Source organism: Sus scrofa, unplaced genomic scaffold (assembly GCF_000003025.6).
Source record: "Sus scrofa isolate TJ Tabasco breed Duroc unplaced genomic scaffold, Sscrofa11.1 Contig8, whole genome shotgun sequence".
In the NCBI taxonomy this organism is placed as follows: Eukaryota; Metazoa; Chordata; class Mammalia; order Artiodactyla; family Suidae; genus Sus; species Sus scrofa.
This window is the reverse complement of record NW_018085316.1, coordinates 13975-84669: the sequence shown is the minus strand read 5'-3', so window position 1 is coordinate 84669 and position 70695 is coordinate 13975. Positions and strand designations below refer to the sequence as shown.

General features: G+C 47.6%; 3 protein-coding genes and 1 non-coding gene across 10 annotated transcripts; 1 reads left to right on the top strand and 3 right to left on the bottom strand.

The window, feature by feature from the left end:
* Window positions 1-14416: 14416 nt before the first annotated feature.
* Window positions 14417-35247, bottom strand: LOC102160746 (translation initiation factor IF-2-like). Of its 7 annotated transcripts, XM_021082418.1 has the most exons (6): window positions 35093-35247; window positions 33433-33810; window positions 32801-32958; window positions 31102-31388; window positions 29654-29774; window positions 14417-15109 (listed from the first exon to the last, which is right to left on the bottom strand). In XM_021082418.1, the coding sequence occupies exons 1-4, from the start codon at window positions 35116-35118 to the stop codon at window positions 31213-31215; spliced, it is 738 nt and encodes a 245-aa protein (XP_020938077.1). In that variant the 5' UTR covers window positions 35119-35247; the 3' UTR covers window positions 14417-15109; window positions 29654-29774; window positions 31102-31212. The 7 variants fall into 7 exon arrangements, 2 of the variants coding, with proteins under 2 accessions (XP_020938077.1, XP_020938078.1); XR_002341318.1 differs by lacking the exon at window positions 31102-31388 and adding an exon at window positions 33201-33268 and having other exon boundaries at window positions 32801-33001; window positions 33353-35247; XR_002341319.1 differs by lacking the exon at window positions 31102-31388 and adding an exon at window positions 33201-33268 and having other exon boundaries at window positions 33353-35247.
* An 11-nt stretch (window positions 35248-35258) lies between these two features.
* Window positions 35259-42115, top strand: LOC100514433 (NUT family member 2G). Its single transcript, XM_021082420.1, has 9 exons — window positions 35259-36012; window positions 36332-36645; window positions 37582-37710; window positions 38719-38899; window positions 39085-39091; window positions 39186-39613; window positions 40075-40191; window positions 40577-40923; window positions 40980-42115. Exons 1-9 carry the CDS (start codon window positions 35437-35439, stop codon window positions 41308-41310), a joined length of 2430 nt encoding a protein of 809 aa, XP_020938079.1. The 5' UTR covers window positions 35259-35436; the 3' UTR covers window positions 41311-42115.
* A 1178-nt stretch (window positions 42116-43293) lies between these two features.
* On the bottom strand, window positions 43294-61857 carry LOC110259104 (putative serine protease 47). Its single transcript, XM_021082417.1, has 6 exons — window positions 61684-61857; window positions 57001-57238; window positions 55119-55302; window positions 53658-53935; window positions 51238-51398; window positions 43294-45506 (listed from the first exon to the last, which is right to left on the bottom strand). The coding sequence occupies exons 1-6, from the start codon at window positions 61855-61857 to the stop codon at window positions 45189-45191; spliced, it is 1353 nt and encodes a 450-aa protein (XP_020938076.1). The 3' UTR covers window positions 43294-45188.
* On the bottom strand, window positions 53386-53478 carry MIR9844 (microRNA 9844). Its single transcript, NR_128531.1, is given in 1 exon segment — window positions 53386-53478. It is a non-coding gene; the product is annotated as a microRNA 9844 (primary transcript).
* Window positions 61858-70695: the final 8838 nt, after the last annotated feature.

The following is a 70695-nucleotide window of genomic DNA, read 5'->3' as shown; positions in this document are numbered from 1 at the left end:
ACCTTTTCAAAGAACCAGCTCTTGGTTTTATTAATTTTCTCTATTGTTTTTTGAGTCTCTATTTTATTGATTTCTTCTTTGATCTTTACAATTTCCTTCCTTCTGCTGACTTTAGGACTTTTTTGTTCTTCTTTTTCTAATTCATTTAGGTGGAGGGTTAAGTTGTCAATTTGGGATCTTTCTTCTTTTTTGAGAAAGGCCTGTATTGCTATAAATTTCCCTCTGAGCACTGCTTTCGCAGCATCCCATAGATTTTGAGAGGTTGTGTCTTCATTATCATTTGTTTCAAGATAGTTTTTAATTTCCTTCTTGATTTCCTCATTGACCCATTGGTTTTTAGTAGCATGTTGTTTAGTCTCCATGGAGTAGGTTTTTTCTCTTTCCTTTTCCCATGGTTGATTTCTAATTTCATGGCATTGTGGTCAGAGAAGATACTTGAGATAATTTCTATGCTCCTAAATTTATTGAGATTCGCTTTATGTCCCAATATGTGGTTGATTCTTGAGAATGTTCCATGAGCATTTGAGAAGAATGTGTATTCTGATTTTTTTGGATGTAGTGTCCTGAAGATATCAATTAAGTCTAACTTTTCTATTGTTTCCTTTAGGATCTCTGTTGCTTTATTGGTTTTCTGTCTAGAGGATCTGTCCATTGATGTGAGGGGGGTATTTAGGTCTCCTACTATGATTGTATTCTCATCAATATCTCCCTTTATGTCTGTTAATATTTGTTGTATGTATCTGGGTGCTCCTATGTTTGGGGCATATATGTTGATGATAGTAACATCCTCTCCTTGGATGGATCCCTTAATCATTAAATAGTGTCCTTCTTTGTCTTTCTTTATGTCTTTTGTTTTAAAGTCTATTTTGTCTGATATGAGCGTTGCAACTCCTGCTTTTCTGTCATGTCTATTGGCATGAAATACTTTTCCCCAGCCTTTCACTTTCAATCTATATGTATCTTTTGTCCTAAGGTGAGTTTCTTGTAGGCAGCATATTGAAGGTTTTTGCCTTTTTATCCACTCAGCCATTCTGTGTCTTTTGATTGGGGCATTCAGTCCATTGACATTTAAGGTGATAATTGATAGATGATTATTTATTTCCATTTGATCCTCGTGTTCCAGTTGATTCTATGGTTCTCCATTCTTCCTTTCTTTTTTTTTTTTTTTTTTTTTTTTTTTTGGTTGGATGGTCTCCTGTTATTATCTGCTTGAGTGTATTTTTTTTTTTTCATTTTTTGCAAATGCAATATTTGGTTTTGGCTTGTGGTTGCCCTGTTTTTTAAGTATGCTAACCCCTTCCCATAATTGTGTGTTTTAGCCTGATGGTCCTGTAAGTTCAAACACTTCATTATTATATTAAAATTAAGAAGAGAGACATACATACAAACAAAAGGATTATTTACCTCCTAACATCCCTTGCCCACATTTTATGGTTTTGATGACTCTTTTATTTTTTTCTTTTTAATTTTATTTTGTTTGAAGCATGTTCATGATTAAATCTGTATGCTGGCTTATTTGAGTGACTGCTCTCTGATTGTATCTTCCACAGTCCTAGTTCTTCCTCTTCTTCTTCTTCTTTTTTTTTTCTTTCTTTTTTCTTCCCTTTCCTTCCTTTCTTTTTGGTTTAGAGAAGCCCTTTCAATATTTCCTTTAACCTGGGTTTTGTGTTGCTGTATTCTTTAAGTTTTTGTTTGTTGGGAAAAATTTTTATTTCCCCTTCTATTTTAAATGATATTCTTGCTGGATAAAGTATTCTAGGTTGCATATTTTTTCCTTTGAGCACTTTAAATATCTCTTGCCATTCCCTCCTGGCCTGTAGTGTTTCTGTAGAGAAATCAGCTGATATTCTTATGGGGGTTCCCTTGTAGGTAACATTCTGTTTTTCTCTTGCTGCCTTTAGGATCCTCTCTTTATCACTAACTTTTGCCATTTTTATTATGATGTGTCTTGGTGTGGGTCTGTTTGGGTTCAGTTTGTTTGGGGCCCTCTGTGCTTCTTGTATCTTGAATCCAGTATCCTTTAGATTTGGGAAGTTTCCAGCGATAATTTCTTCAAATATATTTTCCATTCCCTTATCTTTTTCTACTCCTTCTGGAATTCCTATTATGCGTAGATTGGCCCGTTTTATATTATCCCATAGGTCTCTTATATTGCTTTCCAGTTTTTTGATTCGGTTTTCTGTCTGTTGACCAGATTGAGTGATTTCCATTATTCTATCTTCCATATCACTGATTCGTTCTTCTGCATTATTCATTCTGGTTTTTACTGCCCCTAGTTCAGTTTGCATCTCTGCAAATGAATGTTCTAGTTTTTCTTGGCTCCTCCTTATATTTTCTAGCTCCTTTCTGAGGGTATCTGCATTGCTGTTCATATCTTCTCTTAATTCCTTCAGTATTTTCACTATTTCTCTTTTGAACTCCAGGTCTGTCAGACTGCAGAGATCAGTTTCATTGTTGACTGTTTTAGGTGAGTTCTCCTGTTGGTTTGACTGGGGGTGGTTTCTCAGCTTCTTCATCTTGCTTGTTGTCTTCTTTCTCCTGAGGGAGTTGTACTCTCCGTTATCGGGTAGTGTTTGCCTTGTCACTGCCCTGGAATATTTCCTGAGGGCTGTCGTTGTTGGTCAATCTTTTTTGAGGCAGTGTGGCTTTTCTGGAGTGTTGATGGGACTAACAGTGTTTCTTTGAAGCAAAGGAGGACTTCCTGAGGGCAGACAGGACTGGGAGGTCCACCCCACGATGGTAGCAGATTTCACTTGGTTCTCAGCACCCCCTGGGGTCTTGGGCGGGTAGCAGGGCCCTTGGAGACTCAAGAGGTTCCTCCCCAGGGCAGCCCGACTCAGAAAGACCGTCTGAGATCTTTTCCCGATTCCGCCAGGCTTGTTGCAGCTTTTCTGGGCTGCAGGGGGTACTGCCTGGAGCTGGCAGTCCTATGCAGCTGGTCCACTAGGTCTCAGCACCCCTTGGGGTCTTGGGCGGGTAGCAGGGCCTTTGGAGACTCAAGAGGCTCCTCCCCAGAACAGCCCGACTCAGAAAGACCGTCTGAGATCTTTTCCCAAGTCGGCCAGGCTTGTTGCAGCTTTTCTGGGCTGCAGGGGGACCTGCCTGGAGCTGGCAGTCCTATGCAGCTGGTCCACTAGGTCTCAGCACCCCCTGGGGTCTTGGGCTGGTAGCAGGGCCCTTGGAGGCTCAAGAGGCTCCTCCCCAGGACAGCCCGACTCAGAAAGACCGTCTGAGATCTTTTCCCAATTCTGCCAGGCTTGTTGCAGCTTTTCTGGGCTGCAGGGGGTCCTGCCTGGAGCTGGCAGTCCTATGCAGCTGGTCCACTAGGTCTCAGCACCCCCTGGGGTCTTGGGCGTGTAGCAGGGCCCTTGGAGACTCAAGAGGCTCCTCCCCAGGACAGCCTGACTCAGAAAGACCGTCTGAGATCTTTTCCCGATTCGGCCAGGCTTGTTGCAGCTTTTCTGGGCTGCAGGGGGTCCTGCCTGGAGCTGGCAGTCCTATGCAGCTGGTCCACTAGGTCTTAGCACCCCTGGGGTCTTGGGCGGGTAGCAAGGCCCTTGGAGACTCAAGAGGCTCCTCCCCGGGGAGCCCGTCTCAGAAAAACCGTCGGAGAATTAGGTCGATCTATTCACGGCCTGGCTAGGCTTGTTCTAGCTTTTCTGGGCTGCAGGCCTTTTCTAGGGGGCTGGTGGTGTTTGGTGCTGCTCTGTGGAAGTGTAGCCCCTCCAAAGGGCAAGCAGGCCTGTGCAGGGAGAGCCCCTGCGGTGGTAGGCTTCAGGCAATTGTTGAGGCCAGCCCTCCTGGATGGCAGGCAGCCCCAGGTTCGGCGAGAGCGTAGGGGGTGGCGGGGGTGGGGGGAGGGAATGCACTGGGAAGCACAGCTTTCTGCTAGCTAGCGGGCCTGTAAGCTTGCTGTGGCGTGGGGGGTATTCTATGGGGACCCACCCCTTCTTCTCTCCCCTCCCCAGCACGGGCGCAGACCAGGCTCTTCTCCCAGGTTCCCTCTGAGGCGGCTTTCCCCTTCCCCGCCCCTAGAGTATTGCTCCCTTCCTCTGCGACAGCTTTGTATTCTAGTCTCCCAGGCAGTCTCTGCCCCGTCAAATGGTTTAGAGACCTCCCAAGCAGTTTCCGCTCTTCCCCGCCCCCTAGCCCGGGGACTAATCTCTGGAGCCGAGGTCTCGGTGCCCAGCCCCCCCAGGCGGCGCCCCCCGGCCCTTTCTTGGGGACTAACCTTCGGAGGCGAGGTCTCGGTGCCCAGCCCCAACCCAGGCGTCCCCCGGCCCCCTCTCGGGGACCAACCTTCAGAGCTGAGGTCTCGGTGCCCAGCCCCCACCCAGGCGTCCCCGGCCCTTTCCCGGGGACTAACCTCTGGAGCCGAGGATTCGGTGCCCAGCCCCCACCCAGGCGTCTCAATTTTTGGTGACTGTGCCCGTAGTTCAGATGGTCCGTTGGGTTCTTGATCGTTTTTCCGTACTCCGACTTACTGCTACACTCTTCTCTGCATCTGGAGATTCCTCCGGTTCATTTGATCTTTCGCCCGGTAGGAGACTTTCCAGGGTGCGGGATCCCTTTCTCCTCCGCAGTTCCCTTTCGGGAGCGCCCGTCCCGCTCGGATTCACCTTCTCTCACTCTCCTCTTTTCTCCCGTTCTGCCCAATAATGTCACGAACTTCTTGCCGTTATTGGAGTTTAGGTTCCTCTGCCAGCGATTGGTTGTTGTTCTGTGCGAGTCATTTCTTCTGTAGATGTGCTTTTTTTGTTGTGTTTGTGGGAGAGGGCGAGCGTGTCCCCCTACTCCTCCGCCATCTTGTCCTCTGAGCCAGGTTTTCTATTAATTTTCATTTTCCTTTCTTCTAGGTTGTTTCAGTAATTGCTGGTAATAGAACCTCTGTTGTTCTGTCAACTATGGTAAGGGTTGATGGGGGAGCCCTCACTTTGAGGTAGGTATGAGAGTATCTCCTGTGAGGAGTCTGCACAAGACCTTTGAGGACAGCTTTTTTTTCCCAGTGGCTAGCTGATTACAAATGAAACACCAACGCTGGGTCACTGAAATGATCATGGACACCTAGGAGGGGGTCATGGGCAAGGTGCAAGTATTCTTTTGTGTCTCTTCCCTTGGATCTGTTGGAGATATAAAGCTCATAGCTTGGTGGTTTTTGGTTTGTGATCTTGCTGCCAGGTCCTTTACAAAATGCTCAGCTCGCATCAGGAGTTCAGGTAGGCCTATAGCCTCCCATCTTCTTTTCTGTCTTTTCTGTATCAATCTGCTAATCGCAGAAGTTAATCGATTCATGAATGGGGCAGCTGAAGCAGGCTGAGTGGCCTTTTAACTGTATGGAACCCCAAATGCTATAAAATGAGATTCCACAAGGCTCCAAAGGCTGCCACAATTCACCCTTCTTTGTGGCTATGATTGAATAGTTGACCTATTGGTGTGAACTGGGAAGATTTTAGGAATGGCTCATAAAATGTTAGTTTTGGAGTTCCTGTCATGGCTCAGTGGTTAATGAATCCGACTAGGAACCAAATGAGGTTGCAGGTTTGATCCCTGGCCTTGCTCAGTGGGTTAGGGATCCGGCATTGCCATGAGCTGTGGTGTAGGTTCCAGATGTGGGTCGGATCCCTGTGTTGCTGTGGCTGTGGCCAGTGCCTACAGCTCCAATTTGACCCCTAGCCTGGGAGCCTCCATAGGCCATGGGAGCAGCCCCAGAAATGGCAAAAAGCAAAAAAAAGTTATTTGTTATTTTTCAAGCCTGTTCAGGTTGAGGCTCTTGAATATCATCCTAGAGCTCACTAACAGTTCACTGTGTGGAATCCAGGGGCTGAGTCAAAATAGAGGGGTCTATTTTGGGAAGGGAAGCAGGAGGCTGTAGGGTCAGCTGGTGGACACAGTGACCATATGGCTCCCTGTTGGGTTGATGGCTGGATGTGGAATAAAGAAAAATAGGGTCAGGTCATCTGATCTGAGAACCAAGATCTTTGGATGAACTTCCCATAGATAGAAGTACCCTGAACCTTCAGAAAAGAACAGGAACCATGTCTAAAGGTTTGGGAATATCAGAGCCATATCTTCTCAGAGAAGGACTCCCCAGGCTCTCCAGGCCTCATTCCCAAGCCTCCCTTAGAGACAAGGCCTCCCCACCTTTGTCCTCGTCAGCTCACTGACCCTAGAGGTCCTGCCTATCCCTGAGGACTTAGGTTTCCATAGAGATACAGTAGTGGAGAATTGTTCATACAGCTTACCAGCCTGACCTACAATACTTTCCAACACCCTTGGGCAGCTCTAGAGACTTGCACCATCTGGACCCCATGTGCACAGTGTCCTTGCTTACCAGCTGTGCCACAGAAGAGCCAGAAATACCTGTGCTTGCTGAACTGAATCTCACGGGGTTTTCCTGGGAGAGCACTTGCCTACCTTATCTTTTATCCATGAATCCCCACAACTTGCTGACTGCTGCTTCTCATGCCAACCACACTCCTGTGAAGGTTCTGCTGTACAGGGTTACCTGCCATCAGCCTCACCCTTCGAGGGCCCCAGATTCTAGGACCATACAATGCTGAAGGTGTGTCCACCTGCCTAAGGTACAGACACCCCTAAATCCATTTGCATGATTTCCACTGGAATTCACCAGCATTTGGAGGAAGGAATTCATTGACCTGAAAGAATGACTCAACCTGACAGGAGCAATGCAGTGATTCAGAAAGAAGGGCCAATGCACACATCAAAGGGCCCAACACCCTGGATGCCCCACTCACAATTCACATAAAATGTCCTATATGTACATACCAAGTGATGCCTGAATAGTCTGGCTTGACACATACTTCCAACCAAACACACAGATGAGTGGTATGCTGTAAATGCTTATATAAAGCTCTTTAAAAAGTCAGGTAAGACTTCATTTATGATATCTACATGGTATAAGTATTCCAAGCATGAGCATATTCAAACTACCAACTTGATGTAACTGAACACAGAGATGACTATCCCAAGCTATGAACTAGTTCTACAACTACTAACAAATAACCACAGCCCATGTTTCTCATACCTATAAATGCAAGTCTCCAACTCCTCCAAATAAACACAGAAACTCATCTCTCCTTTAGAAACACACATACTCAATTCCCCAAATATTTAATCCTAAAATGTCCCTACTGAAAAATACAAGTGCATAGCCCTAGAAAATATTCCTCCAAATGACCATGCCCCTTGAATACACACTCAAACTCATACACACAACTATTCTGCATGAGCCCCAAATGTACCCACAATTACCCAGGACCCCACAAATATGGCAGTGTATCACCCTATGCCTTTTGTTCCAAATACATATATAATACACTCTCTGCATATACAGAAAATCACACTCCCCCTTCCATCATGCAGAATATAGAAGTACAGAAACACAGCACACCTACCTATATAATATTCACCAGTCCCATAAAATAGTCAGACTTGCCCTGTACACATCAAAATACACATACGCAGCTCCTGAAAAATTACTACACAAAAAAGCAAATAACCACACAACATGCTGCAAATACGCAAATAATCATCCTAACGAGAAGGATAGATTCAGATACTTAAAATAGATGAAAAGTCCCACTGGAGATTAAAGACAAGGTTTAAGTTTAGGAAACTGTTGTAAGCTAATGAGCACTCAAGAAAAGTAACCCAGCTGTGATTACAACGGCCTTCACAGAATTAATTCTAACCACAGACATGACTGGCCCTGCCCCCAGGCAGGCCACCCCTTGGGAAACTGCCCTCTGCCCTCGTGCATGTGCTACTGGCTTCTCAAGCAGACCAGCCTCAACAGACCCTAGGAGCAGTTGGAGGATGGTAGTCACTGCGCCAGACAGCACCGCCACCGGTGGGCATGTGCATGCTTGCTGGCATGGGATGTGTGAATAGCTAGCCCAAGACGTCTGCAAGAGAGGAATATTATGGAGGATTGGCATCCCCTGGGGAGATTTCTTGCAATGTGTTCTCATTGGGATCATTTGTGGCCATCTCTGTTTAAAACTGTCTCTTGAGGATGGGATTAAGATGGCAGAATAGAAGGACTGGAGCTCAACTTCTCTCCTAAAAACAACAAAATCCACAACTAAAGACTGAGCACTCTTCACCAAAATGGATCAGAAACCTTAAAAAAGATACCCTACTCCAAAAGAAAAAGAGAAGGCCACATCAAGAGGTAGGAGGGGCAATTTCACGATATAAACAACCCCATACCTCCTGGGGGGGAACATCCACAGACTGGAAACTAACTGGTTCACAGAGACTCACCTACAGGAGTGAGAGTTCTGAGCCACACATCAAACCCTCACATGTGGGGGATCCAGCACAGGGAGAAAGAGCCCCAGAGCATCTGGCATTGAAGGCCAGTGGGGCTTGTGTGCAAGAGCTCCATGGGACTGGGGGAAACGGAGACCCCATTCTTAAAAGGCACACACAGACTTTCACATGCACTGAGTCCCAGGGCAAAGCAAAGTCTCCAAGGGAATCTGGGTCAAACCTGACTGCAGTTCTTGGAGGACATCCTGGGAAAACAGGGGTGAACGTGGCTTGTTGTGAGGGAAGGACATTGAAAGCAAAGGCTCTTAGGAATATTCAGCAGCAGTGCCTTTCTCTGGAGGTGTCCATTTTGGGAAAATCTGGCCACACCCATCAGCCAGCTGTTGAGAAGCCCCAGGGCGAACAACAACCCAGGTGGGATCACAGCCCCACCCCTCAGTAAACAGGCTACCTAAAGACCCTCAGGCACACAGCTGCCTCTAATCTCATCAGTAAGCTAAGCCACACCCACCAGAGGGAGTAGAATCAGCTCCTCCTACTGGGGGCAGGCATCAGCCCCTCCCATCAGGAAGCCTACAGCAAGCCCCCATGCTGACTTCAGCCACAGGGGGGAAGACATCAGAAGTAAGAGAGGCTACAACTCTATTATCCATAAGAAGGTCACCACACCAAAAACATATAAAAATGAAAAGACAGAGAACTATAACTCGGATGAGGGATTAAGGAAAAACCCCAGAAAATCAGCTAAGTGAGGAGGAGATTCTTAGCCTCCAGGAAAAAGAGTTTAGAATGTTGTTGCTGAAGATAATGCAAGACATTGGGAATAAACTGGAGGCAAAGATGGATAACTTACAGGAAACACTGACCAAAGAGATACAAGATATACAGCTTAATCAAGAAGAGATGCAAAATACAATCACTGAAATAAAAAATTCACTAGAATCAGCTAACAGCAGAATACAGGAGGCAGAAGAAGGAATAAACAAGGTGGAGGACAGATTAGTGGAAATGATGGATGCAGAACAGAAAAGAGAAAAAAGATTGAAAAGAAATGAAGAGAGTCTCAGAGAACTCTGGGACAACGTGAAATGCACCAACATCCGTATTATAGGGGTACCAGAAGGAGAAAGAGAGCAGGGGACAGAAAAAATATTTCGAGAGATAATAGCCGAAAACTTCCCTAACAGGGGGAAGGAATCACTCATTCACATCCAGGAAGCACAACGAGTACTATATAAAATATACCCAAGGAGGAATACACCAAGACACATACTAATCAAACTGACCAAAATTAAAGTCAAACAGAAAATCTTGAAAGCAGCTAGGGAAAAGAAGCAAATAACATACAAGGGAACCCCAATAAGGCTATCATCAGATTTTTCAGCAGAAACTCTTGCAGACCAGAAGGGAGTGGCATGATATACTCAATGTGATGAAAGGAAAAAACCTCTAACCAAGAATACTCTACCCAGCAAGGCTCTCATTCAGATTTGAAGGAGAAATCAAAACCTTCACAGATAAGCAAAAGTTGAGAGAATTCAGCAACACTAAACCAGCCTTACAACAAATACTAAAGGAACTTCTTTAGGCAGAAAAGAACAAGAGAAGAAGGAAAGGAAAAAGAGCAGCAAAAACAAATCCAAAGTAATTAATAAAATGGCAATAAGAACATACATATCAATAATTACCTTAAATGTGAATGGACTAAAAGCCCCAACCAAAAGACATAGACTGGCTGAATAGATACAACAACAAGACCCATATATATGCTGTCCTCAAGAGACCCACTTCACTTCTAGGGACACATACAAATTGAAAGTGAGAGGATGGAAGAAAATATTCCATGCAAACGGGGATCAAAAGAAAGCTGGAGTAGCAATACTCATATCAGACAAAATAGACTTTAAAGTAAAAAATATTTTAAGGGAAAAAGAAGGACATTACTTAATGATCAAAGGATCAATCCAAGAAGATGATATAACAATTTTAAATATCTATGCACCCAACAGTTTCACCACAATATATAAAGCAACCACTAACCACCTTAAAAGGAGAAATCGACAATAACACAATCATAGTGGGGGACTTTAACACCCCACTTACAGCAATGGACAGAAAACCAGACAGAAAATCAATAAGGAAACACAGGCCCTGAATGAAGCATTAAACCAGATGGACTTAATAGATATTTATAGGACATTCCATCCAAAAGCAACAGATACACATTCTTCTCAAGTGCACATGGAACATTCTCTAAGATTGAGCACATCCTGGGCTACAAATCCAACCTCAGTAACTTTAAGAAAATTGAAATCATATCAAGCATCTTTTCCAACCACAATGCTATATGCCTGGAAATCAACAACAAGAAAAAAACTGCAAAAAAACACAAACACGTGGAGACTCAACAACATGCTACTAAACAACCAATGGATTGCTGAAGAAATCAAAGAGGAAATTAAAAATTACCTAGCGAAGATATGACACTCCAAAACCTATGGGATGGAGCAAAAGCCGTTCTAAGAGGAAAGTTTATAGCAATACAAGCCCACCTCAGGAAACAAGAAAAAGCCCAAATAAACAAGCTAACTTTACATCTAAAGCAGCTCGAGAGAGAAGAACAGACAAGACCTAAAGTTAGTAGAAGGAAAGAAATCATAAAGATCAGAGCAGAAATCAATGAAAGAGAAACAAAACCATTGAAAAGATCAATGAAACGGAAAGCTGGTTCTTTGAAAAGGCCAACAAAATTGATAAACCCTTAGCCAGACTTATCAAGGCACAAAGAGAGAGGACTCAAATCAATAAAATTAGAAATGAAAAAGGAGAAGTAACAATGGACATCACAGAAATACAAAGGAGCATAAGAGACTACTATATGCAACTATATGCCAATAAAACGGAAAACCTAGAAGAAATGGACAAATTCTTAGAAAAGTACAATCTTCCAAGACTAAACCAAGATAAATAGAAAAGATGAATGGACGAATCACAAGAACTGAAATTGAAACTGTGATTAATAAACTTCCAACAAACAAAAGTCCAGGACCAGATGGCTTCATAGGCAAATTCTATCAAACATTGAGAAGAGCTAACACCGATCCTTCTGAAACTATTTCAAAAAATTGCAGAAGAAGGGATACTCCCAAACTCATTCTATGAGGCCACCATCACCCTGGTACCAAAACCAGACAAAGACTCCACAAAAAAAGAAAACTATATGCCAATTCCACTGATGAACGTCGATGCAAAAATCCTCAACAAAATCCTAGCAAACCACATCCAACAATACATTAAAAGGATTGTACATCATGATCAAGTGGGATTTATCGCAGGGATGCAAGGGTTCTTCAATATCTGCAAATCCATCCGTGTGATACACCACATGAACAAACTGAAGGATAAAAATCATATGATCCTCTCAATAGACGCAGAAAATGCCTTTGACAAAATCCAACTCCCATTTCTGATAAAATCCCTTCAGAAAGTGGGCATAACGGGAACTACCTCAACATGATAAAGGCCATATACGACAAACCCACAGCGAACATCATTCTCAATGGTGAAAAGCTGAAAGAATTCCCGCTGAGATCAGGAGCAAGACAAGGATGTCCGCTCTCACCACTATCCTTCAACATAGTTCTAGAAATCCTAGCCACAGCAATCAGAGAAGTAAAAGAAATAAAAGGGATACAAATTGGAAAGGAAGAAGTAAAACTATCACTGTTTGCAGATGACATGATACTATACCTAGAGAATCCTGAAGACTCTACCAGAAAACTGTTAGAGCTCATCCATGAATTTGGCAAAGTCGCAGGATACAATATCAATACACAGAAATTGATGGCATTTCTACACACAAACAATGAAAGAGCAGAAAGAAAAACTAGGCAAGCAATCCCGTTTACCATTGAATCCAAAAGAATAAAATACTTAGGAGTAAACCTACCTAAAGAGACAAAAGACCTGTACTCTGAAAATTATAAGACACTGATGAAAGAATTCAAAATGACACAAATAAATGGAAAGATATACCATGCTTGTGGATTGGAAGAGTTAATATTATCCAAATGACTATACTACCCAAGGCAATCTACAGATTCAATGCAATCCCTTTCAAATTACCAAGGACATTCTTCACAGAACTCAAACAAAATATTTTAAAGTTTGTTTGGAAGCACAAAAGACCCAGAATAGCCAACGACATCCTGCAAAAGAAAAATGGAGCTGGAAGAATCAGGCTCCTGGACTTCAGACTATACTACAAGGCAAAAGTCGTCAAAACTGCATGGTACTGGTACAAGGACAGAAATATAGATCAGTGGAACAGGATAGAAAGCCCAGAATTCAACCCAAGCACCTACAGACAACTCATCTATGACAAAGGAGGCAAGAATAGACAAAGGAGAAAGGACAGCTTGTTCAATAAGTGGTGCTGGGAAAACTGGACAGCCACATGGAAAAGAATGAGATTAGAACACTCCCTAACACCATACACAAAAATAAACTCCCAATGGATTCAAGACCTAGATAGAAGACCAGACACTATCAAACTCCTAGAGGAAAACATAGGCCAAACACTCTCTGACATAAACGACAGCAACATCTTCTCAGATCCACCTATCGGAGTATTGACAATAAAAAGAAAAATAAACAAATGGGATCTAATCAAACTGAAAAGTTTCTGCACAGCAAAGGAAACCCTAAACAACACAAAAAGACAACCCACAGAATGGGAGAAAATCTTTGTGAATCAACTGACAAGGGATTAATCTCCAACATTTATAAACAACGTCTGCAGATCCATACCAAAGAAACAAACAAGCTTATCAAAAAATGGGCAGAAGATCTAAACAGACAGTTCTCCAAAGAAGACATACATATGGCCAAGAAACACATGAGAAGATGTTCAATGTCACTCATTATTAGAGCGATGCAAATCAAAACCACTCTGAGGTACCACCTTACACCAGCCAGAATGGCCATCATCCAAAAGTCTACAAACAATAAGTGCTCGAGAGGGTATGGAGAAAAAGGAATACTAGTACACTGTTGGTGGGATTGTCAATTGGTGCAACCACTGTGGAAAGCAGTATGGAGATTCCTCAGAAAATGAAAAATACAACTCCCATTTGATCCAGCAATCCCACTCCAGGGCATCTATCCAGAGAAAACCAGACTCGCAAAGACACATGTACTCCAATGTTCATTGCAGCACTATTTACAATAGCCAAGACATGGAAACAACCTAAATGTCCATCAACAGAGGAGTGGATCAAGAAGAAGTGGTACATATACACAATGGAATATTACTCAGCCATTAAAAGGAATGAAATACCAGCATTTTTAGCAACATGGATGGACCTAGAAACTATCATGCGAAGTGAAGTCAGCCATACAATGAGACACCAACATCCAATGCTTTCACTGACATGTGGAATCTGAAAAAAGGACAGACTGAACTTCTTTGCAGAACAGATGCTGACTCACAGACATTGAAAAACTTACAGTCTCCAGAGGAGACAGTTTGGGGGGTGGGGGGATGTGCCTGGGCTGTGGGATGGAAATCCAGTGAAATCAGAGTGTTATGATCATTATACAACTACAGATGTGATAAATTCATTTGAGTAATAAAAAAATGGAAAAAAAGATTGCAACACAGAAAAAAAAAGAAAACAGATTCTTTTCCATTATAAGATGTTGAGTATATAGCTCCCTGTGCTACACAATAGGTCTTTGTTGTTTACCTATTTTATACGTGTGTGTATATGTTATTCCCAAACTCCAGATTTATCTCTCCCCCACTATCCCCTTTGGTTTCCATAAGTTTGTTTTCTATACCAGTGAGTCTTTATCTGGTTTGTAAATCAATTCATTTGTATCATTAAAACAAAAAACAAAAACAAACAAAAAAATAAAATAAAACTGTCTCTTGAGAGATGAGCCCCCATGTTAAAATTGCAAACATGAAACTCATGCATTTAGATATGATCCCCATGGAAGAGTTTGGAGAGCTCCAGCCTAAGCACGGTATCCTCAAATTGGGCCAAGTACATTCAAGCCCTTTGGGCTGCAGTTCCTTAGGTTTCCTTACTGTGTTGTTGTTGTTGTTGTTGTTTTCCCTAGAAATAGAAGGTTCTTTTCCCTATCAAGCCTGAGGGGTCCATTAAAAAGAATGTCTAGCAATGAATTTTAGACCTGGAAAACACTCTGAACGAAATTTCTCCTGTTTCCATGCCTAGAGTTTTTCCAAATGCATTTGTTCTCCTTGAATGTTTTTTTTTCTCAGGGTAGTTAGTTAATGCCTGGAGGTTTTTTAATAAAGGTGGATTCACAGGTGTTTCTTTTGTAAGGTTTTGGTTATTCTGGCTATGCTGGTGAACTAAACTTGACCCTCTTGGCCAATTACAAAACAGCAGGTACTTTGGGAACAATTTTACTCTCCCTCCCTACTTTTTTGACTACATCACAGAATTTCAGCTGGCAATCAACATACAAATAAGTAGGAGCAGATTCACTGTACTGACCTGACATTGTAATGTGTGCTAAAGAAACCTGAACCCTCAGATCCCTTTTATGGTCAGTTGCAACATCAGAGCATTTCTTACTCCACAGGATACCTCTCAAGACCCTTACATCTAACAACATGAAAAGCCCCCAAGGGCACAGACTTGAAACGTCCACAAGACACAAACCTGGTATTTCTCTGTGTCCTTAATGTCCATGCAGAAGTGGAAGATTCACTGTCTCCTGATGCTAGTGATCCATTTCCAGAGATGTTTCTCCTCAGTTGCCACTGCCTGCCCTGAAGCTCCTGGCAGGAATAATCAGAGATCAGGGTCCAAAGGACATTGAAATACTCACTTCCATGACTGGTTTTCCCTAATTATATGTCAGCTAATTTGATTATCTCTGCCTCTAGGATATAGAATTTTGATGTTTAAAAAATTGATTGTAGAATTGGGGATGTCACTTTTCCACCATGCATTTTATGCTATCATTGTCCCTGGGAAGACTCATCAAATACTATATCAGAGCTATGAGTGAGGATCTTGTAAGTGATTGATTGAATGGCTGAACAAGGGGAGGAAACAACAAGGAGCCTGCCCTTCTTGAGAGCCTGTGTAGAATGCTTGCCTCACCAATCCTCTCATATGAAGGTATTGGTTGAAAAACATCTAAATTTCTCATTATAAAAGCTCAAATACAGAGAAGTAGTTCCAGGTTATTTTTTTAACCCCCCATCAAGAGTTTCTTGATACAAATCTCACCATTATATTGCTGGAAATCCTCTCACCTCAGCTTTTCACCCTCTTCTGAGTCCATCTTCCTTTGCAAGGGGCAAGAAGCTTCTGAAGCATCCACACAAGTCTTTTTCTCATTGTGGAACAGTCCTTTAAACCTCTCTCTTTCCTTCCCCAACGCCCTAACATCAGTAGGAGTTGTAGTGGGGCTACAGCAGAGAATGAATTTGGCCTCCCAAGAGATTTGGTTGCAGTCCTATTAGGTTTCACCCCTCATCTCCCTTGATGAGTTTCCTAAGAGTCCTCTCTTCTCACCACACAAAACATGAATACTCATTCATATCATTTGGATAGTGATAAGCTGACATTAATTCCCAACACGATAATAAGGCTCAGAGAACTTTTTCTTATTTGTGTCTCTGTTTTGTTTTCTAAGGGAGGCTACCATGATTCCCATGCAGTCAGGACCATAGGTAATGATGAGCTTAGATTCTAAAGTGGAAGGCTATGGGATGCAGACAGGAAATTCACCAGCTTATAAGCAGGGCTTGCAGGCCAGGACTTAGATGGGATTGGCTTTGTCCAAAAGGAGAGGGACATTGGTGGGTAAAATACTGGCACTGTGCCAAGGGAGTTGATTTTTTTTAATCCTAGAAATACGAGGAGTTCCATTGTGGCTCAGCAGAAATGAACCTGACAAGTATCCACGAGGATGTGGGTAGGATCCCTGGCCTCCCTCAGTAGAATAAGGATCTGGTGTTGCTTGAGCTATGCTGTAGGTCACAGACACAGCTTACATCCCACATTGCTGTGGCTGTGTGTAGGCCTGCAGCTGAAGGTCTGATTTGACTCCTATTCTGGAACTTCCATATGCTGAAGGTCTGGCCCTAAAGAGAAAAATAAATAAAAAGAAGGGACTCCCCCCACCACAGATCTCTAGGATATTTACTTCTTTAACATATGGAAAGAGAAGATTTGTCTCCTTGCCCCTTACTTCTGTCCTTAACCCCACTAAGCACAAACACTCGGTAGTATATCCTGGCTCTTCCATTTCCATTTCATCCAAAGAGCCTGCAGATTTTGGATCCCTTTGACAATTTATTTAGTGTTGGACCAAAAGGTACATGTCAGTCTCTACTCCAAGTTCTCATCCTCTCAAGAATTGCCCACAACTAATAGTCTAATGTGTTACCCTTTATGGCTAGTGTTCCAGATAAATGCCCATTCTGAGGGAAAGGTAAATTTCAGATAAATACGGAAAGTACTTGCAGTAAAGATATGTCTGAAATGTTGCACAGGGTATAGTTAAGGCTAAATTAATGCACTATTTATGTGAAATGAAAAATTCAAATTTAGCTGGACATGTACTATTATTATTGCCTGCCTATGACCAACCTGATCTTTCAGTACGTTGAATTTCAATAACTGTAGAATTTCTGGTTATAAAAATTAGGCCAGAAATAAAGGAGCCAGGATATAAGGATGAAGACAACTTTAAATATACTCAAATATATCAGATTATATTTTAATTTTCTTTTTAATTTTAAAAGATAAACTATGTTGTTATTTACAGAATGACTTTTATTTTTTTCCACTACATGTGGTTTACAGTGCTCATTCAAATTTCAATTGTTAACACTTAATTGTTTCCATCATACTTGATTTAAAATGCTTTGCTGTATTCTGGTGTAAAGTAACCCACTAAGAAGGATATATATTCGGTCTCTTACATTACCACCATCATTATCCATCACAATGGAAAATCCAGGGATACATATTTGGGATAGAGGATCTGTATGATAAAACGAAACAAGACCTACAACAATGCGGACATGTATTATACCCATGGATGGGAAGACACAACAGAGAAAATGGTCAAAATCCAACAGAAGTTTTTTTTTTTTGTCAACATGGACAAACCTATTCTAAAATGTATAAAGAAAAGATAAAGGAGCCAGAACATCAAACATAATTTCGAGAAAGCACATTAAAGTGGGAGGTTATTCGGCTTATGAGAACGCTCTATGGAGGGCAGCTTGGCATTGCTGGAGGGATAGAGGCAGACAGAGTTCAGTGTACAGAGAGAGAATGCAGAAATAGATCCATAGCAATACACCAACCTGGGATGTTCTAATACGGAAGCTCAAGGGCAGTAGAATGGAATAGGGATAGGGTTTTTATCCCATACGAAAATGAACTCATCATGGAACATTCAGTGCAAATGTAAAATGTGTATAAATACAAACGATGCAACGTTTACCACACCTAAGAAAAAACAATTGGAGCAAACCTCTGGGTCCTCGGGCTTGGCAAAGGGGTCTTCCACATGACAAGAAAAACATTATCCCAAAAGGGAAGGAAAGAACAGAAAGTTGGACTTCATCAAAAGGAAAGAAAGGCCCTTCAAAACATACATGCACCCCAATGTCCACTGAAGCACCATTTCCAATAGCCAAGACAAGGGAGCAAGCTAAATGTCCATCGGCCGAGGCATGGATAAAGAGGATGAGGTTCATATGTACGGGGGGACATCACACAATCATACAAGAGAATGGAATCATGAACGCTGCAGCAGCAAGGATGGACCTGGAAATTATCATCCTAAGTGAAGGTGGACAGGGAAAGACAAACATCGTATGATACCACTTCTAAGTGGAACCGAAAGAGAGGACACAAATGAACGTGTGCACGGAACAGAAACAGACTCCCAGCCTTGGAAAACCGGATGGGTCCAAAGGAGCCAAGTCCAGGGCAGGAGGGACTGGGGGTTTGGGACTGGCTTCTGCACACGGAGTACATGGAATGACCGGCCAACAGGAACCTGTGGTAGAGCCCAGGGAACTCTAGCCACAGTTAGTGATAGTCGATATGGGCATAGAATCTGAGGGAGAAGGGGTGTGTGTGTATGTATGACCGAATCACTTTGCGACACAGCAGGAAATAGCACAACATGGTACCTCACTGTCCTTTCAATCAAACGGAAGATAACTACATCAATACCGCTGGAATAGGCAACAACAACATCAGCAACAATGAAAAGATAAGCGTTCTTCCCCATGACAGCCAAAACCCTACCCCAGACAGAAAACGGACCTCATCAAATGGAAACATTTTCCTAGGTGAAAAGAAGCTACAGGTTTGGAGAAACTACCTGCCAACCACACATCTGACCCAAGTCTGGTGTCTCGAGGGAATAAGGCACTGCCAAGACACGACCATAACAGCGGGACCTATTCCACCAGAAAATGGGCAAACGTTAGGAAGAGATGGGTCACCCACCACAGCACTGTGAGTCCTGAAGGCTGGGTCCACTGTGAGGCTTCCCGGGATCCTGCTGGCTACATGAGAACACTGGGTCAGGCAGAGGGCAGGAAGGATTGCAACAACACTGCTTCCAGGAACTCCCTCGGGTTGGCCTGAGCCAGCTAAGCCGAAAAGGAGACATCAGGCTCCAAGTGCTGGAGGTGTGGACCCCTTGGGCCAGGCTGGCTGGGGCCCTTGGACCGAAGGCAGGTGTTCATGTGGGGGTGGGGGCCAGAAAGGTGGGCAGTGAGTTGTTCCCCTTCAGGCTATGGAGAGCGGGCCATGGGCGTGCTGAAAGAGGGTGCTGGGAATCCAATGTAGGAGCAGAGTGCTGTGAGGCCTGGACCTCATCTCACAGCCTGGCGCTGGAGCTCCTCTCTCAGCTTCCCTCTCAGTCGCCTAGACTCCGTTCCTTCAAGAGCCTTATATGCCACGGGCTGGAACCCCTGCCTCATGGCCTTGGGTCATGGGCTCTGATCCGGCTCGAGTGCCCTGCACTCTGGAAACGTCCCTCCCTCACTTTGGGGAGTCGATCCTCCTTCATCCCAACCCCAGGACTGATGTTCCTTTACTTTACAAAAGACCCTTCATCCCTGGCACTGGAGACACCTGCCAAAAGGGGCTACAACTCTATTACCCGAAGTTCATATGTGGAAGGCTTCTCCCCCAGGACCTCCGAACATGACCTTAGGTGGAGCAGTCTTTTCTTTGTCTTTCCATTGCCTACGTTTGTTTGTTTGGATGGGGCTGCTGGGGCGGCATATGGAAGTTCCCAGGCTTGGCATCCGAACGATCCATCGATCGATCAGAGCTTTGGCAGCCGGCCTACACCACAGCCACAGCAATGCCACATCCAAGCCGGGTCTGAGACCTACACCACAGCTCATGGCCACATTGGATCCTTCCCTTCCTGAGCGAGGCCAGGGATCGAACCTGAACACTCATGGTTCCTTCTCGGGTTCAGTTCCAGGGCAACACCACAGCAAGCCCTGCAGCAGAGTTTGTACAGAAAGAGCTGAAATCAGGTCACTAAGGTGGCCCCGAATACAATAGGATGGGTGCCCCTATAGAAAGGGCAAATTTAGACCCTGAGTCCCACAGAGGGAGCTGATGTGAGGGCGCAGGCCGGAGATGGGCATCTGGAATCCAAGGAGAGAGGCCTCAGGGCCAACCCAGCTTGTTTATACCGGATCTCAGAAGGCTGGGCTCCAAAACGGTGAGTTGATACATTCTTGTTATTTAAGCCCCATTGTCCATGGGATTGGTGAGGGCAGCTGGAGCTGACCGATTCCCTCCGAAGGCCTGGGCACTCCCAGGGCAGGAAGGAGTCTCAAGGGAAGACACCCTCTCTGTCCCCAGCTGGGCTCCACCAGCATCCCCACTCCTACCTTCCTCCTGGGACACTCTCCCTCTCATGTCCTCTCCCCTTGTCCAGGGAGTCAGATGGAGGACCCCAACAGAAGAAGAAGGACGGATGACAGGAGGGGCCGTAGGGCCCCAAGGCAGCAGCAGGAGGAGACTTTCCTTTGGTTATTGGAGATTGCAGGCTTGGTTTGTGGGGTGGCCACTGTTGCACAGGAAGGCCAAGATGGGGCCCTGGAAAGCTGATGGAGCTGGTGGGGGAGGGTGGCTGTTTGCCAAATGGAGACTGGAGTCTGAGGCAGAGACAGGAGCACAGGAGCTCGGGGGGTCTGCACCAGGCCTGCTGCAGGACCTCGAGCATGAACAGCAGCAGGGGCCAGTCTCTGGGGGCACAAAGCCTGTGCCAGGCCCAGGAGAGCCAGCAGCCTGCAGAGACTGCGATGGACCTGGGTGTGAGGAGGAGGGACCGTGGGCTCAGGGAGAGGCATGTGCTTCTGGATCTCATCGGTCCCATGGGAGAAGCAGGTGATATTGGTGAAGATGCTGGGGTAGGGGGCGTGTCAGCCGTCTAAGCCCCAGCGGGCCATCCCCACGAGACACCCTGAAAAAGGGAGGTCACAGATGAGGGCACCCCCTGGGACCACCCTCCGGAGGACAGGGGACTTAGGCTGCAAGCAACAGAGCTAGGTCAGAGGAGTCTCTGCCATGCACGGTCACTCAGTTGTACTTCTGGGAAGTTCCAAACCTGGCATCCCATGGCTGATGAGCCTGTGTAAGCCATGCAGGCAGGCACGGGCGTCCTGATGGAGGAAGCTCCTGACTGACCCTCAGGACAATCACAGGTTTCAATCTATCAGCAGATGGGCCTCTGTGCCTGGAGAACCCCTGGAGGTCCAGAAGAAGGCACTGTCCAAGGCCGAGAAGGGACATATGTACCAACAGGGCCCAAGAGAGCTGGTGTGGGAGTGGAGCCTGGCCAGCTCAAGCCCCTGCAGACCTCAGCTCTGGCAAGGCCCTGGGCTGCACCAGCACACCCCTAACCGGGACCCTCTTCCTTTCTCATTCCTTTAGACATCTGGTGTTCTCTCAAGGTCTTGGTTGAGCCTTTTCAGAAGATGCCCATACCCAGGCCTGTTGGAGGCAGCCGGTCTTGCTCAGGGGGTCAGTGGGGCTTAGAAACAGAGTGGCTGGGACTTCCTAGAGTTAGTGCGCTCAGGGCCGGGCCATCTGGTGGGAAATCTCCTCATGTCATCAGCCAAAGGGAGGGTCTGGTCCTTGTGGCTGGGGGAGAGGGGCAGGGGCCATTGCCAGTTTCCAGGGCACCACAACAGGGAGTCCTGCAATCGAGGTTTTAAAGCAACAACTACAGGAGAGTGATAGCAAGATACGGGAAGGACAGAGAGCCCCAAACAAGTTGAACCCAAACAGGCACGCAGCAAGACCTATTCTGATCAATATGGCCAAAGGTAAACAGAAAGGGAGGAGGCCAAAGGCAGCAAGAGAAAAGCAAGGCATTCATGATGAGGGAACCCCAATAAGGTTATCAGCAGTTTTCTCTACAGAAACACTCCAGGCCAGAAGGGGGTGGCGAGACCCATTGAAAGCACTGAAAGAAAGAACAAATAATCTGCCTCCTCCAAATACCCTATCCAGCAAGACTATCATTTCAAATCGAAGGGGAAATCAAGAATTTCTCCAACAAACCAACACTGAAAGAGTACTGCAATACAAAACCCATTCTGAAAGAAATACTCTAAGGCTTCTCCAATTCAAAAAAAGAAAAAAGAAAAAAACCATTGGAAAGCAGTGACTTAGAGAAGCCAGCATACAGATCTAACCATGAAGATGTCAAAAACATAAAATGAAATAAACTACATCAAATCATACAATGAGGGCGAGGAATGGAAGAAAATGTAGATCCTTTGTCTTGTTTCAATGACGCGTTTGGTCCTATGTAACGGTCAGGCTAAAGTGAGCAGACAAACGAAGGGGTTAACATAATAACAAAACAGGGCAACCCCAAACCAAAAGCCAACACTACATTCAAAAATCGGAAAAGGAAAGGACTCCAGCAGAGAATCAACGGAACCCATCCACCCAAAGGAAAAGAAAGAAGAAAAGAGAAACATAGACTCAACGGGAAAACAAGGCTTCAAATGGCAATCAAGAAACATCTATCAATGACCACCTGAATTGTTCCGGGACCGAATGCTGCCATCAAAAGACACAGAGTGCCAGATTGGGTACCAAAGCAAAAACCTTCAATCTGCTGCCTAGACAAGCTCACCCGAGGGCAAAGGACACGTATAGATTGAAAGGGAGGGGATGTGAAAAGATATTTCATGCCAATGGACAAGACAGGAGATCAGGAGTAGCGCTGCTCATATCCAACAAAATCGCCTTTAAAACGAAGGCCATCGAGAAAGGCAAAGAAGGACACTAGTTCACGGTTAAGGGATCCATTCCAGAAGAGGATACCACACACTTATATCTGGAATCTAATATACGGCACAAATGAACCTTTCCACAGAAAAGCAACTCATGGACTTGCAGAATAGACTTGTGGTGGCCAAGGGGGAGGGGAGGGGGAGGGAGTGGGGTGGATGGGGAGCTTGGGGTTAATGCCTGCCCACTATTGCCTTGGGAATGGATTAGCAATGAGATCCTGCTGTGTAGCGCTGGGTACAATGTCTAGTCACGTTTGACGGAGCATGATAATGTGAGAACATAGAATGCCTACAGGTATGTGTAACTGGGTCACCACGTTGTACAGTAGAAAACAAGATTGTATCGGGGAAATAACAATTAAGAGCCAAAGAGGACGCGGTATATACACACAATGGAATACTCCTGCGCCATAAAACAGAGCACCCTAATGCCATCTGCAGCAACATGGATGGAACGAGACCCTCTCATCCTGAGTGAAGGAAGTCCGAAAGAGAAGGACGACTACCATACGACATCACTCATATGAGGAGTCTCATATACAGCCCAAAGGAACCTTTCCACCTAAAGGAACTCATGCACTTGGAGAATAGACTTGTGGTTGCCTAGAGCGAGGGGAGGGAGTGGGATGGATGGGGAGCTTGGGGTTATTGGATGCAAACGACTGCTTTTGGAAGGGATTAGCAAGGAGATCCTGCTGTGTAGCACTGAGAACGAGGTCGAATCACTTATGATGGAGCATGATAATGGCACAAAGACGAATTATACATGTATGGGGAACTGGGTCACAATGCTGGACAGTGGAAAAAATTGTCTCGGGGAAATAACAATCAAAAAACACCCAACAAACACCCCACTAGAGGCAGTCATCAAACCACAAGAGCAGAGAACAAGGGAGGACGGGAAAAGACCAACAAAACCCAATCTGACACAGCTAATAACATGGCCATAAGAACATACAGATCAAGAAGCACCTTCAATGGAAATGCACAAAATGCCCCAACCGAAAGACATCGACTGGCTGCATGCATACAAAAAGAAGACGCATCTCCTTCTCTCTGGGTCTAGATCGAGAGCTCCGTCTCGTTCTCCATCTCGATCTCCATCTCGATCTCGATCCAGATAGGTAGAGGGATAGACAGATAGGTAGACCTGCTGTCTTCAAGAGACCCCCTTCAGTTTGAGGGACATATACAAATTGAAAGTGAGAGGATGCAAGAAAATATTCCTCGTGCGTGGGAATTAAAAGAGAGACGGAGTAGAAACACCCCCATCAGACAAAAGAGACCTTCAAATAAAGCATATTAATAAGACACAAAGAAGGTCATTACGTAACGGTCAAGGATCAATCCAAGGAGAGGAGATGGGAATTGGAAACCTATATGCACCCAATACAGGATCCCCGCAATGTAGAAGGCAACTGCTACAACCGTAAAAGGAGAAATGGACACTAACACAGTCAGAGCAGGGGGCCTTCACACCCGACTCCCATCAACGCACGGGTCCTCCAGACATAAAATCAACAAGGGAACCCAGGCCTTCAATAATGCATTGGACCACAGGGCACTTCCTCCATATGTAGAGCGCTTTCCATCCCAATGAAGCAGGATACACACTCCTCTCAAGGGCACACCGACATTCCCTAGGACAGATCACATGCTGCGTCACCAAGCAAGCCACTGTACATGGAAGGAAATTGAAATCCTATCCCACAGCTTGTATGAACCCAACGCTATGAGGCTCGAAATCAACCACCAAGAAAACAATGGCAACAAACACCAACGCACGGAAACTCGACAACATGCTACTCAACAACCAAGGGAGTGCTGGAGAAACCAAAGAGGAAATCTGAAGATCCCAAGAAGCAAGTGACACCAAAGACATAACAATCCAAAGCCTATGGGATGCAGCAAAGGCAGATCGAAGAGGGACCTTTCCAGCAATACAAGCCTACCTCAGCCAACAAGGAAAACCACCAACAAACAACCTGGCCTTACGCCCAAAGCAACCAGAGAAAGACAAACACAAGGAAAGACATCCTAATGATCAGAGCAGAAAGGAAAGAGCAGCGAAGAAAACCATCGGAAAGATCAATGCAGCTACAACTGCTTCTTTGAATACATCCACCATATGGATAAACCCTTAGCCAGACTCATCAGGGAAAAAAGAGTGGACTCAAATCAATAACCATCAAAATGCACGCCAGCTTCCAATGGACATCCCAGAATACAGAGGATCAGAAGAGACTACTAAAAGCAACTCTATGCCAAGAAAACAGACTTCCTAGACGAAATGGACACCTTCCTAGCAAAGTACAATCTGCCAAGACTAAACTCCGATGACCTAGAAAAGATGACTGGGCTGATGCCAAGAACTGAAAATGACGTTGTGAGGAAAAAACTTCCAGCAGGCATTCCCGTCGGGGCTACATTGGAATGAACCTGACCCGTATAGGAGAGAAGGCAGGTGCAATCCCTGGATCCAGGATTGCCTTCAGATATGGAGCAGGTCCCAGATGCAGCTCGGATCTGGCCTTGCTGTGGCCGTGGCTGGCAGCTGCAGCTGCAGCGCCAATTCCACCATAGCCAGGGCATTTCCAAATGCCATGGGTCTGCCCTGAAAAGACAAGAAAAGGCCAACCCCCCACTCCACCCACTTCCCCACAAACAAAACTATACCACCTGAGGTCTTCACATGCACATACCCAACAGGGGCCTGAACACAAACACCGACCAGTGGTACACAATGACTACCTCGTATACAGGCTCACTACCACCAGCTCCTACACAGTCGTCTCACGCACAGCCCATGGCAAGGCCACAGCCCTACAGGACTTCTAGGCCAGGATTCCAGAACACACACACATCGCCTATGAGATTTCTTTGTTTCCAAACACACACACCTACCTCTGACATCCCTCCAAATACATACTACAGAAGCCCCAGGACCTCAAATACACACACAGCCACAATCCGCCTACACGTACTAATACACATGTACACGTCTCAAACACCTATGGACACACACAGACAAATATTCCCAACCCTTGAACATACAGATGCCCCAAACACTACACATGGTGCCACCTCTCCAGAAGACAACCGCCCTGCCAGGACACTGCACCTGTGTGGGTGTCAACTGCATATGTATTTCAGCCCTCACCCTCAATGTGGACACACCATCTCTTCGTACCTAGGACCTGTAGAAACACCTCGGCATTCTGCCAAGAAGCAACGTGGCACACTCCCAACACCTCCATACCATAGGAACACAACCTGGTCATTCATGCACCTGGTGATAGACACACAAACGAGTATACACACGTAGGACACATGGACCTATCGCCAGCAAACCACATAGGAAATGACTTCCACATATCCAATGATCCTAGGACCCAGCTCATCCATCTGCAAACTCGTAACACATAACCACAGCACATATTTCTCACACCAAGAAATGCACGTCTCCCACGCCCCTGTAGAAACACAGAACCTCATCTCTCCAGCAGACACACACTTCCCCACGTCCCCACATATATAAGCCTAACATGTCCCTCCTGAAAACTACAAGGGCATAGCCCCAGCGAATATGCCTCCAAATGCCCATGCCCCTGGAATACACACTCAAACGCATTCTACACACAACTCTCCAAAAGACCCAAGCAGACCCGCAATTACTCAGTACACGACACAATTGCAAACCTAGCACCCTACGTCCTTTCCTCCAAACACGCATATAACACACTCTCGCATATCCATAAACCCACACTCCCCAAGGCTCCATCCAAGGGCATGCACTCTTCCAGCATGCAGAATCCAGAAGCATACCAATACGGCACGCCGACCTATATAGCATTCACCTGTCCCAGAAGATAGGCCGACTCGCCCTCTACACATCAAAAGACACATGCACGGCTCTGGAACATGTGCTACACACAAAAAAGCAAAGAGCCATATGACAGGCCATGAACACACAAATAATCATCCTAAAGGGAAGGGCAGAGGAGGATCCTTAAAGAGCAGAAACCGCCCACGGGGGATGGGTTAAAGACAAGCTTTCAAGGGGTCTTCGAAATGGTCTAAAGCTGATGATCACTCAAGAAAAGGAACCCAGCCATGACTTACCCGACTTGAAGGAAGACCAGATGCATCGAAGTGCCAGACACGCTCAAGACACAACCCCCAAGACTTCAAGCACAAGACAACAGATGTGGAGATCGAGTCCTGCTGCATGAGGTCAAGGAGAGAAGAGTCCTGGACAAGGAGCATTTCTGCACCTCACCCAGACAGAAACACAGGGGAGAGGGGACACGCCTAGGTAAAAGAGGACAGGAGATGGAAACCTGAGATGAATTACCCCAGTTGATATACGACCAAACTCCTGGGAATACACACCGATTTGAACAAGCACTGTGACAGCCCAGGGCACACCATCCATATAGGGCACAATGAGGAGCTGGAGATGGAAGCCTTGATATCCACCCTCCAATGAGGAAGAAGGCAGTCTTCTCCCCTCCCCACTGGGCCTTGGATTCTAGAAATGTAGCTCTCTTGGTTCTTGGGGCTGCTCTGCTCCCTGGCCAGCTTACGCGTATCTCCCCCCAGGGTCTTATGCTCCGAAACTCACTCTTTACCTGGGGCTTCGCTTCATGCCAAATTCTTCCTGCCACGAAGCAGAAGAACCAGAGCTTCATCAAATCCTGACACCTGGTGAGGGGTCTGACAGTGCAAAGACAGTGGGTTTGAGCAGGTCGAGGCGTTCCTTTGTGGCACGGAAGGCTAAGGATTCTGAGTGTTCACTGCAGTGGTCCCGATTGCTGCTGTGGCACTCCGTCCGTGGACGGGGAAACTCCACATGGGGCAGATGCCACCAAAAAGAAGAAGTCTGTGCGCTCGAATCCTCTCTGAACCTGGGATCCTGGATTCAGGTGCCAAGCTGAGGGCAAGGTAGATTCCAGTCCCACTCTCAATTTTGGCTGGGGTCAAGTCCCAACCACGAAGTTTCACTACAGGCCCCAAAGGTACAAATACACAGATCGGCCCCTGGACTTCCCTAACATTGCCCTGAGGCCTAGGCAGATAATCCTACCAAGTCCACCAGGAGACACACAATCCCCAACTTCATGGCGGAAAACATCCATGAAAAATAGGCCCCTGAACACCAACTTACAAACACCTAAACGCCAGCTCCTGGACTATGCCTCTGTTACATCTCAGCACCCTCCAAAGACAAACGCTCACCCAAACACAGGCATGATCTCCCCTTACACACATATCCATAGACAAAACCCAACCAACCCTCACATTTGACGGATTACCAGATTCCCGACAACCAGGTGGCCTTGTACCAATCCCCCCTAGGCTTGCAAATCCATCACGATTTACATCCGACTACAACTAGGTGGTCAGCACTACATTCAGCAAGGCTGCCCCCAACAGAGACCCAAGCATGCCCTTTGAACAGAAGTGCTGACCGACATTGGTATGTGAAAAAGGAAGACACCAGTGAAACTAGCAGCCTGGATGGTACATCTTCACTCCTTTTCCCGTGCCCTGAGCTACTTCTTGTGAACCCCATGAGGGTTTTCAAATTGGAAATTCTTCCTTCGAGCTTTCCTATGCTTTGGAACGGCGGCACACTGGAATGCCACCCATTTTAATCACTCACACACTTTAGTCCCCTGCCTCCATAGGCCCCACAGTCCCTCAAGTCTCCCAGCAGCCTGATCCACAGTGCTGCTAAAAGCTGTGGTGGAAACACTGCTCCGGACCTGAGCTCCATGCGGGCATGAACCCACATGGAGGAGGGCACAAGGAGTCTGCAGCGTGCACAAGAGCACAGAGCGGTCACACCCAATGGCTGAAGAGTCCCCATATTCCTTAGCAGGGCTGTCATGGAATGAACGCTAAAGGCCACCATGACGGGCCCCACCCTCAGGCAGGCCACCCCTTGGGAAACCACCCTCTTTGCTCCCACGTGCGCTACTGACTACCCAAGCGGACCCTCCTCAACAGACACTAGGAGCGGTTGGAGGATGGGAGTCTCTGTGCACAACAGCTCAGTCAGCAGGGGACAGGTGGGAAGAGGAGGGAGGGAAGGAAGCATCAGAAGAGCTGGCCCAGGAGCTCCCTCCAAGACAGGAATGTCATGGAGGATTTGCATTCGCTGGAAAGCTCTCTGGGTTGTCTTCCTGTCTTCTCCCTGGGAGCTTCTGTGGCCATCTCTTCTTAAACCCTATCTCTTGGGAGATGAGCCCCCACGGTCACACTGCATCGGTGAAACCCATGCATTTAGATAGGATCCCCATACAAGAGTTTGCAGAGATCCAGCCTAAGCACAGAATCCTCAAAGTGGGCCAAGGACATTCATGCCCTTTGGGCCACAGTACCTTAGGCTGTGTGGACTCTTTGGGTTGGGATTTGCTTGTCTAGAAAGAGAAGGGTCTTTCCCCTAGCAAATTGGATGGATCCATTAAAGAACCATTCTAGCACGCAATTGGAGATCTGGGAACCTCTCTTCAGAGATGGTGCTCCTGTCGCCATGCCTAGAGAATTTCCAAATGCCTCGATTCTCCACGCATGTTTGTTCTTCATGTCTTTCTTTAATACATGGAGCTTGTTCAATAAAGGTTGGTGCACAGGTGTGTCTCCTTTGTACGGTTCTGGTTGTCCTGGTTATGCTGGTGAGCTAAACTTGACCCTCTTGGCCAGTCACAAGACAGCAGGTACTTTGGGAACACTATTCCTCTCCCTCCCTACGTCTGGCACGACATCATGGAAGTTCAGGTGGCCATCCACCCACAAAGAAGTAGCAGCAGATTCAACATACCCACCTGACTTGGGAATGCTCGCCAAAGAAACTTGAACCCTCAGATCCCTTTTCTGGTCCATGGCAACATCAGAGCATTTCTTCCTCCACAGGATACCTCTCAAGACCCTTACATCTATCTGATGACACCCAGAGCTCCCAAGGGCACAGACTTGAAACGTCCACAAGACACAAACCTGGGATCTCTCGGTGCCTTTCAATTTCCATGTGGGAGTGGAAGGTTCACTGTCTCCTGATGCTAGTGATCCATCTCCAGAGATGTTTCTCCTCAGCCGCCAGTGCCTGCCCCGAAGCTCTCTGCAGGAACAATCAGAGCTCATGGTCCAAAGGACGTTGAGACACCCACTTCCATGACTGGTTTCCCTAATTACAGTGCCGCTGATTTGACAACCTCTGCCTCTCCGATGTCGGGATGTAGGGTTCTGAGGTAGTATAAGATAATGAACAACAGAAGGAGTTCGTGTCATGGTGCATCAGAACCGAATCTGACTAGGAACCATGAAGTTGCGGGTTCCACCCCTGGCCTCGCCCGGTGGGTTAAGGATCGGGTGTTGATGTGAGCTGCGGTGTAGGTTGCCATCACGGCTGGGATCTGGCATTGCTGTGGCACTGGCATAGGCCAGGGGCCACAGCTCTGATTGGACCCCTAGCCTGGGAATCTCCCGATGCCATGGATGCGGCCCTCAGAAGTCCAAAGTCAGTCAAAAATGATGGAAGAATTGGGAGCACCTCGTTTCCACAATGCAACTTTTGTATCAGTGTCCCTGAGAAGACTCATGCCAATACGACATCTGGGGAGGGAGTGGGGTGGATTGGGAGCTTGGGGTGAAGGGATGCAAAGGATTGGCTTTGGTGTGGATTAGCAATGAGATCCTGCTGTGTAGCACTGGGAACTTGTGATGGAGCATGCTCATGGGAGAGACTAGAATGTGTACATGTGTGTGTACCTGGGTCACCATGCTGTACAGTAGCAAAACCATTGTCTTGGGGGAAGAACAATTCAAAACCAACCAAACAAGAAACCCCCACAAATACTACATCTGAGCTATGCGTGAGAATCTTGTAACAAATTGCAGGAGTGGCTGAAGAAGGGGAGGAAGCAACAAGGAAGCCTGGCCTTCCTGAATGCCTGGGTACAATGGGTGCCTCAGCAATCTTCTCATATGAAGGTCTTGTTTGAAAACCCTTGAAATGTTTCTTCAGTGTAAAAGCTCCAATAGAGAGCCCTATTCCCATGGTGCTCAGTTTTGCAGTGCCCCATCCAGAGTTTCTTCCTACAAAGCTCACCATGGCATTGCAGGAGATACTCTCGCCTCAGCTTCTCACCCTCTTTGGAGTCCATGTTCCTTTGCAAGGGGCAAGAAGCTTCGGAAGCACCCACACAAGTCCTTTTTCTCAATCTGCAACAATCCTTTCAACCTCTCCTTCCTTGCCCAACACCCTAACAGCAGGAGGAATTGTAGTTCTGCTACTGCACACAGGGACTCTTGCCTCCCAAGAGATTTGCTTGCAGTCCTAGGAGGTTTTCACCCCTCACCTCCCTTGATGATGTTCCCGAGACCTCGCCTCTCACCACACAAGACGGACATACGCATTCCTATCACTTGCATCGTGATAAGCTGACCTTAACTCCCAATCTGAACGTTTCCTCAGGTGTGTTTCCGTTTGGCTGTGTCAGGGATGCTACGTTGATTCCCATGCAGACAGCACCATAGGCAAGGACGAGCCTCGATTCTCAAGAGCAAGGGTATGGGATGCAGACAGGAAATGCACCAGCTTTTAAGCAGGGCTTGCTGGGGAGGACGTTGATGCGAGTGGGTTTGGACACGTGGAGATTGGACATTGGTGGATAAAAAGCTGGCACTGTGTCAAAGGGCACACCCACATCACGGGCAGTCGATGTTTTCACACCTACAAAAGCCAGCAATTCCCATCATGGCTCAGCAGACATAAACCCCCCTAGGATCTGTGAGGATGCACACTCCATGCCAGCCTCCTTCAGTAGAATAAGGATCCGGGGTTGCCCTGAGCTGTGCTGTAGGTCCCAGACGCAGCTTGGATCCCACATTGCTCTGGCTATGGCAGAGGCCTGCTCGTGCAGGTCTGATGTGACTCCTAGCCTAGGAACATCCATAGGCAGCACGTGTGTCCCCCAAAGGAGAAAGCAATTAAACCAAGAGACCCCCCCACACACACACATCTGGTTCTTTCACATAAGGAAAGAGAAGATTTTGTCTTCTCCTCCCTTACTTCTGTCCTTAACCACATAAAGCTCAAAGACGCAATAGTATCTCTTGGCTCTTCCATTGCCATTTCATCCAAAGAGCCTGCAGATTTGGGGTCCCTTTGCCATTTTCTTTTGGGTTGGACCAAAAGGCACCTTTTGGTCTCCACTCCAAGTTCTCCTCCCCTCAAGAACTGCCCACTCCCTGTAGCCTAATATGGTACCCTTATGGGCGAGTCTTGCCAGATGCATGCTGATTCCGAGGGAAAGGTAAATTTCAGATACACAGGGAAAGTACTTGCAGTAAAGATATGTCCAAAATGGTGCACGGGACACAGGTCAGGCTAAATGCAGGCACTGTGTATGGGAAATGAAAAACTCAAATGGAGCTGCACATTTACTATTGTTTTTGCCTGGCTTTGAGCACTCTGCCCTTTCAGTACATTGAATTTCAAGAGAATGGAGGAACTCCCATGTTAAAAATGCATCCAGTAACAGAGGAGCCACGATATCAGTAGGAAGGCAACAAAAGGAAAGATACTCAGGTCTACGGGGACGCAATTTAATTTTCTCGTTTCCTTTTTACTCTTTCTCAAGAGGAACTCTTTGATCTTACAAGAGGTTAGGTTTTCCACTGCAGTTGATTTACAATGTTTTGTCTACTTCTGCTGCGTAGCCAAAGGACCCTGTCCTACAGACAGATGTATGTATATATGATATATGATACATATATATCTATATAGGATACATATGTAATCACTTTCTCACATTATCCCCCAACCTTTTCCATCACAAGTCCAAGATGGAGTTCCCTGTGCACATGGTACATTTCAACCAGAGACAAAGGAATACTACCTGCAAAGGCAAACGGATGGCATTCAAAGTTGCTTGCCCAAAAGATCTCTGAAAAGATGGGAATGAAACAGGTATCTCTGATCCCTGGTGGGAACGAGGACTGAGTGGACAGGGGAAAGAGGGGAGAGGAGGACTCAGCACTCCATATGCTATTCGGCACACGTGGACTGTGATCCCTGAGAAGGGAGGATTTGTGGAAAATGTTACATTCAAACATTTAACAGGGAAAAGCTCCAAGACTTACCAGCAATGTCATCATACGGGAGACACGACAGACTGATCTCTGGTCTTGGACACGTGGGCTGTGCAGTGGCTTTTTGGATAGGCTGGGCCTTTCCAGCACAAGGGAACATGAGGAAGGTGGGTCCTGCTGGATGCTGGTTGGCACACAAGGACGGCTTCCTTAGGAAAGACGGACACACACCAATCACAAATGGTGGGTCTGCTGAGAGAAGCCAAACCATAAACATTGGGTTCCAGGTGGCCATGAAAACCCAAGTGGTTATCAGATGATAAAAGGTGAATTTTGTTCAGAAAGTCTGGCCTCTGGGGAAGGGAGCCTGGAGCCAGGACGGAAGCTGAGGGGTTGAAGGACAACAAACAAGTTGATGAATAACAAAGGGAAAGGGAACATCAAGACAAACCTTGGTGCTGTGACTCTGAAAACCAACACATACATTGCCTGACGAGGCACTCGACAATTGTCTGGCCCCTGCATAAGGTGGAAGAAACGTCTGGTTCTTGCCTCCCTGCAGAGGCCAGCATGGAATGGCACCCCACCCCCACCCAGGCTCACCTGCCCTCGGCCCCTCCCCCACTGCAGAATGACTGGAGGCCCGCATTCTACTGTTGAGATTCAAACTTGGGCTCCTTTACTTGCGTCCTGAGCATCTGTTGGGGCAGGTCCCTCGCTGGGTCCTGCTCTTGACTGTCCACGTTGAGGCCACCAGCCCGTGGTGGTCCAGGCCCATGCCTGTGGGAATGGCTTCAGAAGGCGGTAAGCCTCTAGACAGGGGCTGTTTTCCAAGAGAAAGGGCCTCCCTCAAATCCCTGGGTTTCCGTTGGGACCCTTCACTGTGGACATGGAGTTGGACGGAAGGAGAGGAAGGCGAGAGCACTGCACCCCAGGGACATCTCAGCTGGGGAGCCTGTAGAAACCTGAGGCTGCCCTGGGGAGGACAGCTGCTTGGAGGTGGTTCAAGAGGCCTTGCTCTGGTTGGGGAGGCAGGATGGCAGCAGGCAGGTTGGCGGTTTCTAGAAGGGAGACAAGCCACTTGGAACGTGTGTGTAGCCAGTGTCCTGTGGCTGGCCCTGGGTGGGTCATGGGGAAAGCCTAGCCCCGCCTTGTGGTCCTCAGGCATCTGAAGCTCGCCTCACCAGACCTCTCTAAGGGATTGGAACTGGAGCATACTCTGGCTAATGGGGGCGTGGAATGGGAGGGTATAGTCAGAAAACGATTCAGTGCTGGTGGGTGTTGTCTGTGGCCACATGCTCAGGAAAGGGTCTGCTCTGAGCTGGGCAGGATGTGACTCTCGCTGCCACGGCCCAGAACGTTTCCCTCCATCCCGCCCAGAACTCACTTCTCAGGTCAGGCAACTGTGGCCTTGGATTCCACAAGGGATGGGCAACCAGGTGACTTCACCCAAGCTAGGACTCGTGGGCCTGAGGTGTTCTGTATTGGTTTCCCTTTTGTGGAAATACGTCTCTGCAGACATGGCACAGCATGTCAGGTGTCTCACGGCAGAAGCTGAGGCCTGGCTTTGAGATGAAGAGTGTGTTCCTATTTCAAGTCACTACTACTACATGTGGAGAGAGGCTGGTGCAGGTGGAATGCCTATGAAGGCTGCTTCCTTTGTAAAGGTGGGGGGTGAAGCAGTGTAGCACAGAAGCAGGAAGATGATCTAGTCTGCTACTCTGAAACCTCCTAGGACACCTGTGGAGGTCAATTCGGTGCCTCGTGGCATGTACCTCCTTCTCCTGAATGGGCGGTTTTCTCACAATGGCACCTGACTCCTGCCTGCTTCTCAGGTTGTCCTCACTTTCCATTATTGGGAGCTGGAAGGGGAAGGACCCCAGGCAGCCTCTACTCCCATGACCCATGTCACATGAGCCGCCCTGGGCCCGTGCTCATCTTCGGAAGCCAACCCTGGATGGGAAGTGGCAAAAATGCAGGGGACACACACCGACTTCTCAGACTTCTCTCTGAGGAGCAGAACTGCATGGTGGGAGGGATTCAGGGCCATCGGGATGGGGTGGCACACCTTAGCCCCCGTGAAGTGTCCACTCTGGGTGGTTCGGAGAGGCAGGTGCATGCTTGGTGGGGCTGTTCTGTGTTTGTCTAAGGGTTCTGTGTGCAGAGCGATCTTCGCAGCCTTTGAGAGGTGTTGTGTGAGGTCAGGAAAGAAAGACAGAACAGATGTGTGCTGAGCATCCCGAGAGGAAGGGTTGAGGAGGATGTGAGGCCCTTCGACTTTAGACAGTGGAGGTCCATCAAAGGCCTCACGGTGCCTGGAAGGACCTTGGAGAAGGCCCTTACCTGCCAGTGACCTTGCTGAGGGGCATGCTCAGAGTAGATGGCCTCTCAGGTGCAGGACGTGGGGACAGCCTGTGAGGACGAGGTGTCAGGGAGCTCCTCAGGGAGGCTCTCCAATCCCTGCTGCTGAGCTGAGCATTTCTCGGTAGACAGGGGCAGGGAATGTCTGAAGACCATGAAAATCCCTCCACGACATCTGCACAACACACAGCTTCCTCGGGCCAAATGCCCTCTCCCACTGAGGTGTGCCCTCTGAGTCCCCAGAGAGCTTCCGTCCATGTCGCCCATTCTCCTCTTCCATTCACCCCTTTCCTTTCTCTCCACAGCATCTCCACTGCTGGGCACGGATGTGGTCATGCACCCTGGGGCCTCACGCTCCTATCCTCCCCCACTCCTGGCTCCCAACCCAGCCAGCTTGGGAGCAGCACCTGCCACCGCCCATGGCCCCATTACTCCTGCCTGGCAGCACCCTATTGCAGCCAGCTCACCCCATGACACCTCGGGTGACTCCTGCTGACCATGGCCCCATTGCCCCAGGGCTTGGCAACATCCCTGTCCCAGTCTGGTCAGGAGGGAGGTCAGCATTGCCCCACCAGTCTCAGGCCTTTGGGCGCCCTCAGGCCCCCCTCAATGGGAATGCTTCCAGGGCCCTCATGGGGAGTGCTTTGTGTCCTGCACCCCTTTGCATAGCAAGCCCTGTGGGGGACAGTGGGGTGGCTGCCCCAGCTATTGCAGCAGCTCAGGCTGGCAAGGGAGGCTTGGCCCCAGGCCTTCCTCCTCAAGCTGCACCACCAGCTGCCCAGATGGCCTTCATCCTGCCCCCAGGGAGCTCTGGGCCGTGGCCACATGGCACCTCTGGGGCAGGCAGCCTGCATGCCTCCCAGCACACGGGCCCTCAGGAGGACGCCTCTCACCATAAGAGCGTCTATCAATGAGTTTTTCAGGGACAGGGCAGGACTGGTCGATAAGACCGATCCCTCCACACATCGGGACCCCGTCTGGCCAAATCCCTTCCTGAAGCAGACATGTGCACGCCGTTTCTCGGAACAACCAAGCCCTCGGCCCACATGCCCCCCTGGTGTGCCCTCTGAGTCCCCAGACAGCTTCCGCCATGTCACCCTTCTCCTCTTCCATTCACCCCTTTTCTTCTCTCCACAAGCATCTCCATCATCTGGGCACGGATGATGGTCATGCCCGTGGGGCCTCACGCTCTACCTCCCCTCACTCTGGCCCCCGCATCAGCCAGCTTGGGAGCAGCACTGCCACGCCATGGCCCCATTACTCTGCCTGGCAGCACCCTATTGCAGCCAGTCACCCCATGACACCTCGGGGGCTCCTGCTGACCATGGCCCCATGCCCCAGGGCTTTGGCAACATCCTCCAGGTCTGGTCAGGAGGAGGTCAGCATTGCCCCAGCCCATCCGTCTCAGGCTTGGGCGCCCTTCAAGGCCCCACTTCATGGGAATGCTTCCACCGACGCTGGCAGCGCTTCAAGTCCCTGGCCCGCAGCCACCTGCCCCAGAGCCCCGATGCGGAAGCTCTCTCCTGCTTTCTCATGTAAGTGACCTCTCAGGCCCTCATTAGCTCAGCTGGAGCCTTCGCATATACAGGACCTTGGCATGGACTCCCTGCTTAGGTTTCCAGGCATCCTTTCACCTCGAGAGAAGGAGGGTTGACAGCAATGTCCATGCTATGAGGAGGCACGTCTGCACTCAGATGTGTCCCACGTCCAGTCCATGACATCCCGTCCGTGCCTTAGCTCAGCTACCACCACCATGCAAGACCAGTTGTCTCACTTTCTGCACTGCCATGATAACATTGAGTGCAGGAGAGCAGTCCGAGAGGGTCCTGCTCGGATGTGAGGAGCCAGAGTGTGAATGGGACCTGCTTCTCTGGTGCTACCTCCTTTCAACATGGACCTGGGCCTATGGCAGCCAGTGGGTATCACTTCAGATAAGGCTTAGGACATTCAGGCCCAGGACGGAGCTTTCTGCATGCCCGGTCCTTGTTGTTCTGAAGAAGTCCAGTGTGAACGGGGAGGTGGTCGAGCTGTCCTAAGGGCAAGGGTCTATCCTCCTAGAGCTGTGAACCTGGCAGGAACATCCCTCCTAGACCCGAGGTCCCTCCGAAAAGGGGGACTAGGCCATCTAGTGCAGAGACCTGGGCACAAGAATCCTTGGGCTTCTCAGACCTGTTAGCAGGTAGACTGGCGCCTGCCCTCCCGCATTGATGGGGCTGCATTTTATATGAGATGGCAACCCCCCCAGCCAGAGTGTCCCAGCTATAGCCAGGGAGTGGACAAGCATCCTCTGGTGAGTGGGAGGTGGTGGCACCAGGCACCAGGAAGGCTTGCCTTTGCTCTCCAGACACCCTCGTCTCCCCCTCTTGAGCCTGGGTTTGGCAGGGGTGGGGCCCATGGAGGCCTTGGAGCTGGGTGGGGTTGGGCAGTTGGGGGCTGGGCTGTACCAAGAGACTGACCCTGAGGGCTTACAGCCCAGTGCTTCGCACCCTGGCTCGCCTGAAGCCCACCATGACGCTGGAGGAGGGCATGCGGCAGGCCATGCAGGAATGGCAGCACATGAGCACCGTTGAGAGGATGGCCTTTTATGAAATGGCAGCAAAGTGAGTCAGGGTCCTGGGCCATGGGCGACATGGTGGGGTGGGTGGTGGGTGATGGGCAGGCCCCAGGGCAGGATCTGGCTCTGGTGCTAGCAATCAGAGAGGATGCAAGAGGAGGCTGGCACCTGACACCTCCTGTTCCCTGAATCCCCAAATCCTATTGGCCTCCAGAATCCCCTCTGCCACCTGGAGAGCTTGGCTCTTCCAGCCTGCCTGTCCCAGGAGCTCTGCCCTACCGTGATGCTGATGTGGGGAGGCCTCAGGATGGCCTTGGGGAGCACGGCAGCCCAGGAGGGGGTCCCCTGAAGGCATGGGGGCTGTGCAGGGGTGAGGACTCCACCCGGCAGCCTGGCACCCCTTCATGCTGGGTGCCTGGCCATCACTGACCTAGCATGTGGTAGGCCTCTCCTCATCAGCGGTGGCTGGAATGGGCAACCGGCCATCCTTGGGGAAGCCCATGGGTCTCTGGCCCTCCCTGTCATTTCTGCATGTGAATCTCCTAGTTTCCAAACAAAACCAAAGGAGCAGCTAGCTCTCAGTGGCAAGAGATGCCTCACCTCTAAGGGTAGGATCCCCACTCCAGCCTGTGCTGGGCCCTGTCTCATGCGTGCTTTCCCGCACTCTCACTCCCAGCCCCAGGTTCTGGGTTCGGGCAAGGGCTCTGTGGGGACACATGCCTGACCAGGCCACTGGCCATCTCCATTGTTTGGGTCAGACAAGGTCGGGGGCACATGAGCAGGGGCCCCACACCCACCATGTGTCCCTAAGCCTGGTCCCAGAGATTGACCTGGGTCTCTGCTGGGCCATGCCCTCCAGCTCCAGGGCTGGTCAGGCAGGAGGAGGCCCAGATCTTGGACCTGCACCAGAGCAGCTCCCTGCTGCGACAGCACCTCACAGGGCCCTGACAGCCCCAAGGACACCCTCTCCTCACCCCCTCGGTCCTGCTGCCCTGGGTGGGCTCCAGAGCCCAGGTGGTTTTCTCACTGGGGCCTGTCCCTCAACACCCCCCAGGTTCATGCAATTTGAGGCAGAGGATGAGATCAGGATGGGGAACGTGTCCTGCACAACGTGGGCACAGGGCATGCCTCCTCCAGCTCCACCAAAGCTGGCTCCTCAGGAACCCACATCCCGCAAAAGGGGCACTCAGTCTGTGAATCACCTTCCCCTGGACGTCAAGGCACAGGTAAGAGAGGCCTAGGCCTGGTCCCTGTTCCCAGATTGGTCCTTTTCCCTCAAGGGGGCATTGGTCTTTCAACACGGATAGCCCCCGAGGGGTCTCAGTCACCCCTTTCCCCTCTGGGGTGTGGACCTGGTCCATTTAGAACCTCATCACCCTCCTCCCTGTCTAAGGGGCCCCTGTGAAATCTGCCTAACAAGTGTGCTGGTGGGGAGACCCTTGATCATTAGATGTTCCACACGTTCTCACACCTGACTTTTACCTGTCCCTGACTTGAATCTGGCCTCCCACAAAACCTGAGGCTCTGGCTGCTCCTCCCCCTTCCCACATGCATATCCATTGCCCCACAACAATGCCCTCCCCTGTGCCTGCTCAGGGGTCAGCTTCTGGGCGCTGGGTCCCCTCACTTTCCCTTCCTCCTGCTCTGCCTCAGCCTGTGCTCCAAGGAAACACGGCCCCAGGGTCCAGCACACCCACCCAAGGCCACGCAGAGCCTGGCAGCTGCTGGAGAACAAGGCCCCCAAGGAGATTCCCCCTGAGGCTCGCAGGGAGCATGGGGACATCCCGCAGGCACTGGTGGGTCCTGGCCCCTCAGCCACAGGGGAGTCAGATATGGAATGTCGAGAGGATGGATATGAGCTGCCACAGGACGAGGACGGCTGCTTCCCAGACCCGGATCTCCTCAGCTACGTGGACAAGCTGTGTTCCCAGGAGGACTTTGACACCAAGGTGGGCTGGGCCTGGAGTCTGAGACTCCAGGATTCCAGGGAGAGATGCTCTTAGCACCCTAGTTCTGGCTTTGGCCCAGGATAATGGGATTTAGGCTCTGGTCCTTGACCCTGACATCTGTGTGTCTTCCTGTGTGTCTGAGTGTACTTTGGTGCATAGGATGTGTATATGTGGATGTGTAAGTTGTACATGTGTGTGTCTCTCTCTCTTTGGAGGCCTTTGTGTGTCTGTGTCGGTGCCTATGTGTTTGTGCTTTGGAGCCCATGTGTCTGCATGTGCACCTGCTTGTGAGTGTGTGTGTGTGTTTATGTGAGAGTAGACAATACCTATGGGAGTTTGAAAGCTCCCCCTTTGTGAGGGGGACTCTGGATTGGCCTCTGCTAGTCACGTTTCCCCCAGGCCTTCCCGCCTCCCAGGGCACTCCTGCCAAGGCTGCTCACAGCCTCTTCCTTCCATTCCAGGTGGAGGCGGTCATTCACCCCCGATTCCTGGCAGAGTTGCTTTCCCCAGAACCAGAGCTGGATCTCTCGGGCCTGGCTGAGGAGCTGCAGCAGGAGGAAGGACTCTCCCCTGAAGAGGTGGCCAGGGGAGGGACTGACACTAGGGAGACTGGGGGCAGGGGGGAACCCAGGTGACCCTGGAAATCCAGGAGGAAAGGACCCAGGTCAGCCAGGGCCGGGGAGGGCCCTAGAGCAGGAGGCCCTGAAGGCTCTGTCCTCCCTCCCCTGACGGAGAGGCCCTGCACCCGGAGGCTGCCCAGGTGGGAGCAGGCAGGAGGAATGGAAGGGGAGGAGGGGAGCTGGGGACAGGGCAAGGACCCTGCTGGGGAGAAGGTCAGGAGGAAGGCAGGAGGGCCACAGGCTCTGTCTGTGGATGTGAGTCCCATCTCACCTCCCCCTGCCCATAAGCCCCGGCTCTCCCTGGAGGGTGCAGAGCTTTCACTGTCCACCTCTCTCCCACCAGCTGGTGCAGACACAAGTCCTGGCCTTGGAGGAGGATGACGGGGTGCCAGCCACTCCCAATCACAGGGCACCCCACCTGGACTCAAGACCTTCAGAGTCTGTGGCCCAACAAGATGCCCAGAGGAACGAGCAAGGCCCACAGCCCGGGGTCAGAGATGAAACCTGGACACCCCAGATGGATTTCCATGGCCATCTAAGGCACCCCAAACAGACAGGGGCCTGTTCAGGCACAAAGGCTCTGTGCCCTCTCCAGGATATCAGGAGCCCCCTCAGGCTGGAACTGCACAGCCATTTCCTCACCAGGGCACCAAGCGCTCGGGCCCTCCATCAGGACCCAGGGCCAGCAAGGTTCTCAGGGAGGCCTCTCCTCTTAGTGGAGCCCCAGGGCTGGGTCACGGGTTCAGTGAGGATGAGGAGGAGCTCCCCAGCCTGGCCTTCCTCTTGGGCCTTCACCACAGCCTGCTGCCCTGGGGGCTGCCACAGAGCCCTGTCCCTGCCTCGGGTCTTGTCTGCACTGCAGGGCAGAGGGCCCAGCAAGCTTCCCAGGCCCCCTTTCCCCAGAGAATGGGCCTCAGCTCAGGCCCCCTGGAAGCTGCCAAGTCTAGAAAGCGGGCTCAGTGTGGAGGCCTGGCTGCTGCTGAGGAGCTGGGGATGGAGAGCTGCTTTTGTGCCGTTCAGCCCTCTGGACACTCACCAGTCATGAGAATGGAGGCTGGAGGCAGCCCTTACCTCTAGAGAGTTTCTCTCTGCCTCTCTGAAGTGGCCAGATGACAGGCTGGGGTGATTCTCCAATCATCCAGGGTGTCCCGTGTGGGTGGCTTAGCCAGAGAAGAAAAGGCTTGTCTGTCAGGACAGGACTTTCTGCTTCACTGCCTTGTGGGTGGGAGAACATCCAATAGTCTCAGCTGGATTACTGCAGTGTACAATATGGTGGAAGCAGATGCCTCATAGTCCCAATGAGGATGAAGCAAAGGGAATGGGGAGTGGAATTTCATGGCCTATTAATGTCTTGGGTGGAGTATTTCATCTTGTCAAGCTCAGTGGTCCCACCCTCACCAGCCCACTGGCATCAACCCCCTGGTAGCTTTCAAGTGAGCAAAGCCTAGGACTTTCACTAGACCAGGCGTAGTGTTCCTGTTGTGGTGAAGAGGGTTAAGGATATAGGGTTGTCTCTGGGAACTTCCATATGCCACAGGTGCAGCCCCCAAAAAAGAAGAAACAAAAACAAAACCCCTGAAAAGTCTAGAATTAATGTTAAGGTGCAGGGACTGTACATGAGGAATTCACTAATGTTATTCAATCCATAAAAAATGAAATAATGGGAGTTCCTGTTGTAGCTCGCTGTAAGAATCCTGACTAGTGTCCATGGAGACATGGGTTTGATCTCTGGCATCGCTTAGTAGGTTTGGTTTCTGTCACTGCTGTCAGCTGTGGTGTAGGTGTCAGACACACCTCAGATCCTGCTTTGCTGTGGCTGTGGAATAGTGCAGCAGCTGCAGCTCTGATTTGACCCCTATCCAGAAACTTTCATATGCCACAACACAGCCTTAAAAAAAAGAAAAAATTGGGAGTTCCCATCGTGGCTCAGCGGAAACATATCTGACCAGCATCTGTAAGGATGCGGGCTTGATCCCTGGCCTCACGCAGTGGGTTGAGGATACTGCGTTGGCTTGAGCTGTGGTGTAGATCACATAGCAGCTCAGATCTGGTGTTGCTGTGGCTGTAGCTCTGATTAGCCCCCTGGCCTATGAACCTCCATATGTTGAAGAGTGTGGCCATAAAAAGACCAAAAAAGACAAGACAAAATTGAATGCAATAGAAATTGCAGAAATGAAAGTTGAACAGACCATAACCAAATAATATTTTAGGGAGATTCCATGTGGCTCAGCAGATGAAGAATCTGATTGGTGTCCATGAGGATGCAGGTTCAATCCCTGGCCTCATTCAATGTGTTAAAGGATCCAGTGTTAACATGAGCTGTGATGTAAGTCACAGATGTGGCTTGGATCTGGCATTCTCTGATTTGACCCCTAGCCTGGATCTTCCATATGCTGCAGGTGTGGCCCTAAAATGACAACCAATCAATCAATATAATAATCAAACCGTGGTTTAATGGACAATACATTCACAGAATCATAGAAATTACCAACATCCACAAGGTGGGGATTTGTTTCGTATTTGTTTCCAGTGAGCCGTGATGGGAACTCTGAGTATTGCATCTTGTCAAACTTCCTGATGCTAACCTCACCAGCCTACTGGCATCAACACCCAAATAGCTTTAGGAAGAGCAAGACCTAGGATTTTAAAAAGACCAGGAATAGATTTCCTGCTGTGGGGAAGAGGGTTAGGTATCCAGCATTGTTCCAAAGAACTTCCATATGCCACGAGTGTGGCCCAAAAAAAAAGGAAAAAAAACAAAACAAAAATAAAACCGAAAAAAGTCTAAGATTAACATTAAGGTGCTTGGACTGTAAATGAGGAATTACACTAATGTTCTTCAAGCCATAAAAGGAATGACATAGAGAGTGTTCCTGTCACAGCTCTGAGGTAATGAACCCAACTTCTATCCATGAGGACATGGGTACGATCCCTGGCCTTGCTCAGTGGGTTAAGGATCCGGTGTTGCCATGAGCTGTGGTGTAGGTGTCATGTAGGTTTGATCCTGCATTGCTGTAGCTGTGGCATCGGCCAGCAGATGGAGCTCCAATTCCACCCCTAGCCTGGGAACTTCCATATGTTGAGAGTACACCCCCCCAAAAAAAAAGAAAAAGAAAAAGAATGAAAGAGAAATTAATAGAAATTTCATTCAATAGAATCAGCTGTAGCTCACATTTGACCCTTAGCCAGGGAATCTATATGCTGTAGGTGGAGCCTAACTTGACAAAAAATAAATAAATAAAATCAATAGTGGTTTAATGGATGATACACTCACAGAATCAGAGAAATGACCACTGTCCACAGGGTGGGTAAAGGAGGTTCCTAATTCCAGCGGCAGCATGACTGGAGCTTGTCTGAAATAGAGGCAGGTGCTGGGCAACCTTTGCATATGATATACACCAAGGGGAAGCCTGCCCATTGACAACAGGGAAAGGCTCAACCCCAAAACCCTCAACATGGAACCAGAGCATTGGCTGAAGGAACACACTTGACAGAGGCTGTGGGCCGCCTAGTCTGGGTTCTTCTCCTTACCAAATCATGGTATGTTTCTCTAAGAACAAGGCAAGGAGTAACCCTTTTCTAAATCACAGACATCATATCTTAACGATACAGCTCTTACAATTGTGCAGCCAATGTGCTTTGTTTGAAGGGCATTTTTAAGTGGTGGGTATGGAGCAGTGTGTTCCAGAGAGGATTTGGGCCATCTGGCTCACAGGTGACCTCTTGCCACACAGGCCAAGTGACACATCTGTAACCAGGGTGATTTCCCAGGCACTGCCTGCCTTCCTCAGATGGCAGGGATGCAAAGGGTTTGAAAGGGGGCACAGAGCACAGAGCCATCACCTACGGTCCCCTGACCGCCTCTGCCTGGGGGGGAGCAGCTTCCTGCTGTCACAGAAGCTATTGCTAGCACACCAGTCATTGGAGGAGTTCTGGATCCCCAACATTTTCCTACTCAGCAGCAGGCAGGAGAGAGCAAGGATGGTCCACGGATGTAGCTAAGGGTCCTTTTTTTAGGGGAACTTGCTCATTTTCAAGAGGTGCAGGTACAGCATATGGCAGTTCTGAGGCTCGGGGTCAAATCAGAGCTGCAGCTGCAGGCCACCACAGCCACAGCAATGACAGTTCTAAGTCTTGTCTGTGACCTACACCACAGCTCACAGCAACACTGGATCCTTAACTTAGTGAGCGAGGCCAGGGATCAATCATGAACGCTCATGGATACTAGTCAGGTTCATTTCCGCTGCACTACAACGGGAACACCTAGAGGAGAGTTTTTAAAGAAACAGCTAAAATGAGGTCACTAAGGTGGCCCCTAATACAATATGACTGGTGCCCCTATAAAAAGGGGAAATTTAGACCCAGAAACACACAGAGGGATGCTGATGTGAGGGCACAGGCAGAAGATGGGCATCTAGAAGCCAAGGAGAGAGGCCTCAGGGCAAACCAACCATGCGCATATCTTGATCTCAACAGTTACTTGATACATTCTTGTTGTTTAAGCCCCATTGCCCATGGGATTTGTGATGGCAGCTGGAGCTGACTGATATACTCTCTCTGAAGGCCTGTACACTCCCACCACAGGATGGAGCCTGCAAGTGAAGACACCCTCTCTGTCCCCAGCTGGGCTCCACCAGCATCCTCACCCCTGCCTTCCTCCTGAGACAGCTTCTCTGCCAGGGCCTGTTTCCTTGTCCAGGGAGTCAGACAGTGGACCTCAATGGAAGAGGTACGGATGGAGGTCAGGAGGGGCTGTAGGGCCCCAAGGCAGGAGCAGGAGGAGTCTTTCATTTGTTTATTTGGGATTGCAGGCTTGGTTTGTGGGGTGGCCACTGTTGGACGGAAATGCCAAGATGGGGCCATGGAAAGCTGATGGAGCTGGTGGGGGAGGGGCCGCAGTTTCCAGAGAAGAGACTGGACTCTGAGGCAGAGACAGGAGCACAGGAGCTGGCGGGTCAGCACCAGGCCTGCCACGGGACCCGGAGCACAAACAGCAGCAGGGTCCAGGTCTCTGAAGGCACAAAGGCTGTGCCAGGCCCAGGCGAGCCAGCAGCCTGCAGAGACTGGGATGGAACCTGGGTGTGAGGAGGAGGGGCCATGGGCTCAGGGAGGGGTGTGCACTTCTGGATCTCGTCAATCCAATGGGAGAAGTAGCTGACATTGGTGAAGATGCTGGGGTAGGTGGGATGTCGGCAGTCCAAGCCCCAGCTGGCCAGCCCCACCAGAACCCATGAACTGAGGAGGTCACAGACGAGGGGCCCCCCGGAATCGCCCTAGGAAAGAGAGGGGAGTTACTGTGAGCAACTGAGTTAGGTCAGAGGAGTCTCTGCCATCTACGGTCCCTCAGGTGGACTTCTGGGAAGGTCCAAACACCAGCATCCCACAGCAGACCAGCCTGTTTAAGCCATGCAGGGAGGCAATGGCATCATGTTTAGGAAGCCCTGATTGACCCTCAGGACAATCACAGGTTTCAATCTATGATCATATGGACCCCTGTGCCCAGAGACAGCCTGGATATCCCTGACAAGGCACTGTCCAAGGAAGAGAAGGGACAGCTACACCCACAGTGCCCAAGAGAGTTGGTCTGGGAGTGGAGCCTGGCCAGCTCAAGCCCCTGCAGACCTCAGCTCTTGCAAGACCCTGGGCTGCACCAGCACACCCCTTACCTGGACCCTCTTCATTTTTCATTCATTTAGTCATTTGGTTTACTTTCAACACCTTGGTTGAGCAATTTCAGAAGATGCCCATACCCTGGCCTGGCGAGGCAACCTGTATTGCTCAGGGAGTCGGTGGGGGTTAGAAAGAAATCTGCTGGGACTTACTAGAGTTCATGCTCTCAGGGCAGGGCCATCTGGTTGGAAATCTCCTCATGTCATCAGCCAAAGGGAGGGTCTGGTCCTTGTGGCTGGGGTAGAGGGGCAGGGGCCTTAGTCACGCTTGCTGCTCCTCCACTTACCCATCCAACATGTGCAGCAAGCAGCCAGGAAGCCTCTGCCCTGGGCACAGGGTCTCCTCCTTTGTGGTGCTTTTGTAAATAAGCCAACCAGCCTGCCATTGGCAGATGTGACATGTGGAAACAAGCCATGGAAGGGTCAGGACAGGAAGGGAAGGGCACTTCATCAAGTGGAGGTGAAAGGCTACTCTTCTTGCACTAGGAAACACAAGGTAGAGTTTCCAAGCGGGAAACAACTGAACTTTCTGAAGCAGGAGCACTGGGAGGAGTAAGTGCAGACCAGGGAAGGAGGGATATGCCAGGTGGGTGGGAGGAAGAGCAGTGACATGTGGGGAGTGAGGAAAGTATATGGGACGAGGGGTCTCAGGGCCTATGGCAGAGGGTAGGATTTGATCCCCATGGAGAACTGTCTAGGTCATGTCTAGTGCCTGGATCAGTCCAGTGCTGTGTGGAGAATGAACCAGCTGGGAGGCAGCTACAGGAGAGATTACTGATGGAGAGGGGCCAGGTGGTAAGAACAGTCAGATTTGGAACAATAGTTTGAAGCTGCCTATAGGACCTGTCAAATCTGAGCCTTTCTGTCATTAACCATGGGGGGAAGTGCAGAGGGATAGAAGCAGGCTGAGCATGGAGCCCTGGGGCCCAGCATTTAGAGGTGGGAGGGGAGGGGACCAGGCATAGAGCAGAGCATCTGGTGAGTGCCTGGGCCCAGGAAACAGGAGGGAGACTTGCTTAAGTGCCAAGTGAGAGGAGGACTCAGATCCACAGGCGGTTCTGGTGAGACAAGCTATTGGGGATGGTGGCCTTGAGGTTTTGGATAGCAAGCTGGGGACACTCCTAGGTGGAGTGGGTTAGATTCAGGACTGTTGGGAGGAGTCTTTGGGGGAAGGGAGGTAAAGAAACTGAGCAGTAGATGGTGCGCATTTACACAGGAGCCGTGGAAGGGGCGTCAGAGGACATGGAGCAGGAGAGACTCTGGGCATGGCAGGGATGGAACTTGAGGCTGAGGAGAGAGGGAAGACGCTGGGATAGACGGTGTGTAGGGTTGTCAGGACGAATGACTCTAGTCTGATTGGCTGCTTTGGGGTTCTCAGTGAAACAAGCAAGATCTCCAGCTGAGAGGGCGGGGTGGGGGAAGTGGCAGGTTGAAGGAGAGCGAAGGGTACATGGTGTGGTGGCCAAAAACACCCTCAGAGATGCCCATCCTCACCCTGGAACCTGTGGCTATTAGCTCATGTGGCAAAGGGGACTCTGCAGCAGTGATGGAGTTGAGGATCTTGAGCTAAGAAGGTTTTCCTGGATTCTCTGGGTGGTCCAATGTAATCAAGATCCTCATAAGGAAAGAGAGACGCAGGAGGTCAGAGTCAGAGCAGAAGATGTGACGGAAGCAGAGGCAGAGGTGTTGCACTTTGAGGACGGAAATGCTGTGAGCCAGGAATGAGGGTGGCCTCTAAAAAGCTGGGAAAACCAAGAAAACATTCTCCCCTAGGAAAGCCTCCTGAAGGAACCCACCTGGCCAACACCTTGATGTTAGACTTTTGACCTCCAGAAATATAAGATAAATTTCCGTGGGTTTAGCCATTCACTTGGAGGGGATTTGTCACAGCAGCTCCAAGTAAGGCACCTTCTTGGGAACGTGCCATCATTACTTCAGCCCTTCCCCTCTGTGGTCCCCACCTGGGGTGGCCTCAGCCCTCTGCACGGTGGACCCCCTCCCAGCTGTGTGAGGCCAGTGGAAGGCCTTTCCCTGTTCACTGCAGCCCTCAGGGATTCACACAGGGGACCCATGCAGTTGCGGAAATGATGACGGATTCTGAGTCAGGCTCCAATAGCCTCCTGACCCTGGAGAGCTCTCAGAAGGCAGGAGAGAGCCTCCTCTGGGACCATCTGTTCTGCTGCATCCACTTTTCTAGGGCAGATGTCGGTACAGCTCTCATAGCCTCAGGGGGCGCCCCTTGAGAGGTGGTGATGCGACTACACCAATAAATTTCCTCCAAGGTTAACTGCGCTACCTGACTTTTCATTATTGTTTCTATATTCTTTAAGGTGGACTCTGGAGGTCTTTAAAAAATTAAGAGATGTTCCCATTGTGGTTCAGCAGGTTAAGAGCCTGACTAGTACAAATGAGGATGCAGGTTCAATCCCTGGCCTTGCCTAGTGGGTTAAGGATCTGGCATTGCCACAAGCTGTGACATAGGTCCTAGAAGTGGTTCAGATCTGGCATTGCTGTGGCTGTGGCAAGGGCTGGAAACTGCAGCTTCCATTCAACCCCTAGCCTGGGAACTTCCATATGCTGCAGGTAGGGCAGGAATAAAAGAAAGGAAGGAAAAGGAAGGAAGAAAGAAAGGAAGGGAAGAAGGGAGAAACCCCAAATCTAAGGTATCACATGAAACGTGAGCTACAGTTTGCACTACTGTAGATACAAAGCAAACCTTGCGTGTGCACTCTTGCATGTGTATGCATGTGCATGCATGTGTGTGTGTGTGTGTGTGTGTGTGTGTGTGTGTGTGTGTGTGTCTGTGTTGGGCAGGGCCGGAGCAGTGAATTCCACCTTCAGCAAGAGGTTGGGTCTAAGCCAGGTACAATCCAGAGAGAGGGAGGCAAACCAGGTCAGGAGACTGGAAGCCAAAACTTGTTAAGTACCTACTGAATGCCAGGCACAGTGCTGCATTTCTATAGGAACCTTCTTCAGTGGAGGCCATGAGCAATTCCATTTCATGGGTGAGGAGACTTAGCTAAGGCCACAATCCCAGTCAATGGAACCAGGTCTGTCTTGCCCCACAGTCTGAGCATTGAGTGCCTTGGCAGGCTCTCTCTCCTCAGACCTGTTTCTGGACCCCCTGTGCAGAGGGAGGGGCCCTTGTGGGGAGAGGTGGGAGCCCCAGGTTGGAGGGTGGGGTCCAGAGCAGGTGACATGGCAGAAGATGAATCTAGGTGGAATCTCTCAGTCAGGCGGTGGTAGGTGAAAGGGGAGGCAGGAGGGGGGTCATTTGCTGGGACTCCCGAGTGTCCAGCTCAGGAGAGAAACCAGCGGAAGAGTGGGGTCGAGGGGCACTACGAATATCCAGCAGGTGAGCAGACACAAGGCTCTGGCCTTGAGCTCCACTGGCATAATTCCTGCAGGAGAAGGGAGGTGGACAAGGCTGTAAGGGAGGTCCATGGTGACAGCCGGATGTGGACTGGGCAGGGTGGGGGCTGAACACTTGTTCCACTTCTGGGTGGAGCTGGCTCTGTGAGGAGGCCAGACCAGGCCAGGCAGCTACAAATCTATACTACTGTTTAAGAACTGGGAACCAAGAAATATGGGTCTGCCTTCTACCAGCAGCTCACTGGCCTGCCATGAAGATATCTATCCATGTGGCCTTCTCATGGGCTAGGCTAAAGTCACAATCCCAGTCATCTTGTCCCTCCTGTGTGCATCTCCTGGGGTGCCAAGGCATAGTGCCACAAACTGGGTAACTATAAAAACAATGCAAATGTATCCTCTCACGGTTCTGGAAGCTGGAAGGCTGAAAGCAAGTGTCTCTGTGTCTAGCCCTCTTCACACAAGTCATTGGTACAGGGCCCACTTGAAATTTACAATGGTCACATCTCAAGATCCTTAACTAATCACAGCTGCAAAGACTTATTTCCAAAGAAGGTCACATTCTGAGATTCCAAATGGATACAAATTTAGGGGACACTATCCAACCCCCTACACCACCCTTTCAACAATCCCATGAAGGAGGCCTCAGACTCCTACACCATGAATAGACACAGGCTCAGATGGTGAAAAGACCACCCAAGGGCAGAGCAGTGCCTCTAACTCCAGAACCCTCACCCTCTGCCCTCCACTCCACGATGCCATCTGTGTAAGAGCTTGGCACCCAATGCCAGCTCAGGGTGCTGGGCCCTGAGGGGATGTGGTGAAGGCCTGGAGGCCAGGTGAAGCTTGGAGTCAGAACACGCAGGCCCTCCTTATTTTACGGGAGTGCTTTCCCTCTTTGGGCCTGTTTGCCCACTTCTAAAATAGGACACTACAGAGAGTGGATAGACATCTTCACAATTCAACAGTACACTCATGTCTGGAATGTACATAATAGACACATGTACCAAGAGCCCCTAAAGAAAAAGACACAGGGGGAAAAAAACGGAAGGTAAATTAGGAAGAAGATATTCAACGGCAATAAACGTACGGAAGTATATTTCATCCGTCATCAGGAAAATGCAAACCACAATAAATCATCACCATTAGGAAGGATGGAAAGTGCCAAGTGTTGGTGAGCTTGTAAACTCTCAGCCACTGCTGGAATGTGTGGAACTGGTGCAACCCCTCCGGAGATGTTTGGTAACATCTGCCAAAGCTGAACATGCAGATAGCTTTTAATCTAACAGTTCTCCTCAGGGGCTTCTGTGAAATCAAATAGAAAACCTCTGGAAGTGAAATGAAATGAAAAACTTGGAAGCTACAAAATATCCATCGAGAGCAGAACTGCCCATCGAATTCAATTCACACGATAGTGTCTTGCAGGGCAATGAGGCTGAACAAACTATACCTACGTGTGACAGTGTGGATGGACCTCACAAACATAATGTTAAGACGTGAAAATCTGACAACTGGAAATAAGTTCTACTTATGGAAAATTCAGAATCTAATATAAAGTGTTAAGGTGAAGATGAGAGTTTCCATTGAGTGTTGGTGACAAGAAGGGGAGAGGAGTGTTGGCCACCTGGGGTGTAGCACTGTGAAAGTTCATCCAACTACACACGTAGGGAAAGAGTATGAATGCCTTCTTCTGTATGTATATTTCAATAAAGGTTTTAAAATATGCCTCCAGAATAGATGCTGCTGGAGTGTCCTGCCAGTAGTAGATGTCCTCCTGTGCAATGGGCTGAGGAAGGGGCTAGCCTGGGGGACACTACCAAGAGATAGAGCCTGGGAACATAGGTAGAGGGACGAAACAGAAGGTACCAGGGGTCTCCACAAAGAGAGTGGAGGCAACACAGCCTCCCACCATGGAAACTGAGGCCCTGAGAACAGGCCAGGGAAGAAGGGAAATGACCTCACTTACATGGCAGATGGCCTTTCCTGTAGAGAAGTCCCCAACACACAGCATCTCCTCATACACGGAGAAGTTCTTGCTGAGCCTGTGTCCATATACCAGATTACAGAACTGGTTCTCAATGAGGCCCACCTTAGCCTCCTGGAGATGGAAGGGTGTGGGCAGAGGCGCTGTGAGGATAAGAAGGAAGTCAGTGAAGTTTGCTAGAGCTTAGCTACAGGCTCTTCTGCCTTACTGCTCACCACCACCCCTGCATCATAGGGTTTTCTCAGCAAAGCTGAGCTTTCAGCTCTCTATCAGTCTTCTACCTATGCCTAATAAGGCCTCCCCTGTTTCTCAAACTTTTCCAAACTCATCCTATTCCCACCACCTCTCTCATAGCAATAGACCACACCACTCGTAGTCCATAAAGAAAAAAGGCAAATCCTACCAATGCATGCCAATCACTGATGCTTAGCAACCATTCACCAACCCACCTACCCTCTCACAAACCATCCTTTCCACTTCCATTTGTCAGTCATTACCTTTCCTTCCCTCCACTAATTCCTCCGTCCATCATCTACCCATCTTGTCTCATGCCCCATTCATCCACTCACCCTTCCATCTATCTGCTGGCCTATCCATCTTTGGATCTATCTCCCCATTCTCCCTCCATCAATCAATATATCCACTCTCTCCATCCCTCTTCCCACCCACTCAACCATCTTCCCCTCCAGGCACTCATCTTCCCTCCTATCCATCCCCCATCCATCCTCTCATTCAATCACTCATTTATTCATCTGTCTTCAGGTTAGCTATTGTTTAGACACTAGTGATAGAGGGGAACATTTTTAGTTGGGGAAACAGGGTAAGTGAAGTAAATAAGTAGGATTATTTAGCTCTGAGAAGTGTGGTAAGGAAATACAACAGGGAAATGTGACATTATGCATTGCCTGTTTTAGGTTTCACATCAAGGAAAACTCTTCAGAGGAGGAGCTGAGTTGTATATCAAAGAAATGAGTCACCCAGATTAGCAGGGAGAGCCTGTGAGGCTGGGGAAACAGCCAAGGTAAAGGTCCTGAGGTGGGGACAGCCTCAGGATATTCAAGGCAGGAAGGGGCCTGGTGGCTGGGATGGCGTGGGTGAGGGTGCAGTAGGAGCTGAGCAGAGAGGAATGGGGGCCAACATTGCACAGGGCCTGAGAGCCAAGGTAGGACATTTGGACAGTTTTCTAAGCATAAATGAGAAGGCACTGAGGATAAAGAGCAGGGAACTGGCACAACACCTGCTTCAAAGCAAACACTCAGGCAGTTGTGTGGAGACTAAAGTAGGGCACACAGGGTGGGAGCTAGCAGACCAGTCTGGAGGTCCATGCAAGAACGGGTGGTCTACAGGACCAGGGTGGCAGCATTGCCACCTACCCCGCTGCCAGGCCCTGGGGCATAGGCTGGGATATTAAAACAAGAAAGACAGAGTCCCTGTCCTCAAGGAAGAACCAGACTGTGTGTGTGTGTGTGTGTGGTGTGTGTGTGTGTGTGTGTGTGTGTGTGTGACAATGCTGGGGACCTGGTTGTCTGTCCTGTGGTTGGGGATTGTTACTGATACACTATTGAGAAGGGCCAGCAATGCTGGCACATCCCACCCAGTGAAGACAGGGTCTGATCAAAATCTGATCTCCTATCCTGAGAAACACCTACCAAATTACAACCTTACAAATAATTGCAAATACACATTCTTTTCCCCCTAACTCTGCCACATAAGCTTGTGCCAAACCATAAACACTCTTTTCTTTAATAAAGACTCTTACTCATGAGTTTTTGCCTGCATTTCTTCCCTTTCAATCTTAGAAAAACACAAACTTTTTCTGTGTTACTCAGTTCACCTAATAAACCCACAAAGTAGACAGTTGACCTGGGTTGGGAGAAGAGCAAAGTGAGGTTCAAAGAGTGAAACACTCTTAAGTTGTAGTCATTCTAACTTGACCTTGGAGGCTCACAGGTCAGAAGTCATAAATATGTTTTCTTTCCATTTTTCCTAAGTGCCTCCAATGGGAAATCTTGGTTCCTCAGTGGCCTAGAAGGGGCCAGGCCCCAAGCAGGACCTCTGAGTTGAATCAAGTCATCTTAGATCTATAGTTGATTAAAGCCTTGAAATCAAGAAGCTGACAGGTTCCAAGAACCTGAGTTCTTAACATCCAACAGTCAAAGATTCCCAGATTTTCAGAGCTTTGCACTTAGGGAACACTGAATTTTAGAATCACACACTTTCAGAACTAGAACCAGAATGGTTCAGTCCTCTGGAAATGAGGCACAGTGGACCAAGGTCCAGCGGTTGTTTTGCCTGGGCACCCCTACTTCCCTCCTCCCCTCCTCTGTCCTCCTTCCCTTCTTCCTCCTCCTCGCTTCCCCCTTATCTGCCCTCCCACCCCAGCCTCTCCCCTACCCCCTCACTTTCCTCGTTGAGCATCCCCCAGCCAGTTATCCAGCAGGATGCATTATTAAGCAGCTGCAAGCCAGGGGCTGGGAGGCAGGCAGGGATGATGTAGGAAGTGAAGTTCACAGGAAAGAGCAGCTGCAACATGGCTATGTCACTTCCGAAGGGATGAAGCTTCTCAAAGTCTGGGTGCATGACAATCCGGCTCACGGACATCTCCAGGGTGTGCTGAGTGTGTTCAAACAGCTGCGTGCTTCCTAACAGGACCCGGTAGTTCTCTGGAGCATGGGATTTTCTGGAGGAGGAAGAGCATGCTGTCACCATCATCCCTGAGTGTGGGCTAGGTCTCTTCCCCTGCATATTCATCTAACTGCTGACATCCACCTGGACCCCTGCACCCCCCATGGTGCCAGCCTTGGTCTCTGCATTCCTAAAGTTCAGGAGCACTTCTTTCTTGAGACTGATATTCTACTTACAACCTCAGACATATGGTTTCTCCACCATATCCAAGAATCAGAGGAGCATTGAATCCTTGTGCTGGAAAGGTCTTTGGTGGGCTCATCAAATGAAGGCCCTTGGATTGTTTACAGGAGATGTTCTGGATTGATCCCAGCTCTACTTTTACCTTCCCAAGGCTCCTACAACCCACCTTATGGCCCCACAATTTTCCTGACCCCTCCCTTCTTTAACCACCTTCCTGCCAATAGCTGTTTCTCCGCTCAGTTAGAAGCACTTGCCAAAGATCTGTAAGGTAAAGGAGCAACTGAGTGTAGGAAACAGAACCTTGCATTTGCCCTGAACACAGCTGCTCCCGTAGAGTAGGTGCTGATCAGATTCTGAGCTCCCAAAGCTCCAGCTCCCAGACCTGGGCTGTGATGTTCCAACTCCCTGGGGATGCCTCCTCATCTGTTCACAAGCTGGGCACTGAGCAGACCCAGGAGGGCCAGGTGTGTCAGACTCCTGAGCAGCCACATCACTCTCCCAGGGTGCCCCATCTCCCACCCGCACAGCCTGGCACCACATCTCCCACATGCACACTAGTGACCATGATTCCTCCTGGGCACACAGTTTTGCAAGAGTAAAAAGTAGAGCCATTCAGCTGCTCGCCAGACATGAGGTCCCATGTCCCTGCCTAGACTCAGAAACCTGGAAATGTGGGGACCTTGAGAAACTGTGATCTGAGATTGGTCCACACTGCATGGCAGCCAGAATGGACACTGCTACTCTTCTGGGGCACATCTGTGTTGGGAGACAGGCCCAGGGGCTGAGGGCAGAGTCTGGGGAGGGTCTGGGAAAGGGAGCCAGGAGGACAGTCCAGGTAGAAGGTACACAGGTCAAAGGCAGGAATGACATGGACCTGTGGGCCACAGACAGCCCCAGAGGAAAGCCCAGAGGAGCCGGGGTGGGACACCCTCACCCTCATCCTCCATCTCCTCCCTGCCAGTGCCTCTGCTGGCACCCTAGGAAAGAGGACTCACTTGAGAAAGCAGTGGGCAGCAGAAACCAGCCAGCGGGAGTTGATGAGGACAGCTCCACAGACATGCAAGCCCTGGTACATCAGGCTGGCCTGCCATGGCCACTGGCCAGCCACCACATCCTGACCACCAGAGATCCGCCACATCACCTTGGGTTTCCCGCACGCTGTGGAGACTCCCCTGCCACCTACAATAGAGACATGGGTGAGACCCCAAATGCCACTACCAGGGAGGCCCCCTCCACTTCACAGATGGGAAAACCAAGGGCAAGTGTCCAGTGGCCTGGCCAAAAGGACACGGCTGCCTGGACTCTGCCTTTACCAGCTGCCACTGAGAATTTGACAGCAGAGCACAATGGAGCAGGCTTTCTGAGCATGAAGGCCCAGGGCTGTGGTGAGATGCCAAGGGTGACCAAAGGTGGCAACAGCTCATGGCAGCATATCCGCTGAGCTGGACATCACTGAGGCAGTCTGCCAAAGGCTGGCCATGTGCCAGGCCTTATTTCCCTGAACTAACACACCACAACAACTCAAGGTCTCCGAAGTTGCCAACATTATGCACTCAAATCATAGCTTCTAAGGGCCGGTGCCCCTCCACTTTGCCCCAGTATCTTAGAGAAGCAGATCTGCAGGCAGGAGTCTGGGGTGATGTGTGACCATGGAACTTAGCAGGACCCCATGAGGCCCTCCCCTAATAGACCCCCACCCATGTCCTCTGCCTGCCTTTTGTCTGTAGAAAACTTTAGTCACAGAGTACATTTACCTGGAGAAGTGGAAAAGTGCAGGAAGAAAGGAAAATAGTCAAGCAAAGCAAAATAATATTTTAACGATTAAACAGAGTAAGAATATTTAGCTCCTCCTCAAGGACTATAGATAATATTCTGAGCCATGTCCTTGGAAATGTTTTGCAGATACTGAAACCCCACCAGGTGGAAGAAGTTACCTATATGCTGCACACAAGCACATAGACCCAAACAAGGTGGAACCAGAAGGTGGATGAGGTTGACTCCCAAGTACCTCACCACCCACCAATCCGAAGAAAGTCTACAAGCTGATCAAGCCCTGCTCTTTGAACCTCACTCAGCCCTCGAGGTGGGGGCACACAGCCTTGAGGCTGTTACCCCACTGTGGCCCCCTCTGCCTGGCAAAGCAATTAAGCTGTTCTTTTCTACTTCACCCACAACTCTGTCTCTGAGATTCAATTCAGAGCATGTCCACAGAGACTGAGCTTCAGCATCAACCTGGGGAAAGTCACTCCCTGCCTCTGACTCAGGATTCTCCATTTATAAATAAGAGGGGTGGGCGTTCCCTGGTGGTCTAGTGGTTAGGACTTGGTGCTTTCACCACTACGGCCAGGGTTCAATGCCTGGTCCAGGAACTGGGAATCCCACATTAAGCTGCGCCAGCAGCGGAAAAAAGAAATTAATTGATTAAAAAACACTCTATGCAGTGGCCAAAAAATTAAATAAATAAGAGGGAGTGGGCTAATGAAGACAGCCATGGTTCTAGGACCCACACCTGAGGGCAGGGGTGAGGCCAGGGCCCCTAGAGCAGGCATCCTGCTCTAGGGCCTGGGCCCCAGGGACTCAGGGCTCCTCACTCAGCAGTCCTGGGCTTTCCTCCACCCAGCCTCAGGCGGACCCTGCCAGTGCCCACTTGCACAGCCCCACAAGGGTCCTGGGGCAGTTTCCATCCCAGAGGCCCCTCAGTAGGGGTCCTGTGACCCACCTGTGTTAAGGTGGTCTCTGGGCTGCCTGGTTAGATGGACCTGACCGCAAACAAAAGAAGAGGTTCAGTGACCCTGGGCACCAAGCCCTGGTCACAGTCAAGCCCCCTCAGGCCCTGCAGGCCCACCTTCTCAGCCCCACACAGAGGCCCCCACGCACCTGTGGCTGCCCAGGCCAATGGCTGTGCTTCCGGAGTCAGAGGCCCACCCTCCACCGCTCGCACGGCTGCAGGAGCTGGGCCGGGGTCGGCCCAGGACCCTCGCAGGTTTAGGGTGGTGGTGGGCGACCATGGCGGCAGCAGCACCAGCTGCAGCCAGAGGAGGGCGGCAGGCTGGCCTCCTACTTGCGAAGCCTCGCCTCTGAGACCATTGTCAGTGTTGTGGACCTGGGCCTGAACCTGGCCTGACTCAGCCCTGGGCCTGGACCCTGCCCCCGCCCTGGCCAAGGCTTTGACCCCGCCCCCACCGCGCCTTGACCCCGCCCCAACCCAGCCTTGATCCCACGTGACCTTCCTATTAACTTTTTTTTTTGTCTTTTCGCCATTTCTAGGGCCGCTCCCTGGCATATGGAGGTTCCCAGGCTAGGGGTCCAATTGGACTGTAGCCGCTGGCCTACACCAGAGCCACAGCAATGCGGGATCCGAGCCGCATCTGCGACCTACACCACGGCTCACGCGACACCGGGTCCTTAACCCACTGAGCAAGGCCAAGGATGGAACCCGCAGCCTCATGATTCCCAGTCGGATTCATTAACCACTGAGCCACACCGGAACTCCCCTATTAACTTTTAAAATAACTCCACTGAAAAATTATTTCTATACCATGAAGTTCCCGTATCACAAGCGACGTTTCAATGATTTCCAGTACATTTTTCTTCACTCATTTGTTTATGTTTGTATTTAAATCAATCTTCTATTTTGGGAGAGTTTTAGATGTATGAGTAAGTTGCAAAATAATACAAAGACTTTGCGTATCCCCCTACCCAATTTCCCCTCTTGTTAAGGGTGTAGGTTGCAGACACGGCTCGGATCCCACGTTGCTGTGGCTCTGGCGTAGGCCAGCGCTACAGCTCCGATTAACCCTAGCCTGCGAACCTCCATATGCCGCGGGAGTGGCCCAAGAAATAGCAACAACAACAACAAGAACAAAAGACAAAAAAAAAAAAAACTCAATCCATTAGCTCTCTTTTTTCAGTTTTTTTAAAGTTTAAGGCATAGAGCTTAATGATTTCACTTACATACAATCATAAAATGATCATCACAATAAATTTAGTGAACATCTATCACTCATATAGATACAAAATTAAAGAAATAGAAAAAAAATCACTCATAAATTGTTGAGTGCCTCTTCAGGCAATCTATGAATTGGTTTTCAGAGTCAGAGCACCAAGGTTTGACTTGATGTTTCCTTTCACTTCTTTATCCATCAACCCAATTTTTTGTCCCTCAACCCACTCTGCTTCCTATCTGGCTCTTAACTTACTTCAACAGAGGCTAGACTTTCTGAACAAAATTCACAATTTATCATCTGATAAACACTTCTGTAGTGATGGTGCCATGGAACAAAGTATTTGAAATTAGGATCGTCTCAGCAGATCCAATATGTTCATGGCTGTAGGTATATAATTCCTAATGAAGAAGTCCTTGTGCTCCAACCAATATCCAGCAGGACCAGCCTAATATTCCTTTGTTCTGGAGAGCCCCAGTGTATCAAAAACGTGGTTGTGCAGCCCACAAGTCCAAGACCAGAAATTATTATTGTTAAATATTTAACTTTTTCCCTGTAAATAATTTAATATTTTAAACTAATAATACCTTCTCATGGATCACAATCCAATTGTGCAAAATGGAATATGCAGTGTTGAGTCATGCGTCCTCCCACCTCTTTCCCCTGTCCACCCAGTCCTCTTTCCCACAGGGAACTAGTGTTTATTTAAATCCTTCCATAGATGTGTTATGCAAAGAATTTAGAATGCAATATATTTGCATTTTTTAAAATGCAGGGTTTTCTCTGATTAAAACTTAATATATTTTCAATACATTTGCAGATGTTTACAATGACTCTCTTCTTACATTAACGAGATTCCTTTCTAGATGGGAGTAGACTTCCAGAACAAGAATTTCTACACCCCTTAAAATCAAAAGTTTTGGAAAGAATAAGATGGTCAGGTGTATTTAATTAAAATAGTAAGTACCCAAATGAATTAGAACTTCAGGTAAACAATATGTTGTGTTTTAGTATAATCATTTCCCATTCAATATTTTGGACATAGTTTTACTGAACATTTTTTCATTTTTATCTGAAATTTATTATTAAACTTAGATCTCGTACTTTATCTGGCAACTCTTCAAAAAAAAGTATAGCACAGTAAACTAAATTTTAATTACTCATTGTAAGAATCCTTAACTGGATTAAAGATTCTTGAATGTGCCACTTGGCTCCAATAGAAGACACCCTAGTTGCACACACACACACACACACACACACACACACACACACACACACACCTTCAGCCTCTTTTGATGATATGGGATTTGGAAGAGCTATCATTCAGCACTGGGTTTATGTGTCAAAATGAAAGAGTATTTGTGTTTCATAGAAGAAGATTGGTAGGAAATTGGTCAAGGGAGATGAGAGGTGAAGACTTCAGAGGATTGCAAGCAAATCTCTTGAATTTCAAGCTTTACTGTCTGCTAAATGTTTCTTGCTCCTTGCAAAAAAAAAAAAAAAAGTTGCATGCAAAATGGTGGCTATTGAAGAAAGGCATTGAATTTTGAAGCCAGGCCCAGGTTCTTTCCTCTTCTTTCTAACAGTTGTGTAGGAAAGGCATTTCTAAACTCCTGACCAATTTACTTGTGATTTCTAAGGGTTTTTTTTTCTAACTCTAAATTTGAAAATGGTATATGTTTGGTACTTTCAGAGAGTGTTTTCTTGGCCACTTGAAGGGAGTGACTTACACAGTGTTCATCCATTTTAATATTTCCAAGGCATTTAGTGGTCTGCAGTACAGAACTGTCTTCTTACAGGTTCTCTCTCTCTCTCTCTCTCTCTCTCTCTCCCTCCCTCCCTCTCTCTTCTTTTAGGGCTGCAACCTCAGCATATGGAAGTTCCCAGGCTAAGGGTTGAATCATTGGAGCTGCAGATGCTGGCCCATGCCACAGGCACAGCAAAACAATGCTGGATCTAAGCCACATCTGCGATCTACACCATAGCTTGGGGCAACACTGGATCCTTAACCCACTGAGAGAGGCCAGGGATTGAACCCAAGTCTTCGTGGATACTAGTCAGGTTCGTAACTTCTGAGCCACAATGAGAACTGCAACACTTCTCTCTTTCATTCTCTTTGGTAACTATTCTGTGTACTCTACCTTGACCTTAGCTGAGAAGATGAGGTGAGAGCAATTCAAGGCAAATCATGGTGAACTTTAAAAAAAAAAAAACTAAGTGTTGAAAAAATACACAGTTTGGAGACATTTCTCATGACTTGAGCATTTATCATGGAAAACTTTAAATTATTAACCAATAGCTTCATATTAGGGGAATAGTGTGGCAAGATAATGTACCCTGGCACTCCAGAAAGGCAGGTTTCCTTGTTGCTTCCTCCTCTTGTCTAGTCAGTCAGTAGTTAATAAACGATTCTCACTCATGGCTCTGACACAGAATTTCAATGAGTCTTCTCTGGACTACTGACATAAAAACCTGCAAAAACTTGTGAAAAATTATCCAGTTCCAATTCTATAATCACTTTTGTGCTATATCAAAATCCTAGACCACAGATATAATCAAATTAGTCCAGATGTAACTTGGGGAGACAGACAACAGAAGGGCATAGATAAAACTCCTTTGGACAATGATGTCTGACTATTCCTGCAAGAAACTGGGGGTGTGGTATTGACTGCTGAGAAAAAAAAAATCTGTATATGGATCACAGACCTCCGAAAACACATGATATTCTACACAAGCATGGAATATTAGCGGTATGGTGAGATACAATGTTTGTGTCTTGTAGAATGTTCAGTCTCTGAGCTTAGAGCCTTTGGTGGTGTTAGATGTGAGGGATCTTCAGAGGTATTCTATGCAGTAGAAATGAATGACCAGTGAAAGAATCTGATGATTGAAATTTCTTTGGCAAGTATAACAAACTCAAGTCAGTACGTTGATTCCACTACTATTTTTTTTTCCAACTGAAATTGTGTAATATATTCCTGAAAAGTAGGAGGGGAGAATAAAATTTGGGAATGCTATGTCAACTGGAATTGACCCAAACTGTCAAAACTTGCTCAAAGTTACAACAAAAACACTGCAAAGGCAACATCTATGAATCCACATCTATTGAAGAACCCCCACGTATTTAAAAAAAACTCACTAAGTAAAAACATTATAGCAGAATCAATTCATTTGGAAAAACTCTAGGAATGGAGGAGCCAAGAGACAGTAGCTCTTAGAGTGTTTCTCAGGTCTAAAATTCTTCACTAGAATTGTTCTTTAATGGAACTATCAGGCTTGCTAGGAAAAAGCATCTACTATTTCTGGGGAGAAAAAAACTAAGGAAACCCAAGAAACTGCAGCCCAAAGGGCGTGAAAGCACTTGCCCCAGTTTGAAGATACTGTGCTTAGGCTGGTGCTCTCCAAAACTCTTTCACAAGGGTCATATCTAAATGAATGGATTTCACGTTTGCAATTTTAAAATCCCAGGGGCTCATCTCACAACCCCTAGTTTTAAGAAGAGAGGACCACAAAAGTTCTGAGAAGACCTTGCCATAAAATCTTCCCAGGGGATCCCAATCCTCCGTTGCTTTCCTCTTTCATAGCAACCTCCAAGGACAGCTCCGCAAGGCCCCACCCCTGCACGCATGCGCACACCCACTAGGGGCGGGGCTCCCCGCATGCGCACCACTGTCCTCCAGCTGCTCAGAGCATCTGTTGAGGCCTGACCGCTTGGGAAGCCAGTAACACACGTGCCAGCGTGGAGGGTGGGGTTCCAACGGTCATCCCGGCTGGGGGCGGGGCCAATCATGGCAGCATTTAGAATCAATTATTTGAAAGCAGAAGTAAGGAAAACGGACTTTTCACCTCTTGGGTGTCCTGCTGTGCACTCTGAGTCACTCTGTGGGTTATTTGTGGCCTTGTCCAAGTGAGTTCACCACCGCCCTGTGCCCCTCCCCCACCGCCACCAACTGGAGCTCGGTGTCCTGCAGTGTTTACACCAGGGTTGTTGGCACCACTGTGGAGCAGGTTGCATGAAGGCTTCAGTGATTTCCGGCCTACCATGAGGCAGGTGAATAAAATGTGTGAACGATTAAACGGGTGCCAGTCTAGTGTTTGCATTCTAAAGCGTATGAAAGCTAGAAGGAAGGTTTTCCAGTTTGAGAATGCTCATCCAGTTCACAAGAAATAGCTCAGGACACTGGAAATTGAGTGGAAAATGAATAAAGATCTATTGTACATCCTCATAGTTTCACCAGTGTCTTCCATTTTAACATAAAAATGTCAATCAACACATGTTCAAACTGCATATTATTGTCAGTGATGGGGGCAACTTTGCTGAATCTAACAATAAGCATTGATTTGTAGTCTAATACTCTCAAGAAATGACAGAATTGGAGTTTCCTCCTGGCTCAGCTTGTTAAGGGTCCATGGTTGTCACTACTGTAGCTTTGGTTACAGTTGTGACAGGCTGTTCATTCTCTGGCCATAGACATGCTTTGGACTGGCCATGCCACCAAAAAACAAAAACAAAAACAGATATCCTAGCATAGATTGGCAAGTGATGCAAGAGTTCAATAACAATCAAGAAATGCATTAGGTAAGAATCAACTGGGTAGGAGACAGAAATAAGATGGCTGAATAGAAGGACTGGAGATCAATTTCTCTCCTAAAAACAACAAAATTTACAACCAAATGCTGAGCAATTTTCAACCAAATGGACCAGAAACTTTCAAAAAGATATCCTATTCCAGAAGACAAAGAGGAGGACACATCAAGAGGTGGTGGGTTGATTACAGGATATATGCAACCCCATACCTCCCGGTGGGAAGATCCACAGACAGGAAAGTAACTGGTTCACAGAGACTCACCTACAAGAGTGAGAGTTCTGAGCCCCACATCAAACTCCCATGCCTGGGGATCTGGCACTGGGAGAAAGAGCCCCTGGAGCATCTGGCATTGAAGGCCAGGGGGCTTGTGCACAGGAGCTCCATGGGACTGGGGGAAATGGAGACCCCATTCTTAAAAGGCACACCCAGACTTTCTCATGCACTGGGTCCCAGGGCAAAGCAAAGTCTCTATAGTAATCTGGGTCAAACATGACTGCAGTTCTTGGAGGACCTCCTGGGAAAACAGGGTTGAATGTGGTTCATTGTGGGGGAAGGACATTGGAAGCAAAGCTCTCAGGAATGTTCATCAGCAGCTGCCTTTCTCTGCAAGTGGCCATTTTGAGAAAATCTGGCCCCACACATCAGTGCTGAGAAGCCCCAGGCCAAACAACATAGTTTTGGAAGTCCTAGCCACAGCAATCAGGGAAAAAAATAAAAATAAAAGGAATCCAAATTGGAAAGGAAGAAGTAAAACTATCGCTATTTGCAGATGACATGATACTACCTAGAGAATCCTAAAGACTCTACCAGAAAACTGTTGGAGCTCATCCATGAATTTGGCAAAGTCGCAGCATACAAAATTAATACACAGAAATCAACGGCATTGCTATACACTAACAATGAAAGAGCAGAAAGAGAAATTAGGGAAACAATCCCATTTACCATCACAGCCAAAAGAATAAAATACCTAGGAGTAAACCTACCTAAAGAGACAAAAGACCTGTCCTCTGAAAACTATAAGACACTGATGAAAGAAATCAAAGATGACACAAATAGATGGAAAGTCGTACCATGTTCTTGGATTGGAAGAGTCAATATTATCAAAATGAGGGCATTCCCGACATAGCTCAGTGGTTAATGAATCCAACTAGGAACTATGAGGTTGCAGGTTTGCTCCCTGGCCTTGCTCAGTGGGTTAACGATCCGGCGTTGCCGTGAGCTGTGCTGTAGGTTGCAGACGCGGCTCAGATCCCACGTTGCTGTGGCTCTGGCGTAGGCCGGTGGCTACAGCTCCGATTCAACCCCTAGCCTGGGAACCTCCATATGCCGTGGGAGCGGCCCACGAAATAGCAACAACAACAAAAGACAAAAAAAAAAATTATCAAAATGACTATACTACCCAAAGCAATCTACAGATTCAATGCAATCCCTATCAAATTACCAAGGACATTTTTCACAGAACTCAAACAAAATATTTTAAAGTTTGTTTGGAAGCACAAAAGACCCAGAATAGCCAAAGATATCCTGAAAAAGAAAAATGGAGCTGGAGGAATCAGGCTCCCGGACTTCAGACTCTACTACAAAGCAACAATCATCAAAACCATATGGTACTGGCACAAAGACAGAAATAGATCAGTGGAACAAGGATACAAAGCCCAGAATTCAACCCATGCACCTACAGCCAACTAATCAATGACAAAGGAGGCAAGAATACCCAATGGAGAAAAGACAGCCTGTTCAATAAGTGGTGCTGGGAAAACTGGACAGCCACATGGAAAAGAATGAAATTAGAACACTCCCTAACACCATACACAAAAATAAACTCCCAATGGATTCAAGACCTAGATAGAAGACCAGACACCATAAAACTAGGCCAAAGACTCTCTGACATAAACAAGAGCAACATCTTCTCAGATCCACCTCTTAGAGCAATGACAGTAAAAGCAAAAGAAACAAATGGGACTAAATGAAATTTAGAATTTCTACACAGCGAAGGAAACCCTAAACAAAACTTAAAGACAACCCACACAATGGGAGAAAATCTTGGGAAATGACTCGACTGACAAGGGCTTCATCTCCAAAATGTATAAACACTTTCTGCAGCTCCATACCAAAAAAACAAACAAACAAACAAACAAACAACCCCATCAAAAAATGGGCAGAAGATCTAAACAGACAGTTCTCCAAAGAAGACATACAGATGGCCATGGTATTTAGTTCCTTTTAACGGCTGAGTAATGTTCCATTGTGTATATGTACCACTTCTTCTTGATCCACTCCTCTATCGATGGACATTTAGGTTGTTTCCGTGTCTTGGCTATTGAAAAGAGTGCTGCGATGAACATTGGCGTACATGTGTCTTTGCGAGTCATGGTTTTCTCTAGATAGATGCCCAGGAGTGGGATTGCTAGACCAAATGGTAGTTCTATTTTTAATTTTCTGAGGAATCTCCAACCTGTTTTCCACAGTGGTTGCACCAATTTACAATCCCACCAACAGTGTACTAGGGTTCCTTTTTCTCCACACCCTCTCCAGCACTTATTGTTTGTAGACTTTTTGATGATGGCCATTCTGGCTGGTGTAAGGTGATACCTCATAGAGGTTTTGATTTGCATTTCTCTAGTGATGAGTGATGTTGAACATCTTTTCATCACTGTGCCACAATGGGAACTCTGGGAATTGTGTATTAGTGCATGTGTTTCTTATGGTGGTTTTTCAGGAATTTTGTGGTTTGGGGTGTGTGAGGGTAGGTCTATGACTATTTTATGGGACTGGTGATATGCTGTATATGTGCAGATGAATGGATTGTGTGGGTTGTGTGGTGTGAGGTTATTATGAATTTGTATTTTGGAAGATGACTCGAGTTATTTCATTGTAATTATTTAGGAATGTGGGATTATGTATATATAGGCAACGTGAAGCTTTATGTGCATTTGAGGGTACATGGTGGTATGTTTCCATATATGTAGTGTGCTGGGTAATTGTGGGTATATTTGGGGCTTGTGGTGAGAAACATGTTTGTTGAGTTTCTGTGTGTATTCAAGGAGCATAGCAGATTGGATGAATATTTTCTATGGTATCTATTTGCATTTTTCATTAGGAGGTTATTTTTGTACCTGCAAATTTTTTTTGCATTAATGTAGTAATGGAGTTATGTGTATGCAGAAGAGTGGCAGAATTGTATTTGTACTGGAGGTATGTGGTATGGTTCTATGTGAATATTTAGGGGTGTGGAGGTTTGAGATGTGTCCTTTGGGACTTTCAAGGGGTTTTATGTGTATTCATATATGATATGTTGGAGAATTGTCCTTGTGTCCAGGTGTATGTACTGGTTTATGTGTATGTCCGTCAGTGCATGTATGAATTCATGGGGTTTGGGGCTGTTGGAAACGTTCACAGTGGTTTCCCAGGATGCTGGGATTTTCATGTTTGGAAATATTTGGGGATTGTAGTGGTAATGTTGTATTCTGGAAATGCAAGGATGATGAATAGTGTTTGGGGGTCTGTATATATTTAAAGATTAGGAATATTCATGTGTGTGTGTATGGCCATGAGAGAGTAGTGGTCATGAAAGTATAGTAGCTACAGTTAAAGGATGTTGCTTTTCCCCCACTTAGTGCAATGATTATTGGACTTTTAGCTTTCATTCTATTAGTGTGGTGTATTGTATCTATTTATTTGCATATAGTGAACCACCTTGCATCCCAGGGGTAAATCCCGTGTGATCATGGTGTATGATCCTTTTTTTTTTTTTGCTTTTTATGGCCACACCCATGACATATGGAGATTCCCAGGCTAATCAGAGCTAGAGCTGACAGCCACAGCCACAGCAATGCCAGATCCAAGCCATGTCTGTGACCTACACCACAGCTCATGACAATGATGGATCCTTAAACCAATGAGCGAGGCCAGGGATCAAACTTGCAACCTCATGGCTCCTAGTTGGATTTGTTTCCACTGAGCCATGATGGGAACTCCCAGTGTATGTTCCTTTTAATATGCTGTTGAATTTTTTTCTATTGTTGTTCTGGTCTCTACTTTACCTAATTCTGCTCTGATTTTTGTTAGTACCTTCCCTCTGCTAACTTTGGATGTAGTTTGTTCTTTTTAAAAAATATTATTTTTCAGAGTTCCTATTGTGGCTCAGTGGTAATGAACCTGAGTAGTATCCATGAGGATGCCAGTTCAATCCCTGGCCTTGCTCAGTGGGCTAAGTATCTGGTGTTGCCATGAGCTGTGGTGTAGGTCACAGATGCAGCTCGGATCCTGCATTGCTGTGGCTGTGGTGTATGCTGGCAGCCACAGCTCCAGTTTGACCCCTAGCCTGGGAACTTTCATATGCCACAGATGTGGCCCTAAAAAGACCAAACAAACTCTCCACAAACTGAGTATAGAAGTAATAAAGACAGTATATGAAAAGCCCTCAGCTAACATCCTCAATGGTGAAAGTTTACAGTTCTTCCTCTAAGATTGGAAACAGGACAAGGATGCTCACTCCTATCATTCCTATTTAACATAGTACTAGAAATCCTCGCCAGAGCAATTAAGCATAAAAAAAGAAATAAAAACATCTGCATTAGACAGGAAGTTAAGATTGTCTCTGTTTGCACATGATATGACCTTGTAGATAGAAAATCCTAAGGTCTCCAACAAGTAAACTTGTTAAAACTAATCAACATGAAGTTGCAGGATACAAAATCAATATACAGAACTTAGCTTTTTTTCTATATGCAAACAAAGCAAATATCTGAAAAAGATACAAAGAATATAGTCCTCTTTGCAACAACATCAAAAACAGTGAAATACTTTGGAATAAATTTAACCAAGGGGGTGAAATTTCTATGTAATGAAAATTATATGTCATTGATGAAAGAAATGGAAAATGACACAAAAAATGGAAATATATCCCATATTCATGGTTAGAAAGAATAAAATTGTTAAGTTTTTCTATACCACCCAAAGCCATTTATAGATTCAACACCACTCATCTCAAAATTCCAATGACACTTTTCACATAAATTCAAAATTTATCACAAAAGTTTAGTAACCAAATCAATATGGTACTGGCATAAAAACACATACTTATACCAGTGGAACAAAATAGCTAAACGCACCCATGTGTAGTCAATTAATTTATGATAAATGAGCTAAAAACATACAGTCTCTTCAATAAATGGTGTTGGGTGACCAGATGGCCTTGTGCAAAAAAAGTGAAACTAGACTCCTATCTTACACCATACATAAATTTAACTCAAAATGTATTAAAGACTTGAAGTAAGACCTGAAACCACAATATAGGTGGTAAGCTCCTTGCCATTGGTCTTGGCACACCAAAAGCAAAGGCAACAAAACTAAAAATAAATAAATGGGACTATATCGGACTCAACAGCTTTTGCACAGCCAAAGGAACGACTGACAAGATGAAAAGGCAGCCTACATAATGGGAGAAAATATTTGCAAACCATCTATCTGATGAGTTAATATTCAAAATAAATGGAACTCATACTACTCAATAGCAAAAAATAAGTCATCTGATTTAAAAGATGGATGGAAGCCCTGAATAGACAGTTTTCCAATGCCAATAATCAATAGATACATGAACAGTTCTCAACATCAGTAATTAATTAGTAGGGGAATAGAAAACGCACACAAGAGGTCAACTTATACCTATTAGAATGGCAAGAATGTGTAAAAAGGGGAACCTCTGTGCACTTGGTGGGAATGTACATCAGTAAAACAACTATAGAAAACAGTATGGAGTTTCCTTTAAAAACTAAATATAGAACTATCACAATAATCCAGCAAACCCACTTCAGGATATTTATCAGAAGAAAAAAAAAAAACACTAATTCGGAAAGAGATGTGCACCCTTGTGTTCCCTGCAGCATTATTTACCATAGCCAAAATATAGATACAACCAAAGTGTCCATCAACAGATGACCGGATAGAGAAGATGTGATATATATAAACAATGGAATATTAGCCACAAAAAGGAAATCTTGACATTTGTGACAACATAGATGGACCTGGAGAGTATTATGTTAAGTGAAATAAGCCAGACAGAGGAAGACATACTGTGCAGTTACACTACCTGAAAAATAAATGAACAGACATAAACAGAGTTATAGATACAGAGTCCAAATAGGTGGTTACCAGAGGGGAGTGTGGAGGGGATGAGTGCAATAGGTGAATGAAACTAAGATGTACCCACTTTCAGTTACGAAATACATGAGTCATGGTGTTGAAATATACAGCATGGGAAATATTGTTACTATATTGTATTATCTTTGTATGGTGACAGATGGTAGCTAGTTTATCATGGTAATCATTTCTAATGTATAGAAATATTGAATCACGACATTATGCACCTGGAACTAACAGAGTGTTGTAGGACAATTATACTCCAATTAAAAATTTTTAATTAAAGAAATAAGTAACAAATGTTGGTGATGATGTGGAGAAAGGGAACACGTGTGCACTGTTGGTAGGAATGTAAATTCATAAAACCACTATAGAAAACAGTATATAGGTTCCTCAAAAAACTAAAAATAGAACTACCATATGATCCAGCAATCCCACTTCAGGATATTTACCTGAAATAAATGAAGTCATTGCTTCAAAGAGACATCTGCACCCCCATGTTCATTGCAGCATTATTCACAATTGCCAGAACATGGAAACAAGTGTCCATCAACAATGGGTGAAGAAAATGTGATACATGTATATATATATATATATATGTATAATCTTAAAGGCATTATGCTAAGTGCGAAATACAAATACCATGTAATGTCACTTATATGTGGAGTCTAAAAACAAGACAAAACAACACATACACACACAAACTGAGTTCATAGATACAGAGAACATATTGGTGGTTGGCAGAGGCAAGGGGCTGGGGTGGAGAAATTTGTAAAATGTATCAAACAGTATAAACTTCAAGTTATTAAATAAGTTATGAGTATGTAATAAGCCTAGTGACTACAGTTACTAATACTGTATTGCATATTTGAAAATTGATAAGAGAGTAGATCTTGCCCTTATTAGAGTTCCTGTCATGGTGCTGTGGAAACGAATCCAACCAGGATCCATGAGGTTGCAGGTTTGATCCCTAGCCTCACTCAGTGGGTTAAGGATCCAGCATTGCCATGAGCTCACAGATGTGGTTCAGATCTGGCTTTCCTGTGGCTGTGGTATAAGCCAGCAGCTGCAGCTCCAATTAGACCCCTAGCCTGGGAACCTCCATATGCTGGGGGTGTGGCCCTAAAAAGAAAAAAAAGTCCTTAAAAATATTGTAGCTATGTATGGGGATGGATATTAACTAGACTTATTGTGGTTATCATTTCACAATATATACAAATGTAGAATCATATTTTAATCTGAAAATAATATAAGGTTATAGGTCAATTATACCTCAATTTAAAAAGGAAAGTTAGGAGTTCCCATTGTGAATCAGTGGTAACAAACCTGACTAGTATCCATGAGTATGTGGGTTGGATCCCTGACCTTGCTCAGTGGATTAAAGGATCTGGCATTGCTGTGAGCTGTGGTATATGTCACAGATGCAGCTCAGATCCCATGTTGCTGTGGCTGTGATACAGATTGGCAGCTGCAGCTCTGAGTCAACCCCTAGCCTGGGAACCTCCATATGCCATGGGTGCAGCCCTAAAAAATAAATAAACAAACAAACAAATAAATAAATAAAAAGAAAGATAATAAAATTCTCCTGGTAGGGGGGAAAAATGTGCTTTCCTGCTGTTAGGAATATTCTACATCGTTCAGCTATTCTGCTCCTGACTAAAGAGGTCTGGAAAAAATTATATGTGTGTTTGCTCATAATGAAGTTAAAAGGAAAAAAATTATAGGCGTTCCATTGTGGCACAGTGGAATTGAACCCGACTAATATTCATGAGGATGCAGCATACAGTTAGATCTGCTTAGATATGTACGTATTGCTGTGGCTAAGGCTATATACACATTTGGTTTGGTGGGCAGCTGTATATTCCCTCTTGGGACATGCTGGAGGCCACCAGTAAATT

Bases quoted from the DNA above. Each gene is read 5' to 3' on its own strand.
- LOC100514433 (XM_021082420.1), top strand. From the start codon at position 35,437: ATGTGGTCATGCACCCTGGGGCCTCACGCTCCTATCCTCCCCCACTCC. The intron at 36,646-37,581 runs GTAAGTGACCTC...GAGGGCTTACAG, and splicing joins GCTCTCTCCTGCTTTCTCAT to CCCAGTGCTTCGCACCCTGG. The intron at 39,614-40,074 runs GTGGGCTGGGCC...CTTCCATTCCAG, and splicing joins AGGAGGACTTTGACACCAAG to GTGGAGGCGGTCATTCACCC.
- LOC102160746 (XM_021082418.1), bottom strand. From the start codon at position 35,118: ATGCCCCTCAGCAAGGTCACTGGCAG. The intron at 33,811-35,092 runs GTAAGGGCCTTC...TCTCCCTTCTAG, and splicing joins CTCAGCAAGGTCACTGGCAG to AAACCGCCAACCTGCCTGCT. The intron at 32,959-33,432 runs GTAAAGGAGCCC...GTCTTTCCTAAG, and splicing joins AACAGATGCTCAGGACGCAA to GAAGCCGTCCTTGTGTGCCA.
- LOC110259104 (XM_021082417.1), bottom strand. From the start codon at position 61,857: ATGATTGGCCCCGCCCCCAGCCGGGATGACCGTTGGAACCCCACCCTC. The intron at 57,239-61,683 runs GTGGGGCCTTGC...GAGTCAGGCCAG, and splicing joins GTGTGCGCATGCGTGCAGGG to GTTCAGGCCCAGGTCCACAA. The intron at 45,507-51,237 runs GTAAGTGAGGTC...TCTCTTTCCTAG, and splicing joins CAGGAAAGGCCATCTGCCAT to GGCGATTCCGGGGGGCCCCT.